This window comes from Sphaerodactylus townsendi, linkage group LG02 (assembly GCF_021028975.2).
Source record: "Sphaerodactylus townsendi isolate TG3544 linkage group LG02, MPM_Stown_v2.3, whole genome shotgun sequence".
Classification (NCBI taxonomy): domain Eukaryota; kingdom Metazoa; phylum Chordata; class Lepidosauria; order Squamata; family Sphaerodactylidae; genus Sphaerodactylus; species Sphaerodactylus townsendi.
Window position 1 is genome coordinate 126,619,235 of NC_059426.1, and position 55,632 is coordinate 126,674,866.

The 55,632-nt window shown below is 43.6% G+C and overlaps 2 protein-coding genes across 4 annotated transcripts; both read right to left on the reverse strand.

Moving 5' to 3' along the window:
- Positions 1 to 2,242: 2,242 nt before the first annotated feature.
- IVD (isovaleryl-CoA dehydrogenase) lies at positions 2,243 to 37,885 on the reverse strand. 2 transcript variants are annotated; one of them, XM_048485108.1, is made up of 12 exons: positions 37,713 to 37,885; positions 29,748 to 29,837; positions 25,159 to 25,210; positions 24,143 to 24,312; positions 21,093 to 21,186; positions 20,212 to 20,342; positions 18,244 to 18,340; positions 11,496 to 11,589; positions 7,515 to 7,596; positions 5,805 to 5,909; positions 5,322 to 5,394; positions 2,243 to 4,909 (listed from the first exon to the last, which is right to left on the reverse strand). In XM_048485108.1, the coding sequence occupies exons 1-12, from the start codon at positions 37,854 to 37,856 to the stop codon at positions 4,776 to 4,778; spliced, it is 1,266 nt and encodes a 421-aa protein (XP_048341065.1). In that variant the 5' UTR covers positions 37,857 to 37,885; the 3' UTR covers positions 2,243 to 4,775. The 2 variants fall into 2 exon arrangements, with proteins under 2 accessions (XP_048341065.1, XP_048341064.1); XM_048485107.1 differs by lacking the exon at positions 5,322 to 5,394.
- Positions 37,886 to 40,277: 2,392 nt separating this feature from the next.
- Positions 40,278 to 52,012, reverse strand: LOC125425747. Of its 2 annotated transcripts, none has more exons than XM_048483330.1 (9): positions 51,893 to 52,012; positions 50,253 to 50,334; positions 47,397 to 47,526; positions 46,915 to 46,962; positions 46,293 to 46,392; positions 44,196 to 44,310; positions 43,295 to 43,353; positions 42,790 to 42,864; positions 40,278 to 40,955 (listed from the first exon to the last, which is right to left on the reverse strand). In XM_048483330.1, exons 2-9 carry the CDS (start codon positions 50,320 to 50,322, stop codon positions 40,794 to 40,796), a joined length of 759 nt encoding a protein of 252 aa, XP_048339287.1. In that variant the 5' UTR covers positions 50,323 to 50,334; positions 51,893 to 52,012; the 3' UTR covers positions 40,278 to 40,793. The 2 variants fall into 2 exon arrangements, with proteins under 2 accessions (XP_048339287.1, XP_048339288.1); XM_048483331.1 differs by lacking the exon at positions 51,893 to 52,012 and adding an exon at positions 51,731 to 51,873.
- Between the last annotated feature and the right edge of the window lie 3,620 nt (positions 52,013 to 55,632).

Here is a 55,632-nt window from a genome sequence, read left to right on the forward strand (position 1 = left end):
AATGGGCAAAGAAGTTCCTCTCTGAAAGGATATCAGTGAGATAAAGGCTATTTAAAATTATCCCCTCAAGCTGCAGTAATGCTAGGTCAACAACTCATTAATATAACATGAGCTGTTAAAATCTGCTTTAATCATCCTTTGTCATCCACAGGTGAATTCCAATAGCTATTGTACAACAATTCCAAACTGCCAGGTTTGCTGATCACACAAAATTATTCAGGCTGTATGAAACCAAAGCCAACTGGTATCGTTAGTCTGCAGGTATGGATCAAATCCTTCTCACAAGAACACAGCTACTTTTTTTAAGGGGGATGCAGGTCTCTCCAGAAAAAGACTGACCTCTCAGTCCCAGAAACCTACACCTTAATCTTTTCTGGAGTCAGCTTCAGTTTATTGGTCCCCATCCAGCCCATCACCACCTGCAAAACACCTAATGACACCATCCACAACCTGAAAATGAGAAAAATAGCAGTGTATCATTCAATTGCCTATGTTAAAATTATTAGAATTACTGTAAAATTATTACAAAGGATTTTTTGCAGCATTGGTCACTTGACTGCCTCCTTCAAGCCATTCCCTCAAAGCTCCCCACCCACAAAACCCCCAAAGGTTGAACTGAGAGGTTTGTCTGCTTTCTGAGGCCTCGGAGGAAGCTCCTCCAGGCAGCTGTGGAGACTGCACTTCAGTAGCATTCTGTGACCCACTCTGCAGAAACAATGCAATTCAAATCACAGCAAACGTGAGCAATTTTCCTCTGTAAAATGCCTTAAATACCAGTCACAGTGAGCCTTGTTCACACAGTCTGCTCGTGAAGCATATTGCTTGTGGATTTTAATAGAAATTCCTTCATCACATCAGCTACATCTATATATTTTGTTGCAAACGTAAACATATCAGCTACCAGTTCCCCCTATTGATCACCAGATGTTTAAGAGCTGTGTGAGGCAATCTGCTCTTGCTATTCTCGTGTCTTGGGGTTGGATCTCTTCATTCCTCCGTGGTGTACACCCTTCATGCATGGACAGGGGACCTGATTTCCTTGGCTACAGCACTCATCAGAGTTGTTTTCCCCATTCAGTCAGACAACTGGGCCCCACCATCAGCCTTTCAGCAAGCAGCAGGTGCAAGCAGAGAAATCCCTGCTACGCTACCAGTAATCCCCACTCCTCCTTCTGCCCCCGCAATATTGTCTGCTTTGCTCAAGGATAGTTTTGTCTTCCCCTTCACAGTTGTTAATTCCTTTAAATTGAAATGAAACCTTTCTCATTTTTCCCGTGTAGTGATTTCTCAGAAAGGGCAGCGCCTGCCATTGCCAGCAGGCTGCAGGGGCTCGCACCAGCAGGGGGCACGGAAGAACTGCTGTCTGTGCATCTCAGCTGTCTTAGCCGGATTGTTGTTCAAATGTTCATTGCAAGTTGCCATACGGAGCATAATGAAGAGAAGCACAATGGGCCTCAGCTAGTTAGCATGGGCCTGTTGCTGTAGAAGCTGTTGAAAGTATGCAAAATGTTCTAGAATGTGAAGAGACCGATCGTGCTTGTTATCAGAGTGCATAAACATAGCCCCGGGGGGGGGGGGAGGGGGGCCTCAGAGCCATTTACAGGAAGAACAGGGCAATCATTTATACTTATAGCATATTTGGGTCTTTGAGTGGTTCAGGCAGGCAGTGCTCAAGAGCAAGTCGAGGGGTTATCATCCAGCTCTGGACAAGACAGGTGAAATTTAATCTGAGTCAACATTTGAACCGAAGCCCAAATCCCTGTTTGTTTGTGTTTTTGATTAGATTTAATGAACCGCCCACCTCCAAAGGACTCTGGGTGGTGTACAACAAAACGATAAGTAAGACAATAATACACAATAAATAAATAATTAAATCCATAACTTAAACTCTATAAAACACAGCAGCACTACATATCCAGTAAATAATAGTAGTGGCACTCGATCCCAAGGCTGGGAGGGGACAGGCAGTGTCGAATAGATGTTATCGGCTATGCTGATTATGGTATAGCACGCAACACAGGGGCATCGGGACTCCTGCATCATAAAATTGATGTTTAGCCTGATACCTTTGTATGTTCTGTTGAACTATGAAGGACTCCATGTAAAAAAGTTACATGGCCAAATTGTCCATTTGTTCATCATGGACAATTTCCATACCAAACTAAAGAGTAGAGGAAACCCATTAGGAAACTGAAATCTCACATTCTCTTGCTAGCTGTACTTCCCAACAACCAAAGGGCAGTCAGTATCACATCAGACTTTATTTTAAAAAGGGAAATGAGAAAAAAAAGAAGAGAACTGTAGACATTGGAGAGAAGGATCCTTGTTGCTGAAAAGACTCCCCCTCCCTCATCCTTACGGCCACCTTTTCTACCTACACAGTGCAGGCTATAAGGAAGTATGGTTTCTTAGTTATGGTGATGCAATACAAGAAAGTATATGAAGTTTCTACCTGCCTCCTGCTGGGCAAAAACAGGATATGTTTATGGCTGGCCATAAAACCAAGGATGGATATCTTTATTTGTCCTAAAATAGTGCACTGACATTAATACAGTGTTGAAACAACTGTTAGCCAGGAATTACTTCAAATTTTACCCCGACAAAAGAGATTGGAAATATTTATTTTTTAACAAATTGCTCAATGTATTCATCAAAGTAACACACAGAAACACCCAGGGATTTATGGGTTTCCCCTGGCTCTACACTGCATTTCATCGGGCACTGACTATTGGCCAGTGAGGCATACTTGCATGGGAAGAGGAGCGCCTCAGGTGTTTGGTGACATCAGCAGTCAGAGGATACTGGCTACAGTTTGACTTTAGATAATTTTAAACTCTTGGACAGTCCCTGTTTTTATCTTCAGTTCACAGGCACTCTGGACCAAGCTTAATGACAGAAATTATGATCACTACCCCAGTCTTTAAGGAAACTTGTTGCAATTACATTCAATGTATATATGTAGAAGACTTTTCAACACATACTAGAAACACTTTCCCCATTTCTGATTTTTTTTAAAAAAATTAAGATTTTGAAAGAGATCTGTGAGTAGGGTTGCCAACTTTTGATCTGGTCCTTCTAGTTTTCTTTTTAATATCAATTTCATCTCCAGGCAAATAAGTTATATTGTTTACTTCCAATTCATGAAAAGTTCCAACAGCCCACTTCTACAAATTAAGCCTCCATTAGAAGGAATTCCTCCCCTACCCCCATCTTGTTGGCCACCCTAGCTGTGAGTTAAACAGCCTCAATGTCTCCAAGAGAAATTTCAAATGCACATTACATTCTGGATTTCTGGGGGAATTCAGGAGGCAATATTGTTTTCACATTCAGGGTGTAACTTCACAACTGGTAGATCATAATCTACTGGGTTGCTCTCCAGCCTAAAATTACTGGGGCCTAGCAACACTTTCACAATTTTCTTTTAAGCTTTCTTAAGGGGGGGGGGGAAGGAGGGAGGAAGAAGAGAAAAAGAGGGAAGATGGATACACTTAGTTAAAGAATTCAAAATAGGTCCTACATTGCAGCTAAATGCTGCAAACTACTACTGATTCCCAAATCCAGAATCAAGAAAGATTTTTCCCCCAGATTAGATGAGCTATTTACCTGTGCAAGGAAGGAATGTGTAACATTTGCACAGGTTGCTTGAACTTAATTTTGAATACATGGAGACAAGTCTGTTTAGGAGTGCCTCTGGCATGGCAAGCCTTGTTTTGTCCTGCTGATAGAAGACAGGTGGATGACACCAGTCTCTTAGAAATGTGAGTAAGTCTTGCCTTCCCCTCCAGTCAATTAATTTAATAAATTCTGTAAGAAAGGCTAGGACTTGGTAAGGCAGTCATAATAAATTCATGCATAAACCTTACCTGTTCAACATGGGTTCGGATTTAAAAGACTCAATTTTTTTCTTAAAATCTGGCAAGTGTTTCTGGCTTCAAAATAATCCAGATTTCTTAAAGTCAAACTAAAACAATACAATCATCATCATCACCATCATGCTGCATACATTTAACTCGTACTGTTGTCCCTTGTGCAGGCATGAATTACTCTAAGATGCTGTTCATTCTATTATGCCTCCTTTCCTGAACAAAGTCTGTCTTTGCTGCCAGATCCTTGCCCAAGACACTCCTTCCTCAATCAGGGTGCCACCCCCTCCTCGTTCTCAATTCACTCTCAGCTGTCACAACGCAGTGTTTTGACATTTTAACGACTTTCGGAGTGATAGATGGTGACATCACCACATGAATCAAGCACAAGTAGGCAGTCCACCAAAACAGTGAATGTTTCAAATGGTACTAATATACCACAGGAAGCCCCCGGAGGGAAAAGGAATGCCCAAATAAAAAGAAACTCTTCATCACATTTTAAGGACCATGACCTTTAAGTTTGAACCTGCATTCAAGATCTGTTAAGATCTCATAGTAAATATTGTCAGTAATGCAACAAAAGCAGTGTATGTGTGTGCTGGGGGGGAATCTATTTTAATGATTCTTGGAAACAGGTCACTAGTTAACATTTTTTAAAAAAAATTCATTCCTTTTAGAGTGAGGCATGATGACACATGTCCCCACATTCCACCTGAAGTGCCCAGTCTGTTCCAGTGCAATGTCATCATGTTCTTAGAAAAATGTAGCAGGACAAGTTCAGAGATCTAAAGGTCAAGAAGAGTCACACAGAGGCAGCCAAAGTGGTAACAGAATCAGAAAAATACTTGTGCGCTTTCCAATCTTGTAATGCCAAAGCCTCTTGCTTTGGGGAACACTACTTCTCTGGTGCTGTTACTTAAAGGCAGAATTAAATGATCGACCAATGACGATCCTTCGCACTTCGCTTGTTCCTGCCCCAATTTCATACAGCTTGGCATCTCGCAGGAAACGGCCCATGGGGTAATCATTGATGTAGCCATTTCCTCCTGTAATATAAAGAGAGAACCTAAGAATACAAATAATAGTGGAGCTCTGTGATGCAGACTGATTGCATGTGAGTAAACACAGCTTTTGAGCAATGAAGCAAAAATCACCTGTAACTGATTGGTAGCTACAAGGCAGTGATTAGCACAGATTAGCACAGATAGCCTTTATCCAACTGTCTCTTAACTAGGTTTGCCAAATTTTAAAACAGATTCCTTTAACTGTCCCTTTAATAGATTGATCTGCAGAAAAAAACAGGTAATCTCATTTACCTCCCTGACATGAAAAGTTTTAACTATTCATTTTTATATATATTAACCCTCTGGTGAATGGATAAGATGTTTTTCCAAGCCAGCTGGCAACCCTACCTAACTAGTTTACTTCTCAGTGGGACGAATGCATCAACAATCTTACCCAGGCACTGGATTCCATCCAGAGCAACTTGAGTAGCACATTCTGCAGAGTAGAGAATCACTCCTGCACAATCCTAACAGAGGGAGATAAGATCATTTACACAGATAGGAGAACTTCTGGTTCCAGTGCACAGCTTCTACATCCAGATCATTTTTCTTACATACATAGGAGCTAATCTCCTCCCATCTGAAGGGTCACAGATACCCATCATTTTCTTGTGCAACAAGAGCTCTATAAGGGTGCACACCAGCTGCTCCCATCTGTCCTCCAAATCAGAACAAACTACACCTTTAAATTGCACAACCAGGTGATGTATGTAGAAGGTAAGAGTAACAAACCACTGCCATATTTAAAGCATAAGTAGAGTTAAAAATGATAACACAGCTACTTGTAATATCAGGATAATAGGAACACCGTATGTTGGACCAGTAAGCAAAGGAAATTGCATTGTCCAGGGAATCATCTTCAAGAAACAGAGCTCACCTTTGCATTGAAATGTCCTCGGTCACAGGCTCTTGCTACGTTGTAGGTATACTGTCGACATGCCATCAGCCGTGTGTACATGTCAGCCATTTTACCCTGCATAAGCTTAATAGTATAAGGAGGTGGAGAAAGAGAACAGATTGTGTGAATGACAGCTAAATCTAATCTTTGGAAAAAATGAATGAGGGGCAGAAGTTCAACATTACATTCAGGGTAGACGAATGGGAAATGGAATTCTTTGAAGCAGAGTCTTCAATTTGGTTTCACTAAGAAAGGATGTCAATTTTTGCATCTGGATGTCATGTCAAGTTCTGTTTTCTCCCTCCATGAAGCCCCTTGCCACACACAGATATACCCATCCAAAAGAAATGTTTTTTGGTAGTAGCAGACCAAACCTGGCTTGAGAATCAGTGTCTGTACAGTAATCTGCATTGGCGAACCCTATGCTGCATGCATATGGACTTTCTAAACACGTTAACTATGTTAAGATCTGGCCCTGTTCCGGCCTTAAATAACAGTGACCCAGCTTGCGGTTGGGCTGTACACAACACATATCCTTAGTAGTGGAAATGTAAACCAAATCCCCCACCTTAAAGCAGATGTCTTTGCATTTCCTGCTCCAGCACGATCCTGTTATGTCTCCCGGCCAAGAAGTGGGATCCTCTGTCTGGAACTGCTATCTCTTGCCTGGTCTTTAATTTCACTTTTAGACATGGGCTAATCAGCTTCTTAGGAACCTGCTGACTTCTACACTTCAAAGGGTTCAGGAGTATGGGTTGTTTTGCTTTGGTGAAGGCTGTGCCTTCACCTCCCCATGTGAATAGAGTTCACTAGCACCAAAAGGTGCTGTCTAATGATGTAGAAGGGGGGAAATGGTGTAATGGAAGCTGTTTGGTGCTTAATCCTTAGTTCTGTCAATGGAAGTCTAAATGCTTAATCCTGATTCTATTTTCAGTAAAGGAAATTGTGTGAACACAAAGTCTTGCTATTGAAAAGTAAAACTAACTGAACTGACAAACTAACACAGTATCAGCCAGGGAGTTGGCACTACAAGGGAAGTGGTCACTCCTATTTACTCATCTTTTCTAAAAGCAGCTACATTTCTGACTTACACCAACTGTGACGAAGGACAGCCTGGCTCCCAGACTGCTTAGGAAGACAGATTCGTTTTCCACTGCTGTCCATATTGCAAGGTTAGTCAGAAGTTAGAATAACTGCTAGACAAGTGTTAGCATCCTTTCTTTCCAAATGAAAACTGATCTTCCAATGGGTCTAAGCTGATAGTAAGAGATTTAGTACCATATCAACAGTACTAATGTTAGAGTGAAAAGGCAGCTTCCGATTCCAAATCCCAAACTTGTTCATAACAGTTCTTTGAAGCTTTCACTGAATGTCATGATGACCAAACCCAACCCAAATTCTGATCAGATTTTCCCATCACTATGTTTCTGAATGAGGGCATCTGAAATTTGAGCAATACACCACTTTCCCCAATATTTTAAGACAGATAGAAATGCAATAAGAGGGATTTGTTTTTGTTTTGCCTGTAAGGGAATAAGCCAAATCAAAACTTTAATGGAATCACCCTGGTAACAGAAATTAATCCCAAATTATTTTTATGGCTTATGACAAGTACAAAGGAAACAGGGTTTGATTAAGTTGTTGCAGCATGCTTCAGAAGTTCAGTGGCTACTTACTGCTTACTCTTACCTGGAAATGGGCAATTTTCTGTCCAAAGGCCTCTCTCACATGTAAATAAGGCAAAGCATGATCAAGGACAGCCTGCATGATTCTGTCAAGGAAACAAGAAACTCAATGACAAACAGCGCAGTAGGGAAGGAAAAACTATTAACCGTCCAAGTGGTTGACTAAGAAGTGCTGAATTGCTGGAATGCTCACTTTGGGGTGTTTAAAGGCATGGATTCCATGAAATAATAATCCTTATCATCTTTGTCCTCTTTGAAAGATGGACAGTTCTATATTTCAGGTCCACGTTGTCCTGATGTGAAAATCACAACAACTAGAAGAGTACACAGTTGAGTAAAGGGAGGAGAGGATGCATCTTTTAAAAGGAAAGCAATGCACTGTCTCTGTGGTCAAAGGAACAGCATTGTTGCTTTGCTATAGCCAACTCACCAAAGTGTTGCAGAATCTTAAAGACTCAATACATGCCTTGTGGCACAGGCTTTCGTAGAGTACAGCCCATTTTATCAGATGCATGAAGTATATCATTCAGTTGACAGACTGCGCCATAGTGAAAAAAATGAACAAGGGTGTGGGGTGGGAAGTTATTACCAAGGCTGTTCAGAAGGCTCAACAATCCAAGATGTAGATATGTTTTACTGCAGAACACAGATATCAAAATCCAGTTGAAATAATACAGGATTTCCAAATAGAGTGTCTATGGAACACTCTCAACTGAAGATGAATTGTCAAGAGGCAGAGCTCATTTCTATAATAATCTCACTACTACAGTCTAAAGTACTGGATGCAACCCTGACAGTGTCAACAATGCATGTAAATCCCTACTCAGAAGTTCCAAAATGAAGAACTGTTTTTTTTTCTTAAGCATGGCAACAGTTGCATGTTCAGGAAAGTGGAAATACTGTCTGCTCATATCCTGCAAACAGAGAACCTCAACTGGCCAATGTAAGTTACAGAGGATGACTGCTATCATATGATATATCTCCTGTCAGAAGGTGAGCAGATGTATTTGAGACAAAATGGGTTCACATTCTCCTGTGTAGAGTTGAGTCCTATGATAGAATAGATCACAGAGTTGGCACTGTACATTCATTGGGTGGTCAAATTTAAGTGGTGAATTGCTGCTCTACTTTGTTTCAAGTTGGAGGCCACTTCTGTGTGACTGCATAATTAAAATATATGTCTAATTCTGAATGAGGCAAAGTGTGAACCAAAACATCCAGAAAGCCCCACATTTGCCAAAAATATCAAATGCAAAAACACACACAATAACAGCCCAATCCAGTTCCTGGAGGCAGCCAGGGATGACACTGCTGCCACACCACCCTGCCGCCTCCAGAGGACTTCTAGGCACTGCAAGGAGGCAGGAGAAGCTGTAGAATCCCCAGCTGCCTGAAAGCCCACCATAGGGGAAAATGGAGTTATGCCAGCCAAAAGGAATAAGTCTGTCTTCCTTGCTGCTGGAGTTCCTGGGACCAAAGTCCAGTGGGAGCTGACTAATGTTGCCTCTGCTAAGTGGGATTCAAATAATTTAACATCTGGTTCCGATGGTGGAATTCAAATAATTTAACAACTGGTTGTTCATAAGCACCATTTTAACAACCAGTTCTGCCAAAGTGGTGCGAACCTGCTAATCCCACCACTGGAGCCTCTGCCTCTGGGAACATCTCCAGTTGTGGCAGCCTCCACATTAGGCTGACACAACTCTGGAAATGGCAGCTGGAAGCCGGTGGGGCACCGTGGAGATCAGTATGGTTCTATGGCATCTGTCCACCTCCCTATTTATCCTCCAAGCCGGTGTAAGTGCCACTTACACTGCCCAGGAGGGCAAAAGTGTTGGCATGAGCCTGCATCAACTCCAGTGGCCGTTCAGTCCCCTCGCCCAATCTGGATTGGGCTGCCCAGGATAAAAACAAACCCAAAAATCATAGAATCAATGTCTGCTTTTTTAGCAAAAGTGTGACACTGAGATCTCATAAGTTTATGCTGTGAGATCACGTTGAACCTTCTGGGGGTTGCTGTGTAACCCTCAACCAACACTGTCAAAGCTTCCAAGCTTCAGTGTTTACACAAGGGAATGGGACAGGGGAAAACAAACTTTTAAAAAAGTAAAACGTAAGAGGTAAGGAAGGTAAAACTGGTGGAGAAAAGAGCAAGAAAAGGAACAAGGGAAGGTGAAGTTAGAGGGGAGGAGAAAGAGACTGGCCCTGAGGAATGTTAGATTAACCTATGTTGCCATCAAGTCTCTATTTTGGTGTACCTTCTCCTTCTCTTAATTGGGCAGAGACCAGCTGCTCTCTGAGAGTCACATGGCTCCCAAACAAGTGACTAACTGTCCGAGTTTTGTTAATTAGCCTTTTTGCTAAAATTACCTTTAAATGTCACTCTATCCAAGTTTTTCAGTAACTTCAGTAACTTGCATTAGGAACTTGGTCACATTGTCAGAGTCTTTGGTTATCACTTGTATGGATGACTTCCCAGTGTGTATTATTCACTGCATTTTTACTCCACCTTTCTTCCAAACAATTCAGGGCACCACATGTGATTCCCCCCTGATCCTCACTATAGTCTTGAGAGGTAGATCTTAGAGAGGCTAAGTAAAGTGATCGGCTTTAAGTAAAGTGAAACTCACAGGATCACCCAGTGAGTTTCATGGCCAGGTGGTGAATTGAACTCAGGTCTTTCAACTCCTAGTCCAACATTTTCCTTTAACCCAGGTATGAAACTTCAGCCAGCAGCTTCTAGAAGTGAGAGGTAGTGAGAAGAAGGTGCTCTCTCTCATATATATTCAGGCTATCTAGTGTGAAGTTGGGAACCAGTGGAAAGTGAATCTCCTTCATGGAGACCTATTGCAGAGGAAATAGGTCTTATTACCCCATCTAAGATTTATCTACACAGATTTCCATTTTTTTGGACAGTTTCTCATCCCCACCTCCTTGAAGGAACAACACAAATAAGTTCATAGCGATGAAAATGGAAGACTGCATTTCTGAACCAATCAAGGCTGCTGTTGCTATTTTTTTGCGCGCCCCCCCCCCCCCACAAAATGACACACCCAGAAGAAAGGATGATATCTTTTAATGGGTCAACTCTGCAGATTTTAATGGGCCAACTCTGGAGATTTAATTCTTTACCTGGGTTCTAGGAAAATTAATGTTAAGTTCAAAGTAATTCCATTAGATTTCCGTCAATGGAAGTGGAGTCCACAACTATTAGTGCAGAACTACTATGACATAAATATTAACGTGGAATTGCCCAACAAACATTTGGTTGAAACTAACTTTTTAAAAGATAGTCCAAGTTTCACAGTATAGTGAAATTTTTATCTTAACATTCAATGCTGTATTCTCTTTGACATAGATCATACATGCTGAAGCCCAAATGGCTGCCTCTAGAAATGAAGGGGCCACTATTTCAACACACAGCCAACCAAATAAAGGCTGCCTTTTTGTGAACTGCTTTCCACGTGGAGCCATTTCAAATCACAGCAGTCCTTTTTTCACATGCCGCAGTAACACATAGAGCAGTGGCCTTGTGGCAGGCCCCCCAGTGTGGCATTCATGATACAGGCAGATAGTAACTCTCCATGTGAGCACTTTCAACCATGAGCATGGTAATTGGTTTCAAATGCTCCTGAAGACAACTGCACAGGGGATGCCAGGGATATGAATGGGCCCTTCTAGGTTCGTGGTGGTGAACCTATGGCACTCCAGATGTTCCTGGACTACAATTCCCAGCTAATGGGAATTGTAGTCCATGAACATCTGGAGTGCCATAGGTTCGCCACCACTGTCTAGGAATAAGGAAGGTACAAAGATCAGTTAAAAAGGAAAAGTAATCTCTCTTCACAATTGAAATAATTTACCCCTGCAAACAAGGGTATATTTAAGTATCAATGGATTATCATCATGGTTACTGCCACAAATGCAAAAAAAATGGTGAAACAGAACAAGATATATAGCTAAAATGACAAATGTATATATTTACCCCAGTGGTCCACCACACAACACAAGTCTCTCCAGATCCAAGCCACTCATTAATACATAGACTCCTTTATTCAACTGCCCCAGGACATTCTCAGCTGCAGGAAGCAAAGGAAACATATGCTGTGCCTGTCAGAGATTTATGCATAACCATACAAAATTACTTCATGTATTCAACAGTCACTTTTATTTTCAAGTCCCACAAAGGAAAAATATGTTTATGTATTTAACTCCAGATGACAAAATGTCTGTAAGCTTTTATAAGTTTTGACATCGCTCATGAGGGGAAATCAAGAATAAACTGGCAGTGATGGAAAATTGTTACAGCGTATTCAATCTAGTATTTTTTTATTAAGACCAACCAAAACACCAAACAAGTTTGATTTGGGCCCAAAACATCTGTCCCCCCTGTCTTTAAAAATATCCAGCCTAATTAAGAGTCTGAGCAACTTGAAAGTTTGCATACCACTGTATTTTGCTTTGGCTCATCTTTTTTTTAAAATGGATTTATAGGCTGCCCTTTCCCTTACTTACAGGCTCAGGGCAGTGTACAGTAATGGAGAATATTGAAAAACCACCGCTTCAATTTCTGGCATGATAACAAAATCAGACTAATTAAGGAAGGGGAAAGGAACAGAGGAATAGGTAAAAACAGGGGCAAGGAGCAGGAGGCCAGATCTGTGGGAAATACCATTGCTGCCCTCAACCATAAGGCCTGGTAGAACAACTCTGTCTTACAGACCCTGTGGAACTGTGACAAGTTCCACAGGGCCCTGGTCTCATTTGTCAGGGCATTCCACCAGGCCAGAGCCAGAGCTTAGCCCTGGTCGAGGACAGCTTGACACTTTTCAGGCCAGGGAGCCCCAGCAAATAGTTATCCATACAGCAAAGAGCTCTCTTGAAGGTGTACTTGGAGCGGTGTTCCCACAAATATGAATGCCCCAGTCTGCTTTAAAGATTAAAGCCAAAACTCTGAATCTGACTTGGTACTCCACTGGTAGCCAATGCAGCTTGTGGAGCACTGGGCATATATGCTCCCCCATGGAGTCCCAGTAAGGACCCATGCAACTGCATTTTGTACCAGTTGGTATTTCTGGGTCAGTCTCAAGGGCAGTGCAGCAAACAGAAAGTTGCAATAGTCTAACCTGGAGGTGACTGTTGCATGGAAAACTGTAACTAGATCAGGACTTCACAAATAGGGGCCCAGTAACCTGGCCTGGCCAAGCGGGAAAAGTGGCAGTTTGGCCACCTGCGTGACTGCAGCCTCCACAGACAAGGAGGCACCAAACATCTTTCCAAAACTCCTGACAGCCAGCAAAAGGTATTAATTGCTCTCCAGCAAGAGTTGGGAGGTGGCCATTCCACACACACACACACCCCGCCTCTGCGCCACAGGACATCCGTCTTCACTGGATTTTACTTCAGGATTTTACATGGCTATTGTTTTAAGATTTTATTTGGACACACAATAGCTTCTGCAATGTCCAGTTATTGTGTTGTCATTGGGAAAGTGTTGTGATTAGGAAAGTAACTACTATGAAAGGACTGCAGGTGTCTGGTAGAAGAATGGGATCTGGATGTGGAGGCTAAAATATTTATTTTATCAGTGTGACTAAGGTGACCAGATGGTCACCTTCGTGAACCGGGATGGGTGGGCGGCCCACGGTGCGCGCACGCGCACACACACACTTATAAGAACATAAGAACATAAGACCTAGCCTGCTGGATCAGACCAGAGTCCATCTAGTCCAGCATTCTGCTACTCGCAGTGGCCCACCAGGTGCCTTTGGGAGCTCACATGCAGGATGTGAAAGCAATGGCCTTCTGCTGCTGCTGCTGCTCCTGAGCACCTGGTCTGCTAAGGCATTTGTAATCTCAGATCAAGGAGGATCAAGATTGGTAGCCATAGATTGACTTCTCCTCCATAAATCTGTCCAAGCCCCTTTGAAAGCTATCCAGGTTAGTGGCCATCACCACCTCCTGTGGCAGCATATTCCAAACACCAATCACACGTTGTGTGAAGAAGTGTTTCCTTTTATTAGTCCTAATTCTTCCCCCCAGCATTTTCAATGAATGCCCCCCTGGTTCTAGTATTGTGAGAAAGAGAGAAAAATTTCTCTCTGTCAACATTTTCTACCCCATGCATAATTTTATAGACTTCAATCATATCCCCCCTCAGCCGTCTCCTCTCCAAACTAAAGAGTCCCAAACGCTGCAGCCTCTCCTCATAAGGAAGGTGCTCCAGTCCCTCAATCATCCTCGTTGCCCTTCTCTGCACTTTTTCTATCTCCTCAATATCCTTTTTGAGATGTGGCGACCAGAACTGATCACAGTACTCCAAGTGCGGTCGCACCACTGCTTTATATAAGGGCATGACAATCCTTGCAGTTTTATTATCAACTCCTTTCCTAATTATCCCCAGCATAGAGTTTGCCTTTTTCACAGCTGCCATGCATTGAGTTGACATTCCCATGGAATTATCAACTAAGACGCCCAAATCCCTTTCCTGGTCTGTGACGGATAGCACTGACCCCTGTAGCGTGTATGTGAAGTTTGGATTTTTTGCCCCTATGTGCATCACTTTACATTTAGCTACATTGAACTGCATTTGCCATTTCTTAGCCCACTCACCTAATTTATCAAGGTCCGCTTGCAGCTCTTCGCAATCCTTTGTGGTTCTTACCACCCTACATAATTTGGTATCATCTGCAAACTTGGCCACCACACTACCCACCCCTACTTCCAGGTCATTTATGAATACGTTAAAGAGCACTGGTCCCAAAACGGATCCTTGGGGGACACCACTCCCTACATCTCTCCATTGTGAGAACTTCCCATTTATACCCACCCTTTGTTTCCTGTTCCTCAACCAGTTTTTAATCCATAGGAGGACTTCCCCTCTTATTCCTTCATTGCTGAGTTTTCTCAACAGTCTCTGGTGAGGAACTTTGTCAAAAGCCTTTTGGAAATCCAAGTAGACAATGTCCACTGGTTCCCCCTTATCCACATGTCTGTTAACACCCTCAAAGAACTCTAGTAAGTTTGTAAGACAGGACTTGCCTCTACAAAAGCCATCCTCAGCAGGTCTTGCTTTTCTACATGTTTAATAATTTTATCTTTAATGATAGATTTTACTAATTTACCAGGAACAGATGTCAAACTGACTGGCCTGTAATTTTCCAGGTCCCCCCTAGACCCTTTCTTAAAGATTGGTGTGACATTGGCCATCTTCCAGTCTTCAGGGATGGAGCCTGATTTCAGGGATAAGTTGCATATTAATGTGAGAACATCAGCAATTTCATGCTTGAGCTCTTTAAGAACTCTTGGATGAATGCAATCTGGGCCAGGGGATTTGGTAGAATTTAGTTTATCAATGGCTGCCAGAACTTCTTCCTTGTCTACCACTAACTCCCCAGCTTAGTTCCTCGGATCTTCACCTCCTAAGAAGCTTCGGTTCAGGTGCAGAATTTTCCTCACCTCCTCTTGGGTGAAGACAGATGCAAAGAATTCATTCAGCTTCTCTGCAATCTCCCTGTCATCTTTTTAGCACACTTTTGTTCCTTCATCATCTAACGGGCCTACACGCTTCCCTAACTGGCTTCCTAAGCTTTTTGATGTACTTGAAGCTAACTCGTTTGTTGCTAAGTGGTCTTGATGTTAAAAGCAGCCATACGTTCCTCATAATCCTTTTTTTTTTTTGCCTCCCTTACAGCTAACTTGCTTCTCTTTTTGCCGCCATTACTGTGTTCTCTCTGGTATTCTTCATCAGTTAAGTTGCCGAGACTCTCCATTTTTCTAAAAGACATCTTTTTTCCTAATAATTTCCTCAAAACCTCCCCTTGTTAACCATGAGTGGCTTTCTATTTTTGGACTGGGCGCTGCCTTTCCTACAACCTGCCATGGAACACGATTCCAACTGAGCTTTTAAGACATCGTGTTTTAAATAATAACCTCCAAGCACCCTTTGGACATTTTGAGCTCTCTTGATTTTCCCTTTCAGCTTCCTCGCATCTATCCCTCTCTCATCTTTGAGAAATTTCACCCGCTTTCTGAAGCTGCAAATGTAACTACATTAGTAGTTGTCACTTGTTCGCATGCAGAGATACTGAATCTGACAGCATTGTGGTCGCTGTTCCCTATCGGCTCCAACAAATGATAGTTTTAGATACTGGCATGGCCGCCAGGGCACTGCAGCCTACCTGGGGTGCTGCCCGTTTCCCACCCTGTGACAGGGCACAGGCTGAAACGGCAGCGTAGAAGGCAGCTGATCATCTTCTTAAGGCCGTGCTCCTGTGGCTAATAGCTCACAAGTAGAAATCTTGCTCAGTATCAAATTAGCTTTAAGAATCTATACTGTATTGAATTGGGCTCTGTATTACTCCTGAGTAAATGTACCTAAGCTAAGGGTTCCCTCCCTTCCTCTTTCTTCCCAAGTCCCTGGCACTCCTGAAAAGCTATTCCAGAGGGTCAGAAACCTCTGGAAGCAATGGGGGATGTGGTGTTTAGCCTATATAATTATCAGGAATTCTACCTCCAACCCCCACAATAATGGATGTGCTCATGTAAGAGGAGGGGGGGGGGAATTTCTAGCAATTCCTCTTTCAGGCTGTAGTCCAACACATGGTGGATAAGGCAGCTAAAAGGAAAGACTCACAATCTGCTTTGTGCAATGCAAGAGAGAAGGTTAAGAAAGAACAGAACTGAAACATTTGAATTTGCAGAAAGTACCTGGAGAGCAGCTTGAACAACTATGCCTCAGGCAAAGTTGCAAGATGAGCTTTCAGAGTCTCTTTTGGCCATTGCTACATGACCTAAGAATGTGACTCCACGGGTTATTTTTGCTATCAAAAGAATCAGTGCTGCTGAAACAGTGCCCTGAAGACTGGAATATTAAAAGCCAGTGACAAAGGTTGTAAACATTGAAATTACACTTTTGATCTTTCACAGTGGGAAAAATTCTTCACCAGCAAGCTTGAGAAAAGGGGAAGTGATACCGCTAAATCTCTACCCTGGGAGGTTCAGGGGCAGCTGTAACAGTTCAATGAAAGTACAGGACTTTGGCACTGTTCCTGATCTCTTTCAGTGAGCCAAGGACAGGAATTTTGTTGCCATGAGAATTTGCAGTTGTCAGGATAGAACACGCCCTAAGGGAAAAAAAAACCCAGATCTTATTATCTCTTTTGAGAACATTTCTGACATCAGAATGCAAACCTGCAAAATTAGAAGTGTTGCACTTGAGAAAGCGTGTGCAAGCATGCCAGGCTGCAGCTCTGCAGGAACAGTAGTACAACATCTATCTTGCTAATGGCAAAAGATTTCTATTCTATAGCAAAAATAACTGGTCACAAATCTCCTAAATATGTTTCCACAGAGACTGAAAATGTAATACTCAGTGCAGTCCCAAGAACATTTTCCTGAGAAGCAGCCCCACTGAACTCACTAGAGTAGGATTCCAAGTAGACCTGCTTAGGATGGCACTTACCACATCCTAGCCAAAAGCTGTTAATTGGTGGCTCTGAAAAATCAGCCACTTTGGAAGCAGCCAAATCTCTCCTCCACCAAAGAGTGCCAGAAGTGGCACAGGGAACAGGAACTGGCATAAGGTCAAGTCACTACTCCACACAAAATGGATGTCTTTCAGAGGCTCTTGGGTCTCCATCTTGTGTGGAAAGGAGGTTGGCAGCTGTACTTTCCAATGGCCCAATGGGGCCTACATCAGTGGTTCTCAACCTGGGAGTTGGGACCCCTTTGGGGGTCGAACAACCCTTTCACAGGGGTCGCCTAAGACTCTTTGCATCAGTGTTCTCCATCTGTAAAATGGATAAATGTTAGGATTGGGGGTCACCACAACATGAGGAACTGTATTAAAGGGTTGTGGCATTAGGAAGGTTGAGAACCACTGGCCTAGATGAAGAATAGGCGCACTAATCTCCACTGTTATACCACAAGATGGTTTAATTTGTGCTCTGAGCCGACCATGACTTATTCTAATTTCCACTCATCCCAGCAATTTGTACCCAGCTCATCAATACCCATCACAGCCATTAATCAGTCTTTAGGAGCATAGCCACCTTTTCACACCTGAACAATCCCCATAAACAGATCTCAGCTACTCCTCTTGCTCTAGTGTCCAAGCTAATTTCTTCATATAAAAGTGGAGACACTCTGTTTCAACTAACAACTTCTAAATCTACTTCTTGTGATCAAGACTGAAAATTGCAGATTAATCAGATTAGATAAGCACGAAGCCCTACCCTAATTTATATTCATGACAAACCATGCAAATAACTGCCTTTTATTTGTTATTTGCTTGAATAGCTTTATAGCATGTTATTACAGGGTTTTAATGCTGGCTTTATTGTGTAGCACGGAGTTGTGGTTAAGAGCAGGTGGATACTAATCTGGAGAACCAGGTTTGATTCCCCACTCCTCCACCTAAGTGGCAGAGGCTTATCTGGCAAACCAGATGTCTTTCAGCACTCCTACATTCCTGCTAGGTGACCTTGGGCTAGTCACAGTTCTTTGGAACTCTCTCAGCCCTACCTACCACACAAGGTGTCTGTTGTGGGGAAAGGAAGGGAAAGGAGTTTGTAAGCTACCTTGAGTCTCCTTACAGGACAGAAAAGTGGGGTATAAATTCAAACTCCAACTCCTCTAATTTTGTTTGCTCGATTCTTTAACAAGCAGAGATAAGTACAAACTGTTTTCACATATAGAGTGAGGCAACATGGCACAGCTTAGACATCACTCACCTGGGATCTTGCAGTCCTCGAAAACCAGTTCACAGGTATTTGACCCTCTCATCCCCAACTTATCAAGCTTTTGGGCAGTGCTGAAACCAGGCATACTCTGAGAAAGAAGCATTTCCAGTAGTAGCCAGAGCAAAGACAAAAGTTACGTTCTTCAAGGTGCCAGCTTTACAATGAGCAGGGACTGGAAACTAAATGGCACAGAAAAATTCTGGGTGGGAGTGGTGTGTCTGGGTGTAGGAAGTGAACAGGCACAATGATGTCAAAATCAACAAATTAAGCTGGAGTAGTGGTTTCATGTGTGCAATGCATGCATTTATACAGTAGATAGAAAAAAACTGAATGTTTTTATAGCATGCACATACATATAACATTTACTTCATGAAAACATTAGTTATGCTATAAAATTGCAGCAGAATCATACTTCAGCATTTTCTTAAGATTAGATGTTTTCACAGTTTCATGCTCTTACAATTTGAGAATTCCTAATGAATAGAAAACAAGTCTAATAAAACCTTACTCTTATCTTGAAACTGATAACCATCTTACAAAGTTTTGTTACAATAACAAAACCCTATACCAAAAAAAACCCTTCTAAGAAGCACGAAAAGAAAGGGCCAATATTTGCCTTTGTGGATCAACAGGACATAAGAAGAAGTTTGTTGGATCAGACTAAGGCCCATCAAGTCCAGCAGTCTATTCCCACAGTGGCCATCCAGGTTTTTCCAAAAGTCCCTCAACCAGTCCTATCCAAGTTCAGAACTGCCCATCTTTTCATTTCCAGATGGACAACAGAACAGCACTACAAGCCTCTGACATGCAAGTGTGATCCTCTACGACTACCCTTTGATCTAAACAGCAATTTCTACGACATTAAGGAAGGCAGATGTTTGAGTCCACACTTCCTTCAGAGACAAGCAAAAGACAGGAGCAAAAGCATGGCATGTCCCATGAGACACGGCATCAAGCTCACTCTTCTGGACTACATGCAGAGGCGTAGCTGGGCCAAACTGCGCCCCGTGCGCATTCTATATTTTCCGCCCCCCCCCCATGCCTCCCCGTGGCGTCCCCCCTGCGGCACCCCCCCTTCCCACACTTCCCTTCCTTCTTTTCCTTTTTCTTGAACTTTTTCAGGCTGCAAAAGCCTTGTTCACAGTAAAAACGGCCTGATGGGAACTGTACTTTCCAGGAGACCTTGTGAGCCCCAAGGTCTCCTGGGAACTGTAGATCCTCAGGCCGTTTTTACTGTGAACAGGCCTTTTGCAGCCTGAAAAAGTTCAAGAAAAAGGAAAGGAACTGAAGATATTGGCGTAAGAAGGAAAGGTGAAGCTCATGGGGAGCCGCGAGTAATGGGGGAGGGGCCTATTTTCTGAACCCCCCAGGTGTGAACCTGGTGCACGGCACACACACCCCCACCCCCTTGTAGCTCTGCCACTGACTACATGAGTCCTGATCTCGCTCAGAGAGTGCACACTCCAGGCTCTGTCAGAGCCTCAGGCATCTAGCTGCTAAGCTTCCTTCAGCAGACATCTAGCTGCTCAGCTGAACATTAAGCATGCTTTTTAGTCTCTGGTTGCCCTCGCTTGCATCTCATTGCCTTGGGCAATGGAGGATGGCTCTTGAGTTCCATGATGAGGTTGGGCATCAAAGCAGGTGAAGCCTTCTCAGTCCTGCTCACTTTATGAGGACTCTGAGGCATCCATGTAAACCAGAAGGTCAGGGAGCACATCCTTGACTTCTATTATGTGGGTATTTTTTTCTCTACTGAAATTTACGGGGAGGCAGGCAAGATAGGGCTCACTGCAAGGCCCTGTGGGGCATCGCAAGTGGGTTGGGGAGACATCTTTTACAATTGGCTTGCTGGGTACATGGTGTTAGCGGGCTTGGTTCGATCAGCATATCCTGCACAAGCCTGGCATTTACTCAACCAAAAAGGAATGAAGAGGCAGTAGGGTGCCTTGCCAAACCTACCTTTTCTACAATGAATGCAGTTATACCCTGTGAAGCAGTGCTGGGATTTGTTTTGGCATAAACTATTAGAACATCAGCATCTGGGCCATTGGTAATCCAGAACTTGTTCCCATTCAAAACAAAATAGTCCCCTAGAAAGAAAGAAGGGAATCAGTTAATTCTCACAGAGACATGGATCACCCATCCCCAGAATATATTGTTAAGACTCCAGTAGACCACTAATATTTCCACACGTAATATGTTCTACTTTTTAGTGCTTGATTAACTCTGATTTCAGATCCAAACTATTAAAGAAACAAACTATTTGTGGAGTTAAACCTGCTCATTTCTGGAATTAAAAACACTAAGGCTGAACAGCCAGTCGCCTACTGGAGTTGTATAGAGACACCAGTCTCAAAAATGTCTAGGGTGTCTCTAGAGGCAACTTTGCCATACTCAGCGTGAAGAACTGTGCCTCTATCCAGTGTTGATTGTGGGGTACATTACTGGTTGCAGGATCTATCATGTGAAGGGAAGATGGTCCTACCAAGCAGGAGTGGTGGGAGTATCCAGTCTAGGCTGCCATTTGGGGCCACCTCCCCGCCAGGAACCTTTACCGAAAAGAAATAGAATCAAGTGAGCAAAAATTAAGTGAGATGGGGCAAGTCTCCACCCCCCCCCCCCCGCAACTCCTGTTTTACACAGACCTGTGGTAATCACAGAGCCTCTTTTGCTCCCCTTACTCATCAATCCTATGCCATTCTCCTGCGATTCCATATGGAAGGTGTTCAAACTGATCTCTGAACACAACACAGCACAGAGAGATGCTCAGAAGTCAATAGCAAAAGCTTTGCTGCTGCTTTTAATAAGTTATACCCTCCATTGCCCATGAAGCATTGTACCTTGTTTATCTGCCCTCAACTTCATGGAGACCACATCAGAACCAGCGTTGGCCTCACTCATGGCTAGGGCTCCAACATGCTCTCCACTAATAAGCTGGGAAGCAAAACAAGATTTTATTTATTTACTCCAGATACACCACACCTTTCCAGTGCAGACTGACAGTGGCTTATATCATTCTCTTCTCCTCCGTTTCATCCTCACCTCAACCCTGCGCCCAAAGTTACCCAGTGAACTTCCATGGCAGAGTGGGAACTAAAGTCTGGATCTCTCAGATCTTACTCTGATCACTGAAGCACAAAATGACAAGACAGGTGTGAAAGACCAATAAATATTTTGCGACAGTTCTTTCCACTCTCACCCTTTTAAGTATCACAATTAAACCTGAAAGCCTTTTCACACTATACAGAAGCTGCCAAATAGGAACATGGCCTTTGGCACAACCATCCAAACAGCCTCACCTATGCTATTCCTGAAAAAGTCGAGTTGCATCAGGCTACGGCAAATAAATTATTGCCAGGATATTAGGCAATAAATTAGAGCAGCCAGGCTCTTGTAATGGAAGAGCAGATGGTCATCCTCCTCCTGTGCCCCCTTATGCCTCTGTCTGGCACAGAGGCATTGCCGGTCCCCACCCCCTTTGTCAGTTTCTTCCTGTTATTTCCTCTTTCTACATTTCCCCCTACCTGATTTTTTCTTCCTTTTCAAACTCATTCAGCACATGTATGAAAGACAGGTTACATAAGCAATTCTCTTGTGAGTTAATGATCACTAACTACACAATTATCCATGAATAATTCTTAATACTTGCAATTTCATGTAGCTTTAGGGGGCTACTTTGTGAGCTACTGAATGAGTGCCTAAGCAAGACTACCTCAGATAACTGGAATTCCAGCTGCATATAAGTTTCAGCTCATGTTTGGATGGGTAAAATTTGTTCATTTTGTGTTCGGCCACTCAGTTACGGCTCAGTTCACTTGAGTGATAACAACCAAAATAACTGGGATCTACCATTATAGCTAAAGCCAGACTGCAACGTAGTGTGTGTGTATGTGTGTGTATGTGTGTGTGAGTGTGAGAGAGAGTGAGTGAGTGAGTGAGTAAGTGTGTGTGTGCTTGTGCGTCGTGAGTGCATGTGTGTGTGTGTGTGTGTGAGAGAGAGAGAGAGAGAGAGAGAGAGAGGATTGATTCTAGAGTGTGCATGTGGAAGGGCTGTGCTGGACTGGCAGGTATCAAGAGAGTCAGGGAGAGTGCAGAAGGTGACAGGGTTTCAAAGTGAAAAGACTTAAGAGTGTCAAAGCTCTACACAGAGAAAGTTAAAGTTCCATGTGAGCCTGCCACAATGTGTTATGGCTTCTGAGTGAAAATATCAAATGAGTAAAAGCTCTATGGGAGCAAACCCTAGTGAGCATGTTAGGGTTTCATGGAGTGTCATAGCTCTCTGACAGAGTTAGTCAGAAAGTCAGAGGGTATACAAAGATAGTACGAGCCTCAATAAGCTGTTAAAATAAAGACAGAGACTCTGAGGGAATTCTGAGAGAAAGAGAGAAGCTGTTAGAAAGTGTTAGAATGAATTTATGTTGAGTGATGTTCTCCCAAGTATTTGTTGCCTCAGTTTTATTTTATTTTGTAAATATTTTGTTTGAAACCTTGAAGTTACCTATCAGTTATGAATAAAATCTCACTTTGAAGAAACATTGGAATCCTACCCTGTGTTCCTTAGGACCATGAAGGTCATCCACTTTGCCTTATAAGCTCGTACCAAAAGGAGATAAACACACACACACACCCGCCCCGAATTTATATTACTGGTGGCAGCTACCATATGGGGAAGAATTAAGGGAATAAATATTAGTTGGCACTTATTATATATTTACTTATAAAGAAAAAAGGGTGGACATCACATTTGGTGGCCACAGGTGAGACGGGTCATCGCGCAGACACATTACAGAGGTGAGCAGACAAAGTATTACTTTTATTGAGAAATGAACAGTTGACTGTGGTGTGTGGCATTTTCACAGAAAGTGGTCATAAGTCAGTTACAATTTGAAGCACTTTGTCCTTAAAATGTTTAACTCTTGCTTAATATTGCACTGTTAACATTTCAAGCAATTAATGGAAACAATGAGAAGCTGGTCACAGCTGTGGTATACAGAAATGGAGCTGAAGTTTAAGAATATGAAATTTCAGCTCAAAGATGCCCATTCAGCTTTACAGCATAGACAGGTATGGCACAACCAATCATGTCAGTCATTTATTCTTTCTTTGTAAAAGAGGTAGGAGAAAGCCTTTTGCTGCCCCTACCCCTGCCCCCACCCCAAACTCTCTGCTGAAAGAAAGAAACTTCAGATGGTTTGATGACCACTTTCTTCATCACTGACATCATGCACTTTCTCCAGTGGGACTCTTACAACAAGTGGGGAAAAGTTATAGAGGGCAGTTTCACACACATGCCTGAACCATATTCAATTCTTCAATGTGTGACTTGTAGCTGCATACAAACACCAAACTCACTGAAAAGCACTATGTCTCAGAGAAATTACTAAGGCAGCATAAAAAGTGCTGCGTTTGGGCAATTCGCCCGCATTAGGGTTTTATTCACTCTTGCCGGAAATAAAGGAGTGCTTGTATGGAATTGAAACCATAAGAGAGTCATGAATCTAAATGACATACATTTGTAAGGAATTTCACATGTGAATCTCCCAGGTGCAAGATGGAAGGAAAACGCTACATTGAAGCTCAGCAATTCAGGGTTTTCAGTTTGGCTCTGCAACCAGTTGCTGCCATTTCTCAAACAGAGCTAGGTCTACTGATCTAGGTCTAGCTCAACAAAGCCAGACGGGAAAATTGCAGGAATTACTTTGGAATTACTGCATATTTACTGGGATCATCGTTCAAAATACAACTCCAAGATGTTAACCAGAATGCTTGAGACATAGGTCTACTTTTTTGGATCTTATTTCCCCTGTTCTAAAATGTATACAACCCTTACAGCTATTACCCATCTCACCTTTTATTCCCTTCATAAGGCAGGTTCCACAGTTCTACATACCTTGGGCAGGTATTTTTCTTTCTGTGCTTCATTGCCATTCTTCACTAATTGATTAACGCAAAGGTTAGAGTGGGCACCATAGCTCAGCCCAACTGCCGCTGAAACCCGAGAAATTTCTTCCATCACCAACACATGGTCAAGGTAGCCCATCCCAGAGCCACTGTATTCAACTGAAGAGAGAGGAGGGGGGAGATTAATAGAGACCCAAACACGTTTGTCACAGGAGACAGAGATGGTATCTATATAGAAAACTTGTCATCATGAAACAGGCTTTCTACTTGGGTAGCTTTGGCTTTTGACCAGCTAGAAATGAGTTGGTTATGTCGGTTTTCCCTTTGAGAATCCCAACTCCTCTATCTTAAAAATCACAGAGAATTAATTGTCCAGAAAAATCAGCAATGCTAACAAGCCCTCTTGCCCCATATCTGTTCTACTTATTACATTTTTTATCTTGCCTCCCCCACCACACCATAGAAACCAAAGTGATCAACAGATAGTTCCTTTGATATAAACACTGACCAGATCCAATTAGGCTGCTGTCCCCAACTGTACTCTGAGGCTGCACATGTGTGTTTGAACAATCAATGCAATTAAATTTAATAAAAAAGACAAACACAGGACAAAGAATCTCCTGTGTCATGGGGTTTGCGGGGAGAGGGGTGGGGCGGGGGGAGGAAACATGCAAACTGACTAACTTATTTCCATGTAAGTCTGAAAACGAGACCGAGGTCACTCCTATCTGCTCAATTATAGGACAACAAGTACCCTGAGAGAGGAATGGAATAATTCTATATGAAGGAATATCAATTATGAACCCATGAGAGAGACAATCAAGATAACCAAGGAAAAGAAAGCTGCATTCATTCAAGGAATTAACAGGACACATGAAATTTTCTGACAAGGTTATAAAAAGGCAGCAGTATACATGGACACAGAAAATGAACCCTATTTACACTATGGATGTGTTCTTGGGACTGAGAAATGAGCTGTTCAGAATAGGTTGGAGAGACACTCACCAGGGGCAGTTATTCCTAGAACTCCCAGCTCCCCAAGTTTCTTCCAAAAATCCTAAAAGAGCAGAACAAAAACTGTCAAAAAGACTGTCAAAATTTTCTTCAGCTTATTTTATTTATTAAAACATTTTTACCCCACCTTTCCTCATGGCTCAGGATAGCTTACAATAGTTTTAAAATATTCCAGTTAAAACCAAAATAAAATTAACTCCCCATCTCTTCTTCATATCAGCTTAATTTCCTCGCACAAAAGAGAATGTTTTATACTCCCCCCAACCCCAATGATTAGTTAGAGCCTTCAGGATCATGCACCCTGCAACTCTAAATTAGCAAACAGTCCCCTCTGATAGCATCTCTGAAATGAGATTAGGAGCCAGGCAGCTTTCTCAAGCTCTAACTGTTCCATGTACAGAGCCAGCTGGACAGGTAAAGCTGGGGAGTCTCAATCCTGGATGAGATGATAGTGTAGAGAGGAGAGCTTCAGATTTATTAGGAACTAGGGAACATTTTGGGACAAGATGGGCTTCACTCAAAACAGGATGGAACCAGACTGCTGGTAGGTACCATAAAACGTTGCACAGCAGCTTTTAAATGGAACTCAGGGAGAAAAGCGGACAGGAACTGAGAAGCATCTAGTTCAGGCAGATTCATCCCAAAGGGATGCCTGGGACAATGTTTCCAAGTGACCAAATGGGAATGGGTAAAGCAGTCAAATAATATAGTCAAAGAGGCCAAGTGGAAACGGCACATGTCAAAGATGTCTACAGAGAAACACACTCTGGAGATGTTTCTATGCAAATTCCGGGAAACTTCATGCCAAAATGAGAAGGAGTGCTTGCTTTTAAGGGAAAACACAGGCATAGTGAGCTAAATAAAAACCTGGCAGAAGAGACAGAACTACTGGGGTACCATCATCCCAGGATAAAAACTCTACATAAACAACAGGGAAGGGCATACTGGAGGGAGTGTTGCTATATACATCAAGAAAGGCATAATGTCTAATAAGCTAGAATCCCGCTGAGCAGAAATAAAAGGCCCAAAAAGTAATTTAGTACTAGAGATGTGCTATTGGCCCCTTGACCAAAATACTCAGGGTGAACTTGAAATGGAGAATTAAATCAGGGAGGCTTCCAAAGAAGAGGGAGTTGTAATAAAGGGTGACTTTAACTACTTTCATATTGACTGGATAAATGCATGTTCCAGTTATGCTCAAAGAGGTCAAATTTCTAGATACCCTGAATGACTGAGGGGACCCTCAACAATCCTCAGTGGTGCTCCCAAGACCTAGGGAGAGATTTGGAGGTGCTTGAAGCGACTGGAAACAGTAACCACAATAGCATCAAATGTAATTTGTATGTTAGTGCTAAGTGAACTCCAATACCATAATAATATTTATATATGTGCTTCACCTGTTGAATTCATTGTTGAATGCAACTTGGTTTTTTGCTACCCTTTACAGAACTTACACGCATGCAGGTGCATTGTTTGTTCTCTTTGGAGATTAAATTCACATTGGTAATAGCATTTCCTGTTTGAATTCAGGGCACATTATTTATGTTAGGAAGTTGAACACAGTCAAAGACATACCCTCCCAGCAACAAAAGTTTAATATTGTGGCCCATAAGACAGTTATACTAACTGCAGAAACTTCTACCAAAAGTAGCTTTTCTTGCTTGCTTCCTCAGCTGATATGTCTTACAATGCTTGTATTAGTTTACTGCCCCCCCGCCAGTCTTTTACATGTACAGCACTTAGCTGCATATATTCACCTCTGCAAAGATTCTGTGTTTCTGTGGGTTAAAGAAATGGCTACTGATTAGGCAGAGGCCTTGGAAGGTGAGCCTAAGAAGGCTTGTGTTTACAGAATGAGATAACATATCCTGAAGTGCTGCAGCAAACAAAGTTTAGCAGAATTCTACCAGGAGAGATTTCCTCACTAAGCATAGACACGTAGTTCTCACTACATATCATTCAATTAATGCCATGTGTATGCATCAACATCCTGATAACAGAAAAACCATTGAACTGCAGAATTTCCTTCTCCTGGAACTGAAATATTGTCAACTGAGACACCATCTCACTCTCTCAATGATTTGTTATCTTCCAGAGACATTCCTGATGTATTGAAAATGTAACAGATTTCCTCAAGATACCAGTTCTTCTTACTGGCAAAGAAACAAGGAACAATCATGTTGTTAACTGCAAGGTCGATTATGCACAGGGTGGGGAATCAAACCTGGTTTTCCAGATTAGAGTCCACCTGCTCTCAACCACTATACCATGGTGGAACAGCTCAGGAAGATTGAAGCCTATTACACCATTTATTGTAGGTATCACCTTGCCTTGACTGTCTTGTTTGCTGTCTCTGCACTTTCTGCATTGTCATTCCTTAAAAAGTTTTTGGCTTAAATCATTTTCTAACTCTGCAGTCCTATTGCATTGTTTACTGGCTGTTTTATGCTGTTGAATTGATTATTTTTAACATTCTGTAATCCCCCTTTGAGTCTCAGCAATAAAGGCAGGCTATTTTTTTTTAAAAGCAATTAAATGAAATATAGGTATTCCCAATGGGGTAAATAGCACCTCCCCGGGCCTATTTGATGTCAGTAAAATATCATGTGGGGGAAAGCTTAAGCACTTTCCCTCTACATTGTATCATGTCCCAATCTGAACCATGCAACTGTGTATCTGAGAATTGAGTTCCAAGTGAACAATTCACAATACGCATTTGTTTGGCATATGGCAGCACTCAGCTTCTCTTTGCTTCAGAATTCTGAGGAGGGCCTTCAGCAATAAGGATTAATAACTGGGAAAGGGGCACAGTTTGCTTGTTTTATTGTAAACTAACAGTTTCCCATCATAAGACATTGCAGCAGTCTTATATTAATTTTACAAAGAGTGCTATAGGTCTTCTTCGATGTCTTATTTTTCCTGTGTTCTGTTCGTCGGGCATGCTTCCAAACAAAAACTTTGCTATGTCTTACTTTCGGGGGATGCCTTATATTTCGCACTTCAGCAAAACCTCTACTATGTCTTATTTTTCGGGGATGTCTTATATTAGGGGAAACAGGGTAGTTTGATCAATGAGGAAAAATAATATAGAAGCATAACAAATGAATAAAATGGATGCTCCTGACTTTGGCTAAGAGCTAAATAGTCATTAAGACCTCTCCACTCTCAGTCCCAACATCAACTTATTCCTATGCATTTTAGACTTTGGGGTCTGATCTTGCATACTCAATTTCACATCTTCAGAAAAAGAAAGCACTGGATAAAAAGAATAGCGAGAAAAGATAATGGCTGTTGCTAGAAACTCTTCTCTGTTGCCAAAGGTTGTAGTGGAAAGATTCTGTTTACATGAACAAGGCAGCTTTCAGACACTAGATTCTGGGAAATTGAAATGTTTACCTTTGACACATAATAGTTATATTTCCCTTTCAATAAAAGGCAAGGTCAAAGGTCACAAGAAATACACTATGTTACTTACCTACTTTTGGGTGAATAGCAACACACTCCAAGGACAAACCTTCCCAATCCACACATTCACCTCCCCTAAGTAGCAATAGCTCCCACTAATTGGAAATGGCACTGAGGTAGCTTTGTGGGTTACCAGTTCAGGTCTTTTATAGACAACCCTGTGATGCTCTTTCCAAATCAAAAGATTGTTTACTCACTCTGCGACCAACAGATCAATGGGAACAGGAAGGAGACACAGGTGAGCTGTCATTCAATAAGACTTCTGCAAGGTTTCCAAATGCAAAGTTGAAACAGGGATCTCAGACCTACACCTTATTGATATATTACTGTTTGTGGATGGGCTGACAAAAGCTATTTAATAGCTCTTGTGTTCAGTGAGCAAAGTTCCCAGCATTTGTAACCAATGTTTGCTTCTATACAATTAAGAAGTAGCTAACATTCAAAGCTTTCTTAACTAGGAATACTATATAATTTGGAAACCTGCATACCCCTACAAAATTGAGTTTCACAAAAGGCTATTATAAATTTCAGGGAAATATAACAAGTATAGAATGATCTAGATAGGAACTTCCCAAGTACAGCTAAGCTTCTATAAGGCAACAGCAAATAGCAGAAAGCCCCATAAAAATTCCTCTAGCTCTTCAAATTTATGGAGTACTCTTAAGGGGAACCTATTAAATCTCCCATTCAGAAGTCCAATGGCAATAGTGAACACTCTACAACATACAGAAAGTGTCAGAGCAAGATTATGTGCTAAAGAGAAAGTCAGTGCCCTTTACAGCTGGTTGGAAGAGAAACATTCTGGGTTTCGTAATAAGAAACTATACACAATTTTTATTTATAGACTTAATACACACAGAGACATATACAATTACTGCTTTTATGATAAGCAGTGGAAGCAGTGAAGATATTCTGTGCCCAGTTACAACTTCACATGAAAGAGGATATATCATAAAAATGCAATAGCTTCTAATGAGTCGGATATTTTATCATTTCCAAAATCCTCTGTACTGGCATTCTTACTCTCATCTCCCAAAGTCAGGTGCACACAGTCAACTGTAAAAGTACACTCACCATGATGCCACACCAAGGAGCAGGTTAGCAGTAGCACTTACCCTCATGCCTTTAAATTCATTCTGCTGGTCAATTTCTTGGGCCTTTGGAGCCAAGTGCTCCTGACAGAATTTAATCATGGTTTGTCTAAGCTGTTAAAAAAGGAAACATTAAAATATATATGTTGTAAATCTCAATGATAACTTGAAGTCTAACATTTAAATCTACTGAAATTCAGAATGGAGCCGTCCGTTGTACCTCTGTTGGAAAGTACTTGTAAGTGGAACAACTTCGTGGTTTGCTTTCTCCCTTTCCATGTGTGTATCAATTGAGTTTTAAGATTGGGTTCATATTACTTTTGAATACTTACTTCACACAACTGCCCGGCCTACGAAATATTTTTAATCTATTGCAACTGAAGTTACAGATTATTTTAGAAGCACATCCTTACATAAGAGGTGTGTGTGTGTGTGTGTGTGTGTGTGTGTGTGTGTGTGTGTGTGTGTGTGTGTGTGTGTGTGTGTGTGTGTGTGTAAATCCTCTCCCAAACAACACAGTTAGTGTTACAGAATGAATAAAGTAGAAAGCAACAAGGTAACATGATTGCAATAAGGGCTATTTTTTTTAAAGAAGTCATGTTGCCCAGATATTCCAAGCCTGCATGAAATTATGACCCCGTTCAGAGACAGGCAAACACAACACAGAATTCAAGACAGCTAGTGAGGCCAATCTGGTCTGGAAATCAAATCAAGAGCACTCTGGAGAATTCACCTCTGAAGTACAGGAACACATTTGCCTCAGATCTGCAAATCAAGTTCCCAGTTCAACAACAAAAAAAAGTCCAATAGCAGAAGCAGTTTTCAAATGTCAGTCTCCTCTACAGGATCTGAACACTTTTTTTAAAAAAAAAGTATTCTAAATTACAAGGTTTTAACTGTATCTCTTCAGTACTATATTGTGTGGTTATATGTATGGTATCAAGTCACAGCTGACTTATGGCAACCCCCCGTGAAGTTTTCAAAGCAAGACACATTAGGAGGTGGTTTGCCATTGCCTGACTTCAAGTCATGACCCTAGTATTCCTTGGAGGTTGGCCATCCAAATAAAGGCTGACCCTGCTTAGTTTCTGGGATCTGAAGAGATAGCCTGCGGCTATCCCAGCTCAGGGCCTTAATTTTATTTATTTATTTATTTTATTGGATTTTTATACCGCCCCATCCCCGGAGGGCTCTGGGCGGTGTACAACATTTGAAAACAGTATAATTAATAACATTTAAAAGCAGCGATAAAATATCCCAAGGCGTTTACCAATATGTCCAAATTTAACTATAAATTAAATTAAAAATCCAAGATGTAGGTGGCGTCCAGCGTTCCAACAATATAAAATCCCTCCCTCCCCGCGATGAAGTGGAGAGGGGCATGGCTGAGAATCTCAATGATGAATTGATGGAGTTGTGGCTCCAGATGTTAAGGGCCTGAGCAGACGGCACTGTAATAAGCGGCTGGATCCTCAAGGCCCGGGCTTTGAACAACAGCCTCCGTCTTACAGGCCCCTCGGAACTCCTGGCAAAAGTTGTCCCGCAAGAGAGGGCCCGGACAGCTGGGAGGGTGCGGAGGAGCGTTCCACCAGTGCAGGTCGCGCCAGGGCTGTAAAAGTCCTGGCCCAGCGCTATGGAGGCTACCAACGCTTGCGCATCGCCGAGGGGCCAGGACCAATTAATAAGTTGGCCTCCTCGCCGGACCGGAGAGGGGCTGCCTAGGGAATACATATGGGAATTGATCGCGGTTCAAGATACGATGGCCCCTGTGGCCGTGGAATGGCCTTAAAGGTCAACACCAACTGACCTTTGAAGATGACATCCGGAACTCTACTGGAAGCCAATGCCCGGCGCAGGCTGGATGTATGTTCCCGAAAGGTGCTGCCCGTAAGCAGACGTGCATTGCTGCATGGTGAACCAGTTTTAATCGCCGGATCAAACGCAAGGGAAGGCCTTTCCGCGTAGAGAGCTGAAGTTACCAATAGTCAAGTCTGGAGATGACCGCTGCAATGGATCACTGGAGGCTGTAGGTCCGCTCTGGAGAGGAAGGGGAGCCAGCCGCCGGGCCTGGCGGAGAGTGGAAAAAAGCAGCTCCGGAAAGTTGTATGGGGCCACCTGGGTTACTCCATTGCCAGAGAGACAAAATCCAGGTGGACCCCCTAGGCCTCTTGCGGATCGGAGGGGAATTCGGGTGTCAATGTGACCCTCCCACACCGGGCAAGCTGGAGAAGTCCCTCCCCCCCTTCACGACTCCACTAAGCCAAAGCTGATCTCCGCCTTCGAGGGTCTCAGTTTTAACCTGCTCTTGCCGGCAACCAACCAGCAACCGCCTCCAAACAGTGCTGGAGAGCCGCAGCGGCGGCGGCTAAGCGTCTCTCCATCAACAGAATGAGCTGTGTTGTCATCAGCTGTACTGATGGCAAATCAGCCCAAAATCCCGCACCCACAGCTGAGCAAGAGGTCGCATGTAGATGTTGCTAAATAACAGCGGGGACAATAATGCCCCTTGGGAGTACACCGCATTGGAGCGGGCACTTAACCGGGAGGCTATGGTCCCCGCATCTTCACTTGCTGGTTCCGGCCCCGGAGAAACGAGGGTTATCCACTGAAGGACAAAGTGCCCCGCGACTCGAGGCGGCCAGGCGGTGGGCTGCGTTAACGTGGTCCACCACCATCAAATGCTGCGGTGAGATCTAACAACACCAGCACCGCCGATCCGCCTTGGCTTCAAGCTGGATACGGGAGTGTAATGTCTGTGACGCCAGGCGAATGGAGAACAGTCTCTCGCCCCACATGCCTGCGCCACGGAAGCCGGACTGGGTAAGAGGGTCCTAAAAGTCGATGCGTCATCCAGAAAACCTTGAAGCTGCTCCAACACCACTCTCTCACCATTACCTTCCCAGAAACGGTAAAGATATTCAAAACGGAAAGGCGTAATGGCTGGCCAGGATCTCCTGGATCCTAACGATGAGTCTTTTTACCCAGAGTGGGTGGACCACTGCACTCCTTCCAACCCATCCGCCAAAGGTTCCTTGCTCAAGAGAACCCATCCCGCTGATGATACTCAACAGATGGGGTCAGAGTCTTCCGCCCAGCAGATTTTCAATACAAGCCAGGACGGCACGTACGGATCCAGAAGGACAGGTAGTAGGTCTAACAGCAGCTAAGGCTCCTTGTCGACAGCGACTTCAGAAGAGAAAGCAGGGAAAACTGGGTCAAAACAGCTAAGACCAGAAGACGGCATGTGGGAGTCTCCAGTTCGCTTAATTGTAGCTAACGTGGGATGGAAGGTGCGTGGCGGAGCCGACGCCATCTTATCCGCGAAAAAAGCTCATAAATGCCTCTACAGCCAGCTAATATCCAATTGGGGATTTGAAAGATCTCTCCGATAGGGAGGCTTCCAGTAATCGATTATCGCTAAATAACGTTGTGCTGAAGGCGAGCTAAGCCGGACGCTGAAGGGGAGGAGAAGAAAGTCCTCTTCGCCTCCCTTCGTGTCACACCTCCATAGGCTTCTCAGTAAAGCGATCTCTATAGGATGCGTCTCGCGCGGCTTCGTCCACGAGATTTCCTCCATACTTTCGCTCTAGATAGCGTCCCACAAGCCTCGCTTCATGGCGCGGCGCAGCTCCTCTGCTTATACCATGGAAGCTTGGCCGAGCGGGCACGTAGAGGACGCCGGAGGCAAAGCAAACAACATCGATGGCATCGGAGAGTCGGAGTTCCAATACTCCACCTGCTCATTGAGTGTGCCGGCGGGTTCAGGGTCCTTAGAGCATTCAGGAAGCTCTAGTGGATCCATGAGTCTCCGCGGGCGGGCATAAAATTAGCCCGTCGCCTAGAAGCGAGGTTGGTGCAGCAAAGTCCATCCCAATCTTCAGAAAGGGCAAAATGGTCGGACCATGGCACTCTTTATCAGTAGAAGGATCACGAATTGCAAGGTTTCATCCCCGGACCGAAAGACCAAATCCAGCGTAAGGTGCCGCCTCATGGGTGGGGCCAGAGTTTATCAAGCGGAGAGGCCTTGAAGCGCCGCCATGGATGACACTCAGAGTCCGCGGTCGCTATATGCCAGGAGAGGCAGCGCCGGGCATGATTAACATTGAAGTCCCCCCCAAGACAATAAAGTCTGGGGAACCGCGAACGCCCCAGATCCGCCACCACCCTCCAAAAGCAAGCCGCGCGGGCAGGTTGTCTCCCCGGGTGCGCTTAGGGCGACCGGGTACACCAGGAGAATACGCCAATCTCTCCGAGGCCAATAACCACTCCAGGCCGACATTAATTTCTATGCCGGTGACCTCGACGGGGCTGCACCTAGAAGGGAATAGAGTCACCCGGATGAACAATGCAACACCGCCTCGGCCCTGGGTTACGTGGATCGGTGAAGGCATCGCTAAACTCCGGGCGCGACTTCGCCGAGGGCTTAACGGTCTCACCTGTTCACAAGACCCAGGTTTTACGGTCAGATACATGCCAGGTCCACTTGTTGACCTCGAAAGAGAAAATCCCGGAGCACCATGGTCTTATTATTGATGGACCTGGCATTGAATTAGCACACCAAAGATCGAAGCAGAGTGTCCCTGAACCCAACCACCATCGTTTCTACCGGGATAGGGTCGGAGGTCGAAGGCAAACGAAAGCATAATTGCATCTCGTGATGTCTTCTATCATATGGCCACCGCCCTCATACCGCAGTATCTACCCCGTCCCCATCACCTTGCACAGGGATCCCTAGCCCCGGAATTTGTGCCCCCATGAAGCTCCAATCTTCAGCCTCCCTCCTCCTAATTTAAAAAACCTGGCTAATATTCCCCAGAATGATTAACTGAGCCAGTATTAATCAATATCTTAGCCTTATGCCAGATTAGCTGCAATGGCCACTGGCTCTAATACAACACTAATAACTACCCACAATAAATACTAATGACTACCCTTAAGAATAAATACTAAATACAACCTCCAAAGCTATCCACAAAATACATCTATATACAGCTAACAACTGTCGTAATAATTATACCACTACTATCAGGATATCTAAAGTAAACCTTAAGTTACCAGCAACAACCGGGTTTAAAGAAAAATATCAATATAAATTCGGAAGGTGCTAGGGTAAGAAAACAAGAGAGAACATTCCTCAGAGGGGTGTTGTTATCATCTAGGTTCCCAGTGGGGCAGTGGGGGTAATGGTGGAAGGTTCTCCTATGATGAGATATCTATTGTATATTGCGGGTTATGGAGGCGATGCGGGTGAGTTGCCTCGACCACCACCTGGAGCCAGCCGCCTAAGTGCAAAACAGGAGAGCTATAAATCGGAACTAAGAATGTAAACCAGAATAAATGTAGTCCGAGGGTAGCAGCCGGGGCCGCTACCACAATGGCCACCCCGATCAGTCTTGGATAAGCAATGTCAGTATATGAAACATCCAGCTCTCTCACAGCTGATGTAAATGTCCTGAGAATGAAGCACCTAGCTCTCTCACAGCTGATGTATATATCTTAAAAGTGAAACACCCAGCTCTCTCACAGCTGGTGTGTATGTCCTGAGGATAAAGCACCCAGCTCTCTCACAGCTGGTGTGTATGTCCTGAGGATAAAGCACCCAGCTCTCTCACAGCTGATGTGTACGTTCTGAAAAGTTAATGACATCACCATATACTCAGATTTCAGCAACTCCCCACTGTATGATGACCGCTCCACTGGGAACATCCGGCTGCCCAGTGTGTTATTAGGGTCTTCGATGGTTTACAGGATCGCAGGAGCCGGGCCAACCCCACTGCTATCTCATATCCGGGACTTTGTCTGAAGAGTGGAAAAACTGTGTCTGCAGAGTGGTAAAATATATCCTGTAGCGCCAAAGTTGGCCACAAGGCTAAACACTCTACTGCCACCTATGGCAGAGAGTGGTACTGCTCCTGGTGCATCCAATGATGCTGTTGTACAGGGAGCTCCGTGGTGGTTCTCAGTAGCAGCTGGCGGCGGCCATGTTGGAAGAACTAAAGGAGTCGCTGCCACCGACCTCCGAACGCTGGCCTCAGCCTCCAGGGAACGGGGGGAGGCTCCTATAGCCAACTGCCCATGTTGTACCGCCCACGTCGCAGCCGGCCCAATCGCCGGGGCGCTCTGCTGTCACCCGCGTCGCTGCCGTCAAGGCGCTGAGGCGCCGAGGCGCTGCGTCTCCGCCTCTAACTCTGGCTATGAGCGCTGCTCCCCAGTTTTTTCTAGCCCCGCCCCCATCATACGTAGGGAAACCCCCCCACCCCATCATACGTTGATTTTTGTCTAGTTCATTTTGAGTGCTCAAAACATTATCAAATATTACAATAATATGAGATGCATTATAATAATCTCATTGTGATACAAGTTCATTCAAGAATTTTGTCCTATTTTGAAGGAGTGAAACACAAATGTATGAAATTGAGGCAACAAAATGCTGCCTCTTCTTGATGCATGACAGGCGTAATAGATATTAGATAAACTACAACTCTGGGTACAGAATAACAGACAGCTTGGTAGATTGTAAGAAATTTCTTGACATCTATGCTACACATACTTTATGTGATGAGGATTTGATAGCAGCCTATGAGAAACTGGCATATACAAAGTTGGGTCAGCTTTCCTCTTAGCCGAGTAGAGTCTCTCTAACTAACCTAACAGGGGCTCTTTGGGCCCAGTCTTGAACAAAGGTCATCCCAGCCTTGATGCACCAGAATCTATACCTTCAAAACACATGCTTGACCACTGAATGATAATTACAGAAAATAAGCAAGAAACCCAGCACGGTGAAATAAATTCTGCAGGCACCTAAGTCTGTTAGGGAGGGGGAGGGGGAGGGGGAGAAGGCTGCATTTTATCAGCTGGACTAGATTTCCCTAAAACTCAACTCTTCATCTTTCACACAAACCCGTATAAATATACATACAATAAATATTCCTTTTCACTGCCAGCAGAAGGCTCCCAGTTAAATAAAAACAAATGATGTTTTGTGGCCCTTGAACCCCATTTGTTAATTGACTCAAATAAGTTCTGTTCTGTTTTACATCCAGCTAGATAGGCTTCACCTAACAGAAGAGGGCGGAGGTTTACCACTTCCCAGCTTTAGATTGCAGCACTGTATGGAGCAAGTTACATGCAATTTAGCAGTACTTACAGGTAAAATTTAACCCTTCATAGTTAGGATGAGAATTAAAGGGCTGGTATTTCACCACGTGGCATAGTGGTTAAGTGCTTGCACTGCCAATCACACAGTCAGGAGTTCGAGCCCCCTGGGGGTCAGATATCCTGGCAGCTGGCTCATCATCAGCTCAGCCATCCATCCATTTCTTGGTCGGTAAATGAGTACCTATAGCTAGGGGGTAAAGAATAGCCGGGGAAAGCATTGGCCAACTACCCCACAAAAGCAGCTTGCCTATAAAATCACTGCTTGCAGTGGTACCCCAGGGTCGGATACAACTGAAGGGGAAACTTTACCTTTACCTTTTATTTCACCACATGTCTTATCCATTGTTAGAATTTTAATCCATATTAAGTGACAGCAAAGAAAACACTCCAAAAAGGCAATCAATTTGAATGAAGACGAATCGTGTAGGGATTTGCCCCCAAACCCCCGCTACACGCTGTAACAGAAAAGATGCTCTGTCAAGTTCCCAGCTTTGTTTTAAAGGACAGCAAAAGTCATTGCAGCTAGCTAGATTCTCACGGCGAGAGTTGCGAGGTGGCTTGAGCTTACTCCGAACCTATATTCTCCACCTGGGAAACCCGCATTAGAAATGCGGGACCCAGGTCGGTCACGAAACAAGGCATTCTGCACATCCTCAGAGACAACTTCCCACGTGCAGGTATGAAATTCAAGTCCGGATCTCACCTCCGCGTTGACACCAGCATCTAAAGGGAATGGACCCCTGGGACAATAGTTGTGAGAGTGAAGGCAACTGTAGACAATTTGCAAAGCACGGTTGCAGGTAAATAAAGCCTGGCCACCCGACCCCGTACCTGCTGCTGTTGCTCGCTCAGCCCATTCACTGTGTCGTCCAAGGAGGCTCCGGCGTAGCCCCGCCGCGCCAGCGCCCCATGAGCACGGTGCCGGCGCCAGGCCCAGCTGGCCACCCTTTTCCCCACCAGAGCAACAGCCGCCATTTCCGCACCTCTGCACACTTCGCCAAACCCGGCCCGGGGATCCCCGCCCACCAGCCCTTCTGGCCAATCAACGCGTAGGGGTGGGGTAGTTGCCTGTCCAATAGTAGTCCCTGCTTATGCGGCAGCCCACTGGATGCCTCTTGGCCAGAATCGGACTTGGGCAGGGTTGAATCAAGTGCAAGACTGCCCTGTTTGGTTTCTTCACTTGCTCCTCTGCTTAATTCCCCTTTTCCCAGCCAAGTTGAACACAGTGCAGCTTACTACTGCGCGAGCTACATGAGTATGAACTCCAGCCCTTGTTATGAAAGGCTCAGGATACGAAATTAGTCTTCAACCAGTGTAATTTTAGGGAGGGATTGTGACTCAGTCCCAGAGGTGTACAGGGCCAAATGGCGCCCTAAGGCAAAAAAAACCCTCCGAGCGGCCCTACTGCTTACTCGCAAGTAAGCACTGCTTATTCACAAGTCAGGCTTCAGCCACTCTTCCCAGTCCAGCCACCGAGATGCCAGAGAGTTTCTCGGGCGTTTGGGCTGCTGGTCAAGAAGAGAAGCCCACTGCAGCCCCTCTTCCCAGCCCAGCAGCCAGAGTTTCTGCCGATCCTGCTGCTGAGCGAGACGAGGAGCTGAAGGCAGCCCCTCTTCCCAGCCTAGCAGCCAAAACTCTCTGGCGACCTCCCCACCTCAATCAGAGACTCCCGGTGCCTCCGATAAAGGTGGGGAGGGCAAGCCCGGCTGTAGCCTGCTCCGGGATCAGAGCCTGCCAGGTTCAGCGCCCAGTGCAGGCTGCTGCTGCCCCCTCCCCTCTCCCCAGCAACAGAGACGCATGGGGCCAAGGGAGGGTGAAGTCTGAGGGCCCAACTCTCTGGTCACATGGGGGGGGGGGAATTTTGCACCCCCCACATGACTGGAATGGTTGCACCCTCTGCTCAGGCCCCACACATGCCAAGTAATGCGCTTTCAATGCACTTTGGAGCTGTGCAGAATAGCAAACTCCACTTGCAAATAATTGTAAAAATGAATTGAAAGTGCATTATTTTGCATATCCAGAAGGGGCCTCAGTGGTAGAGCATCTGTTTGGCATGCAAAAGGTCCCAGGTTTAATTTTCATTTAAGGAACAGCTAGTAGGTGATGAGAAAGACCTCTGCTTGAGATGCTGGAGAGACCCTAAGCGTACACACTAGACTACACTTCATTGGCTTCATGTTGAAGGAACTTCTGGGAATGGAAACTCTAGAGAAAACACTTTGCACTGCTGAGGATGCTTACAGGTTCACAGTACAAAGTCATGCACCTGCTGGACTTACAACATAACCAACACAGGCTTGTCTCACTAATGCATCTAGCTGTTCTACTACAGCAGGGGTAGGGAACCTGCGGCTCTCCAGATGTTCAGGAACTACAATTCCCATCAGCCCCTACCAGCATGGCCAATTGGCATGGTGAGAGCTTGATAAACAGACCTAGTGGCAGGCTCTGAGTTCTATTACTGAGGATTGCCAACTCCTTGTCTTGCTTGGCTCCTGCACCCCTACTTGAAGACAACTGTTTGACCAACACAAGTCTGTCCCCTTTCACTGGCATGCAGCGATAGGGACAGTGCTGGCTGGGATTGTTTTCTGTCACTGCAGCCTTCAGAGGCACAGGAACCTTGTTGGAAAAGGAGTTGGCCACCCCATTAATCTGCTTGGCTTTCAGAACTCTATCCTGATACTGTTCAATAAATGCGTAGATTTTTCCAGTTATGTGTTGTTTGGGATTTGCTAGATCTATATCCTCTCCCTTCTGCTGACTGCCCTCAGCAGTCAGGATAGAATTCACACTGTGAGTAGGCTATGAGGAACTTCTGCTGCCTGAACAAGAGTTGGTTTTTCTCTACTTTAAGGAAATAAAACAGCTTACAATCACAGTCCTTTACTCACAATAAGCACCTTGTGAGACAGCTGGGGCTGAGAGAGTTCTGAAAGAACTGTGACTGGCCCAAGGTCACTCAGTAGACTTCATGAGGAGAAGGGAATTGAACCCAGTACTCCAGATTAGAGTCGGCCCCTTAACCACTGCACCATGCTGCAAGAGTGAAGGGCATGGTCTTCAGGTTGCACAATAGGCTGATCACTGGCACTGTCTAATGGCAGGGGCTGGAACACAAGGGTTACAAGATTAACAGAAGCAGATTGCTTACAATTAACACAGTATCATTAAAACATGGGCACTAAAACATGAGCCAAAGCCACTATGAAACAAACCAGGGCTTAAAGAAAGTCATACAGGCTCTACATAGCAGATATCTTGCATGGGTATTCTGTTAGTCATCACAGAACCTTTATATAGACACATACCACCCGTGGTAAATTTCTAGCATTTCTACGCACTGAACACTTCTGTTGATTACATCTGCTTTTTTTTTTGCAACATAAGCTAAGCTTGGCTACTTATTTATTTTATTTATAATTAATTTTATATACCACCCCTGCCCCGAAGGGCTCTGGGTGGTGCACAACATAAATACAGCAACAACAGATGGAGCACACAGACAAAAGACAAATTATAAAATAGACAATATAGGCTCCATTAGCCTGAAACCTGAAACCCATTTAAAATACAGCGTTCAATACAAATTTGTCGGTGCCCAACATTAAAACCCTCTTTAACAAAACCCTCCCAAGGCTTTACCATCCTGCTAGAACAGTCCCCCTGCCCAAACTTCAATTTTTGCATACTAAATGAAATATCTAAGAATACAGAATTTTTGCAACATTTATTAAGGTAAACAAATCTCAGGTAACAAATTCTGTGAGTAAGACTCACACGAACAACAAAGATAGAAACATAGACACCAGGATAGTGAGAGGCAATGGTGAAACTTTTTTAAACCCAAAATGTATGTTCTGTGTTAGTCCTTGATTTCCAGCCAATTAAGCCCTATGCTGAGATTGAAAGTTAGAGTGGTGTAAGAATAGTTGTTTCCATTTCTGCTGTTACAAATTCATATTCTTGATCCAAAATGTCAGCAAATTCTTTCATTTCTCTTTGAAAACACTGCTGCTTCTCTCTGAAGTGGGCTCGCTCCTCCTCCAGCTGCTTCCAAGTCATCTTTGCAGTCTATGGGGAAAAGAAAAAATAATCAAAGTAACATGGGCTTTCACTGTTAGTGGCTACACATTCACTTTGTTTGTCCAGAACCAAATAGGTATTCATTTGTTTTTCTTCTTGCCAAATAAATCTAGCTGCAAGCATTTCTGAAGGACTCATAGGTTCTGGACCCCTTCTAGTCCGGCTTCCACCTTGGCCACGGGATGGAGACCAGGCTGGTCACCATCACAGACACGCTCTTGATGCAGCTGGACTGAGGCAGGTCAGTGATGCTAGTGTTATTTGACATGGTTGATCACAATCTTTGGACCCACTGCGTTGATGCTGGGATTTGAGGTATGGCCTTGAAATGGCTGGCCTCATTTCTCCAAGACCAGGGATAACAGGTGACTCTTGTGGGGAGGGGGAGTCTTGGCAGCATCCACTTGTTTGTGGAGTGCTGCAGGGGTTTATCCTCTCTCCAGTGTTGTTCGACATCTTGATGCGGCCCCTGGAACAACTTGTTTGGAGCTTTGGGCTGGGTTGTCATCAATATGCAGATGACACCCAGCTTGTTCTGTTGATGGGAGGGCCAGGCAGCTGCTGCCCCAGATGCTTTGGCACAATGTCTGGAGGCTGCGTCTGAATGGATGAGACAGAGCTGACTGAGGCTGAATCCACTGAAGATGGCGATCCTGTGGCTGGGTTGGGGGGTTAGGGTTTAACTGCCTCAATTTGATGGTGTGATACTACAACCTGTCATATCTGTCAAAAGCCTGGCTGTACTTTGAAGTCCTCCTTATCTGTGGAGGCCCAGGTGACACACAAGCAAAGGTGACTTTTTTCCATCTCCCGTCAGGCCAGGCAGTTGGCCCACTTCCTATCCCGCTCAGACCTATGTAAAGGGATCCATGTAACCATTTCCTTCAGGTTAGATTACTTTAACTTTTTCTACATGGGCCTGCCCTTGAGACTAATTCAGAAACTAAAACTGGTAGTAAGACTCCTCACTGGAACACCAGTGAGGGAGCTATGCTGACTGTACTGTTTACCAGTTGAATTCTGGATCATTTTCATGGTCTTAGTTCTGACTTTCAAGGTCCTGAGTGGTCTGGGGTCCTTGTATCATCAGAGCCGCATTTCCCCATATTGCCCAAAGAGGATGCTTTGGTCCTCTAACGGTAACCTTCTGGTGGTTCCGGGCCCCAAGAACATTAGGTTGGCCTCATCAAGAACCAGGGCTTTTTTGGCCCTTGTTCCAGCCTAGTGGAACTCTCTGTCACCTGAGACCAGGACCCTCTGGGGGTTATTAAGCAATTTCGCAGGGCCAAGATACAGATGTTCCATTGGGCTTCTGATGGAGACCACCTGCTATCCATTCTTACATCTTGCTGGCCTTCTAACTATCAACCACCAACCTCTGTTTTTTGCTGTCTCCTAGCCTTGGATAGAATGGACCGACTGTTGAGTTGGGGAGATGTATACCACAGGATAAACAGGATTTATTGTTCGTGTGCTGCCATCAACTGATTGTATTTTTAGATATTGTTAGGTTTCAATCATATTTATTGTATGTATTGTATTATTACATTTTAATCCTTGTATGCTGCCCAGAGCTTCCCTGGTTGGGAAGGGGCAGGATACAAATTTAATAAATAGTAAAAATTTGGGGGAGGAGATACTGTAGCAATATATCAAAGTAGTCAGTTTCATTCAAAAGATCAGAGGTCCTATCAGGCACATGGATAAAGGATGAGACAAGATCTATAGTAGAAGGGACGTTATACTGTGTGACCCATGCAGATGTGTGCTTAAATGACAATTCCAATTTCCCAAAAGAGGGAAGAAATAGTAGTAATTTTACTTGGAGATTATCTTTCTGCTCTTTAACCATCTTGCAGAGCAGCTCCAGGTCAGTATTAAGCTTCTCAGTCAAAACCTGAAAGGAAAGCAGCATCAGAAATAAAAACAGAGTAATGAAGCACCTGAAGTTTATAAAGGGTTAAGTTTATTTATTCCCACCTAAGTTTTTTGGTGAGTCAGAACTCAATTTTTCTGATGCATAGGAGTGTCTATCCCATCACCTAAATTTGGTTACACTAATTTTACTGCTTTGGAAGGATATCCCTATGCATCTGAGGTGAGTTGTGACTAACTAAAGCTTATTCAGGAACAAACACAGCAGCCCCTCTGGAATTAATGCCAGAAATTGTATTTTTGTCAAGTTCAGTCCCACACAAATTCGACTTATTGGATATATAGCTTCTCAATTATGATAGCCAATAATGATTTACAGAAAAATTTCAACACTAATAAGATGGGGAGAGCTATCCTGTCAGAAATGGAAAAGGAAGCATATTGAGTCTTACCATCATCTCAGCCTGTTCTTCCTTCATCTCTTCCATTTCCAAGGTTTTGCCACCTGCAACTGATTCACAAATGTGTCATTCAATTCCAAGATACATACAGTCATACATTTCAAGTCTGTTGCACAACCCTTGTCTGGTGGTCTAACTCACTGCAAGACAGTTACATACCTTTCCTTTGTTTTTTCTTTTTAAAAATATTTTAATTGATTTTATAACATTTACAACCACTACAAAAAAACCACTACACAACAGCGAAACAGTCACCTTAAACTACAAAACAATTAGAAAAACTACAAATAACTAAGTTGACTTCCCCCCATCCCCCGCTGTAGAAATTATCCATATTATCATTGTTATTCTTATTAAAATAACTTTATATTGAAATCTAAACCCAGAAATCTTTATTACTTTAACTCAAATCCCATTTCAAAAATATCCAGACCTTTACAGAATTAACTACATAATATAACCTTATCTCCCTAAACTTATTTCCAGAACTGAAGGCTGAGCCCTTCGGGGATGGGGCGGTATACTAAATTTAATAAATAATAATAATATATATAAAATTTCTTCATCTCTTTAGACAATTTTCCTAGAATTTTATATAATTAAAACTTACATCTAACATTTCTCTCCTGCATTAATATCTAACATTTTAATGTATTTTATCTAACTTCCAACAAATACTTAAATATGTTTTCTTTGTTTTTTTTCATATGCACTGAAGCTCAGCCTGCATTACCAAAGTAGCCACCTCTGACGAGCACATTTAAAACATTTATAAATCCATCTTAGATGGTTGGAAAGCTCGTGGAAAGGGAGGCAGAAGGGGAAAAGGCAACGAAAAGAACGTACAAGCCTATTGTAAACAGAGATCTTGGAACTGACTAAATGAAGTTACCTGAGAGACAGTTGCGAGTTTCCTGGTCTAACATGCAGCATTTTGCAAACTGCTTGAACTCCTGGTTTTCCCTTTGTAGATTCTCACACTGCTCCTTCAGCTCATTTACAGTGGCCTGAAAGTACAGAGACCAAACCTCAGCACCCTTCAAAAGAGCCTTGCTTTTTTCATTAGGCTACCAACGTTTGCCAGAATTTATTTATAGTTATAATTTGATTTATAGGCCACCCTTTCCCTGATGGTCTCAGGGTGGCTAACAACAACATTCATAACACAATAATAAAATCACCAATCAGATTCTCACAATAAATATCCCATGGTGTCCTACATTACAGTATAAAGAACTTCCTTTAGCTATCAAAGAAAGGCAAGGAATTGCACGCTATTTACTTATATGTGTTTTTAGCCCATCCTAGGTTTCAGGGCAGGTTACAGGATAAAAACCATAAATTATCAATAAACCTAAAGATAATTACAATATATGACAATAAAACAATTTAGTTATGTATATCTTGCCTTTCTCCGCAGCTGAGACCCAAAATGACTTATATTATTATTATTTATTATTTATTCAATTTGATATACCGCCCTCCACTGCTTATACCATCCTCCACTGCTTCTTTTCATCCTCACAACAATATTGTAAGGTATGTTCAGCTGAATGGGTGATTGGTCAAAGGTCACCTAGCAAGCTTCCTTTGCAGTGGAAGTTTCAAATGTGGGTTTCCCACATTTTAGTCTGACATTCTAGCTGCTACAACATACTGGCATAACGAAAGCTGAGCCAACTTTTTCATAAAAGCCCAGGAACATATGTACAAACCCTTCACAAAACATTAGTTGCATTTTTACAGAACAATGTACCAGGTGGCTTTTTAAGCCTGCAAAAGCTGGTAGCACATTTAGTTAATTTTACACCTTTGAAACAGTCAGCTCCTACAGGGGCCTCCTGTGCTCCAACACTGCATTATCATCCTCCTACACACAATATAACCCTCCCACTACAAAACAACACAGAGGTAGCAGGAGGCAAAGACTAGAAAACATGTAGCCCAAGTACTGGATGCATCATTCTTCACAAACAAGATGCTTTAGTCTAAGAAGAGCAGTGGGCCCTGTCAGCCATTTTTCTTAAGCCCAGTAACCAGCCCTTTCACACCTGCTTCTCACTTGACTATCACCTCTCCCACTAAGACAGCTACCGGGAGAAAAACTGCTGCTTTCAGGATTCCTAAAACCTTTGCCCAAAAACACTTCATTCACTCTATCCATATTTATTTCACCCTTTCTCTGAAGGACTCAGGATGGCACATACAGCACAGCTATTCTGGTCACTCATTTTATTTATTTATTTATTTATTTTATTAAATTTCTATACCGCCCTTCCCCGACATTCCAACCCTGGAATGTTAAGTTAGATGGAGACTACATCTGGCCCAAGGCCACCTAGTGAGCTTCAGAGCCAAGTTGTTTTAAGCCCAGGTTTCCTGGGTCATATGGTAACCACCCTGGTGACACATGACAGAGTGACCAAAAGCGGCACATGAATTCGGGGCTGCCTCTTGCTCAGTTTACAGGAAGCCCTACAGGCAAAAACTGAGGATCATCCTGGAGACTGGCAGGTTGTGGCCTCGTCTCAACAGCATCACATGCTGTTGGTAGTGTGTTCCACCTATTAGAATTCTGATTTAATCTGAAGCAGCCCAGGGTCTTGGATTTCTGCCTGTTTCATCTGACTTTGTAGAGAAAGGCCCCTCTCGCATCTATTTCCAGCACAGGGCTTTAAACCTTGATTAATGAAGTCAATAATACACATTATCAGATGTAATTGCAGTAGCAGTTACTGGACATTGTTTGCTCTCAGACAATTTAAAACTTGGTTCCTACTGAACCTCCTTGTAAAACAGTCACCTTCTGAGGAACCACCTGATGTAAATCCCTCATAAGGGTATAATCCTGTACTACCAGTTGGCGCCTCAGTCATTATTCCATTAAACCTGCTTGTTTTTTGCGTTTATTCCTCTAAGTTAGGTCTGTGAGACGCTTCCATACCACACATGTCATCTTATGCTAACCAGAGCCAAGGGCACTTCCTACCTGTGTTCTCTCCAACTTCACCATCATTTCGCTTCTGGCACCCTCCAAGAGCTTGATTTTGTTCCTGAGCTCTGCTTCCCGCCTGTATCTGCTCACTGGACTACAGAATTAAACATATAACAAATGCATCATAGGTGGCAGTCTCTCAGCACTTAACATTCAGGCTGATACTATTTCCAACACTGCAGATGAAAAGGATGTGTCGAAATGGCACATTTTTACTCCAGGCCTTCCTCCATGGAGCTGAAAACAGCATCCACACTCCTGCATTTCATAGGCTCAACAACTGTGTGAGATAGAATAGACTGAAAATCAGTGAATGGCCCATGGTCTACCAGGGACACATACCTGGTTTTCCCATTCCTAGTCCAATACTCTAGCCCAAAAGCTCCAAGTGTGTATTGACAACAGACATGCTGTCCACATAGTCTGCACTATGAGAGGTCTAAATGTGATTTCCTTAGTTGTAAAATGGTTTAGCATTTGGTTGGGTTACACACTTTTAAAAAATGAGCTTTATACTATGATGTTTGTACAGCAGTGTATTTTCCTAATTAAGACTATTTTAACACATGCTAACTTAAATTGCCATACGAACAGGATGTGCAAAAGAGGTACTCACTGTTGTACAGCTGCTCTCTTAGGGGGTGGAGGCTCTACCTTCGTGACCCTTAACAGGAATGGGATATAGATTAATACTGTACCAGTTTGGGGATTTTTAAAAAAACAAAATCCAGGCTGATATCACGTTCCAAACAAGGCTGTTTATTTCATACATTTCCCCCCTACACTTCCACCACGGAGCTCAATCTCCTGCCCTTCATTTTATACTCACAGCCACCCAAAGACGTATGTTAGGCTGACAGTGGCTGGCCTGAGGTTACTCAGTAAGGTTCCATGGCAGAGTTAGATTTGAATCTGGGTCTTCTAGTCCAGCACTCTGACTATTATACAACATGGTCTGATACTCTGAATTTCTGAAAATAAAAAGGCTCAGCCACTGCACCATCTTCAGACATTTAAGTAAATCTCACATAATTGTCACATTTATTGTTCAACACCCAGAGTTGTAACAGTGCCAGGAGAAGTAAACTTCCACTTTACCCTTGAGTTGCCCCTTTGAAGGCAATATGTTCTGGAGCCTTTGCCCTGAACACAAAAGCATGATCTCTGTGGGGCTCTATGTTGGCAGTTCTGTTGAGATTTGTTCTTGAAGGAGGCAATGGCTGAAGTTCTGCACACAAAGAAAAGCACATTTCACAACAGAGCCAGGACTGGGCTTTCTATAGTCAACATGGAAAAATAAGGGTGGAGGTGAGGCTGAGTGGACCTGACAGTACGCAGAAGTGACCAAGATGGAACAGGTTTAGGAGAACCAGCCAAAACAATGGAAATGGCAAGATGCAGTGACAACTTGAATGAAGGGAAGAGGAGACTAAAACATCAGATGAACTCTAAAACTGAGGCTGAGGACAAATGAACAGAGCAGAGCCAAAGGAGAAAGAAACAGGTGAAAAATGAGGATGAACAACTTTCCAAAGTCTGATTTTTGAGAGACGTAGTTGGAGATGGACATCCAGAATTAAATACCAGCAAAAGAGGAGTCAAAATGAGCAAACAGAGAACATTGGCTCGGTAGAGGAAAAACACAGGATAACACCCACCCTTGCAGGTTCCCTTGTTTCCTTTCTTGCAACTAAAACCTTGGTTAACTTTTATTTTGTGACAGCAGTGCACTTTCCAGGATTATCTTTCTTCATTCCCAAATGTGCCACCCATCTTGCCTTCTCTGCCTCTAACTTTGATCACAGTTCTTCTCTCGTTTTACTTCTCCAGTATTATTACATTTGCTGCAGATTTTTGCTTCCAAGTGTTTTTATTCTCTTGCCTTGCATCTCTCATTTCCCTTCTATCTTGCTGGTTCTCTTAAATTCACTGACCCTAGTATGTCCTTCCATCTTTTGCCTCCATTCCCCATCCCCATGGAACACCCTGCCTCAAAACACTGCACTTGATCTGCAGCTCAAGACCCAGCTTTCTGTAGATTTCCCTTTATTCCTATGTTCCCTATTCTTTTCTTTTTCGGATTAGGAGTCTGCAGCTAAAGATTTTAACTAATGCCCCCATCTTTCTAGATGCTTTATGGTCTGCTCCAAGACTGAGGAATGTTTTATCAATAGCATCTTAGATGGCTGAAATTTTTTTTTTTTGCTGTTATGTCCTAGATTGCTTTTATTGGCTGTTTTCATTGACAGGGTTTATCATCGATTTTTGGGGGATATGATTTGTTCTGTTGTTCTTATTGTCTGCTTGATTTTGTTTTATCGTTGTGAGCCACTTCGAGCATGTCTGAAGAGAAAGCAATCAAATTTTCTAAACAAAATAAGTAGGACCAGCCTCTTTTCTCTATGTAAAGCACATTATTTTTGTAACACTTAAAAGACACTCCTAATATTTATTATTTATTTATTTTCTTACTGAATTTTTTAGCTGGCTTTTCTCACTGAGACTCAAAACAGATTATACAATGTAAATTGTTACTGGTCCACACTAAGAGCCATATAATAAACACAGGTCACATAATCAATACGAGGAGACATCTAATGAGTAATTACGATGTAATATTACTATTGATGCTGAAAAGTTCAGTCTAGCATTGGAACTAATTCTGTGCTTTGCTTCATTCCCAGATCAAGCAAATACCCACTCAGATTGGTCAGTGGCTCTTTGGAGATTCACCTTTCCTTGTGCAGCACAATTCAGTTTTATCTGTTACACACTGGACACTGTGTGTTCTCTCTGTGATACACCTCTGAAGATGCCAGTCACAGATGCAGGCAAAACGTTAGAAACAAGATCTACCAGACCACGACCACACAGCCTGGAAAACCGACAACAACCAACAATTCAGTGTGTTTACTCAGAGTCCTTTTAGCTAGTTTTTCCAAAGGGTATCAACATGTCAGGGGCATCAATTCTTGTCAGGGATGCTTGGACTACGCTGATCCTGCATTGAGCAAGGGGTTGGACAAGATGGCTTGTATGGCCCCTCCCAATTCCTACAACGTAGTTTGAGAGTCCAACATTAGAAAGGAAAGTGGGAGATAAAGGAAGACTTTAGGTACCCTTGAACTTGTTTAAGAGGTATTTGGATAACTTGCATTTCATCAGTCTCTGTGCAAATTCCATTTGATTTAGTTGAAAAACAAACAAAAACAGGAGGACAACACTGCTCTGTATCAGCGACTGGAAAACCAAGATGTGATTTTATGGGGTAATGAGGTAAAATTCATTGTAAACATCTATTTATTTCATTTATATCCCATGTTTCTTCTCATCGGGGACTCAAGTGGCTCATATTGTCCTCCTCTCCTCCATCTCATCCTCACAACAATCCTGTAAGGTAGGTTAGGCTGAGAGTCTGTAACCCAGGGAGCTTTTCATAGACGTGTGTGTGTGTGGGAGGGGGAATATTCAGACCTAGGTCTTCCAGCTTCTCATCTTCTAACAATAACTTCTCACTCAGCGAGGTGTGGTGGTTAAGATCAGGTGCACTCTAATTTGGAGAACTGGGTTTGATTCCCTGCTCTGCCACTTGAGCTGTGGAAGCTTATCTGAGGAACCAGATTAGTTTGTGCACTCCAACACACGCCAGCTGAGTGACCTTGGGCTAGTCACAATTCTTTGGAGCTCTCTCAGCCTCACCCACTCACAGGGCGTTTGTCGGGATGCGGGGAGGGAAAGGAGATTGTAAGCCCCTTTGAGTCTCCTTGCAGAAGAGAAAGGGGGGATATAAATCCAAACTCTTCTTCTTCATGAAAAGTGTGATCCTCTCTAAAAGAATGACCATCCTGACTACCTTAGTTACTCAGTTAAATCCCTGCAGTGAAATGGGATCGCAAGACAGGAAACCAAGATATCCAGGAGAAACACAGTAGCCATCTTAATAGGTTGACAGACCTTCAGCCACATTGATCACTTTGGGTACTTGGACACTGAAGACAGGGATCCTGGACCTCTGACTGCACATGATGCTTAAAGTCTGAAAGACAAGGAAGGAAGGATTGCTACCTTATCTAAACAACTATCACAGTGCATAAGGTTCATGAAACACAAGCAGCTGAAGCAGTCTATCCCCGAGGTAATGGTTGAAACAAATGAGACCCTGAAAACAGCTGCACTTTCATCTCCAGACCTATAGGCCAAGCAGCCCTCAGATTCCTGGCAGTCCCCCACTTGCGATAACCCCAAGATGAATTAGGCCCCTGTGTGTCTGATAAGTGAGTTCTTTTTAAAGGCAGGTATTATAAAGTTCAATTGGATCTCCAAATATGCTACACAGTCTATTATAACTGAAAGCCTGCATAGTGGTTAAAGAACCTAGAAGACTCAAGTTCAAATCATCATTCTGCCACAGAAGTTCACTGGGTGACTTTGGGCAAGTCACACACTCTCAACTTAACCTACTTACCAGGTCTGCTACAGGGATAAAAAGGAAGAGAGAAAAGCAATGTAAGCCACTTTGAACCCCCATTGGGAAGAAAGGCTAAATAAATAAATATGGGGCCTTTCCCCACTTACCTTAAGCCCGGCGCAAGTAGCGCGCGGTCCCCCAGCACTCCCCACGAGAGGGGCAGCAACAGCGCAGCCGCCCCAACGCTGCCGCTGTCGCACCCCCTCAGCGCGTGGCATCCCTGGCACTCTTGCAAAGGGCGCCTTTTGATGATCCCGGGGCACGCGCCAGGGATGCCGAGCGCTGAGAGCAGCGCGCAGCATAGGAGGGATAGGGGAGAGTGAGGAAAAGCCCATGGATGTCCAAATAATGGATGCCAAATAATACTCTTCTACTTACTACAAAACTAACATTTTCGATTTTCATTTCTTCCTGTTGCAGAAGGCAAGAACTAACCAGCTCTTCCTCATGTACTACATACCCTTTTCAACAAAAAGAACTAAGCAGAATTGTAACTTCATCAGCCATGTGCTGAACCATCTCTTTCTGAGAATGCTCCGCTTGGGTCCTAGTGCCTACTAAACAGAACTAGATAGACACTGCACCAGAGTGCAACATTCCAGACGGTTCAACGCCTGGTGATGAAGTTACAATTCTACTTGGTTCTTTTTGTCGAAAAAGGTATAAGCATATTTGTAATTTTGTTTGTAAACTAATGCACATTTAAAATGTAAGTCATACAAGATTCACTGTTTGTTGTTACATCAGCAAAAGAGGCTTAGGTTTGATATTTAATAGAAATTGACATTGGATAGAAATTGCAAAGAAACTAACTTTTTTCCCCTTGCACCTCCCCCCTATTACGTGAGGACGTTTATCGCCCTCCTAAGAAGGGCACGGCAACGGTTCCAACGGCCCTTTACTTTGACAATAAGCCTCCCATGTAGTTAGTCTCAACGGAGCGTTAACAACTAGCGCAACACACCTCACTGACATTCCGGACTGAGCAGCAGAGAGCTCAGCCTTGGTCCTCTAGGTCCGCATGAAGCACACAATGCCCAACCTACGCCTATCCCCAGCCTTCCTCTCCATAAGCCACTTCAGTAGCAAAAGAGGGCTTCGACTCAAACCAGGAACGAATGCTTACCAAACGTCCGTTTTACTGCGGAAGACGAAACCCCGAACCCGTTAACTTAAATATCACAAGCACCAGGACCGCTCCCGCCGCAGTTCAAAACAAAAACGTTTCCGCCTCCAGTGCCGCGGCTGCAAAGGCGGCGAGGAAGTTGCTAAAAGCGCATGCGCTAAATGCACGTCCGCCTCCCCCCTTCTTCTGCACACATTTTGTAGAGGTGCGGACTTAGGCGTGTAAAACGGTACAGGCGAGGCGAGTTGTTTTGGTGTGGTTTGTAACAATTTAACAGTTTAATCATGCACTTAGACCTGGGTCTAAGTGCATGATTGGGAGGTCCAAATTCGTAGACTTTGGTTCATGTTCGGAGGTGACTGTCCAAATAGGCAGGGTCCCTAGTAGCGTAGTTGTTCCGAGGAAAGTTCCACGAAACCCAGGAGGGCTACTTTTATAAAGGGACTAGGAGCTTGGTTTGTAGGTACTGTTTATTGTATGCATGATCGTATTCTTACTGAGTTTGCAAATTTTGTAAATTTTATTGCATTGTTCACTGTGCATCTTATACTGTTCCTACTACACTAATTTCAATATTGTAATGTCAGAGAGACTATAAATAAATCAGATCCATAGACTTACTCCCATGGTAAGTGGATGAATAGGGTGGGGTGCGGCGTGCGGCGTGCGGCGGAGGCGTTATTTTGCCCAGCAGCTGACTTATTGTCGACACTCACATTTCTTATTTTGCATTCCCGTTGCCAACCTTTTTAAACAGTATTCAAATGAGGAAAATTTCACCAGTAAAATTTCTGCCTCTCATGCAGCCATTTGAAGGCATCAAATAAATAATATTTTTTCAGGATGTGCTAAAATGAGTGACAGGATTGCACTCGAAAAAATTAGGGAGGCTGGAAGACCCATTTGAAATAATGGGAATCAGGAATACCAATTGGCTTGCATGGGCTCTATTGAAATATATTACAGCACAAAAAAGGTACCAAAGAAAATGTGGACTGGATTCAAATAAACGTCTCTGGGCCCATAAATAGACTACCTTGACACTAGAATGACAGCCCTTACAGAGGAGTGACAGCCCCCAGGGAACAGAATCTGTACTTTGATACTGCAGTGTCATGTCACAGAGGGGAATGACAGCCCTGGGGAACAAAATTTTGTGCTCTGGCACTGGAATGACAGGTCCCACACAGGAATGACAGTCTGACTGTTATTCTGCCCTGTGACCTGTGATTGCAGTCCCAGAGTACAGATTTTGTTCTCCGTGACTTTAATTGCAGCGTTGTCCTGTCATTCCAGTCCCAGAGCACAGATCCTGTTTCCCAGGACTGTCATTCCAGTGTGGGAGCTGTCATTCCACTGTCAGAACACAGATTCTGTTCCTAGGGGCTGTCACTCCACTGTGAGGGCTGTCATTCTAATGTTGGCATATTCTAGATTGGCCCAGAGACCTTTTGTTTAAATCCAGTCCGCATTTTCTTAGCTGCCTTTTTTGTGCTGTAATGTATTTCAATGGAGTCCATGCAAGTCAATTGGCATTCCTGGTTTCCATTATTTCAAATAGGCCTTCTATTGTTTCCCATGGGCAATCCTTCATTTTTCCACTTCCATTGCAACTGCAAGGTGTAGAATTGCAGAACCCTTCTGGGCGGTCTATTGGGTTCTGGCCAGCAGGAAGAGGTAGACTACTTTGCAGCCCAATGGGGTCATTTTGGTCAGGAATTTGCAGTTAAAATCTCTCTGATCTATTTTGACTTGGACACCACACTAGCATCAATAGGACTGAATTGTCCCAGGATGCCAGTTTGCCCAGTTTTGTGGGATACCTTTCTTCTTGCGCAATCTGGAGATGCAGACAGTATTCTTGGAAGTTTGAGACCTCTCACCTGCTTGTATGACCCTCATTTCTCCTGGTTACTTAAATCTGCTGGGGGGGGGGGGGCATGGCTGGCGGACTGGGTCCAGAAGACAGTAAATACCATGTTTCCCCAAAAATAAGACCTTTCCCAAAAATAAGCTTCTACTCTAGCTTTCACAACTGTACTGCTGGAAGCAGCTGTCCAGAACCAGCTGTGGAGCTGGATTTAATCAGCTCTGCATCCTATTCCAGCTACCATACTGGCTGAGGTTTTGTTCATTTTTCTATCCTAACTTTCAGCTTATCAGAGCGCCCTCCCCCAAGGATGGAGCAAGGGGGAACTGCGTCCCTGCCGCAGCACTGCCTGCCCGGAACATCCTCAAAATGCCCCAGCCACATCCTCACCATGCCGTACGCCTGGGGCATCATGCTCCCCTGTCCCATTGGCACTACACCACTGCCCGGGGCGTCATTTGAGAGTTTGGGTTTATGGGAGTTGGGAGGAGGCATCTCAGGTGACAAGACTGTCATGACTATGCTGTATAGACATGGTGTGGAATTTACTACATGAAAGTGAATGGCACAAATCTCAAGGGCTTTTCTACTCAACTATATATTTTAGCATCATGGGACATTTGTATAATCTGTGGTACACCGTCTGTGTTTATAAAACCATTTTATACCAAGGCAGGCCATTGGTCCATCAAGCTTAATATTTCCTACCCTGAGAGAGATCATTTTCAAGACACCTGCTTCCTGAGACGCTACTTTTTGGATTTTCTGAGTGCTCAAAATGCAGTGTTTTCCACTTAGAAAGCTGATATTCTCTGGGTATGGTGTTCATTGTGACTGATGTGACTGGTATATGGCATATAACTGTGTGTTAGTTGCATGTTCGGGATATTTTCTGTGATTTAAAATGTCATCGTAAACAGGATCTCACCCTCCTAAGCCCGTTGACTCCAATATTTCTTAGAATTAAGGCCTGTTGTGACAAGTGAGACTTAATTCCCAATTAAATGTGACTGATACTGCAACTTTAGAATCTTGATTTTGAGCATTCCTTCTCTCCTTGAAAATGAAACAATAGTCAAGAACTGGTCCCCCTTTTGCAAATAATGCTGGCAGCAGTTGCAATATATCACACACGCACACACCTTTAATCACAGATATAAAACTGTCTGTGTTGGCACTTCCTGCTGCAAAGGTATTTCCTGAGTTCATATCTGTGCAGAAATGTTTTGTCCCACAATAATGGTGGGATTAGATGGAACTACCTTCCCATATAATTTGAAGTGAAATGTAGTTTGGGGGATTTGGGAAGAAAGGAGAAAGGTAGGTGAGGTTTCTGTAGCCAAAACCATTGCATGTATTTTGATCTATACTCAGTGGGAGTATTTTTTAAAAAAAGGTTTACAGTACAGCTAAATTTCAGCGCTGAATGAGTCTATTTCTCTTAAATTGTAGTCTCGTGTACTGTGACCAATGTCCTCCCAAGATCTGATGAGAGAGGGAAAAGGCTGGCGCTAGATCAACTTGGTTCCTTGATTCAAAGCATGGGGCTCACCCTTTTGAACACATGAATTGGCCTTATACTGAGTCAAACCTTTAGCCTGTCTTTATTAGTATTGTCTACTCTAACTGGCAGCTACTCTCCAGGGTCTCAGGCAGAGGTCTTTTACATCATTTACTATCAGATCATTTTAATTGGAGATGCCAGGGATTGAACCTGTTACATTCAAACCGAACACTCGACCACTGGGCATTGGACCTTCTCCAGAAGCCACACTTTTGAGCCAAAGCAATCTGCAGTTGCCGGATACAAGAGTTTGATCCAAGTGGTTGTGGTTTTACTTAGTTCTTCTTGCATGTGTGGAGGCCTGAT

Bases quoted from the DNA above. Each gene is read 5' to 3' on its own strand.
- IVD (XM_048485107.1), bottom strand. From the start codon at position 37,856: ATGGCGGCTGTTGCTCTGGTGGGGAAAAGGGTGGCCAGCTGGGCCTGG. The intron at 29,838-37,712 runs GTACGGGGTCGG...CTTTTTTAACAG, and splicing joins TGAGCGAGCAACAGCAGCAG to CTTAGACAAACCATGATTAA. The intron at 18,341-20,211 runs GTAGGTTTGGCA...CTTCTTTCTCAG, and splicing joins CTGCATTCATTGTAGAAAAG to AGTATGCCTGGTTTCAGCAC.
- LOC125425747 (XM_048483330.1), bottom strand. From the start codon at position 50,322: ATGTGCAGTCAGAGGTCCAGGATCCCTGTCTTCAGTGTCCAAGTACCC. The intron at 46,393-46,914 runs GTGAGTACCTCT...TTAATTCTGTAG, and splicing joins AAGAGAGCAGCTGTACAACA to TCCAGTGAGCAGATACAGGC. The intron at 40,956-42,789 runs GTAAAATTACTA...TTTTCCCCATAG, and splicing joins AGCAGAAAGATAATCTCCAA to ACTGCAAAGATGACTTGGAA.